Here is a 53,684-nt window from a genome sequence, read left to right as displayed (position 1 = left end):
AGCTGGCTCTCCTAGAGCCACTGTGTACATGATCTTCAAACCTTCGGTCAAGTACCTGAGCAGAGCGCCTGGCACCTGTTAGGTGCCCACGAAGCACAACCTCGCCACTTAGAGTCATCAGTATAAAGACCGTCTCCAGCCCCAGGAGAACCAGGGCAGGCTTTCCCCCCATACACTGCTGCAGCAGAAGCAACCACAGCTGCAGAGCAGCAGACACCCCACCCTCAGTTTTCCTGCCTTTCTCTTACTTTCTCCAGCAGTGGGGATGAGTGTAGTCAGGAGCAGGGACAGCAGCAGCAGCCCCCGTAGGACCTGGAGAGTGCTGGCGTTGGTACAGGAGGAGGTGGCCTTAGGTCTGAGGTTCATGGTGGGGAAGACCAAGCTACAGCTGTTCCTAGAGGCAGGAGACCTCAGAGTGAGGACGAACTGCTGCCCAGGAGTCTGCAACAATGTGCTTTTTCATGCTCTCCTGATGCCTTTTATACAAGCTCCCTCAATGCTAGTAAGGAGAAAAAAGATAGGGAAGGAGAAGTGAGGGTGTATGGAGATACATGGTGGCCAAGTTGTGCCCAACTCAGATAAACACCAGGCGGGTCAGGGTTCCTGCTAAATTTCATTTTTGCTTCCCTTTGTAGCCTCCCTCTCCTTTTCTCAGTCCCTATCTCCTCTACACAAATATTACCTCCCGCTTAGGAAGGTAAGAACTAGACTGAAGGGCAGCCTGGGTGGCTCAGCGGTTTAGCGCCGCCTTCAGCCCAGGGCGCGATCCTGGAGACCTGGGATCGAGTCCCACATCGGGCTCCCTGCATGGAGCCTGCTTCTCCCTCTGCCTGTCTCTCTCTCTCTCTCTCTGTCTATGAATAAATAAATAAAATCTTTAAAAAAAAAAAAAAGAACTAGACTGAAGTATTACACATATTTTCTGGGTATAACTGTGTAGATGATGCCCTGCCTCTCCTACAGGCAATTGGTAGGCTTATGAGACACTTTATGACTATCTGAAAGCATAAATATGGGGCTCTCTCTGGTTGCCAAGGAAGGCAGATGTTCTAACTTGGTTGTTGATAAATGTTAGGATTTGTTTGTAGTATGTGCTAAAATATGAGCTAATAGCCATAAAAGGCTCACTTTGCCTTGCACATATTAGTTTATGGGCTGCTTTCTGTTTCCCAAATGTATTATTATTATTATTATTTTTATCATTTCATCCAGAAACTAGAAGAGAAACAAACTCATCCTTCCTTCTGTTATAAAATAAACTGCTTATTTCTGCCATCTGAGCCTACCTTAAAAAGCAAGACTCGGCGTATTTGTTTTTTCTTTTATTTTTAACATTACAGGGAAATATGTAATATAATTTATCATAAAAGATTCATACACTGCAGATGTATGCGGAATAAAAAAGTGTAAGTTTCTCTTCACCATTATTCTACATCCTCACTTTCCAGAGGAAACCTTTGGCAACCATTTGGCTTTAGTTTTCTATTCTATCTGCATTTATATACACATGTATGCATGCATCTACATAGAGACACACACATCATTCATAGAGAAACGCATGTATAAGGTGGAGGTAGACACAGAATTTTTGATAGAAATGGGATCATTTTATAGCCTGCTTTTCTCCTTCAAAAATGTGTCCTCGGCATTCTTTCATGCTACCCCAATGTAGTTTTGCCGCATCCTTTTTAATGGCTGCACGACATTCTATGGCAGGGACAATCCTTTGTCCAATTTCTTATTGGTGACCTCAAGGGTGTTTCCAGTTTTGCTGTATTAAAAATTGCAATAAAATCTCTATTCCTCAATTCTCAGACCCTGATTATGGGCGTCGATCTCAAACTCTACATGACACAGACAAAGCCCGGCAGAGATGCAGGAGGCAGACTTAGACATCACAAGGCTGGCTTGTGTATATCATTGCCTGGATCTCTATTTATCCTATGCGACCTGCTTCCTCGAGTGGACTGTACACTTTTGAAAGCAGAGGCGTGGGCAGCCTGGTGGCTCAGTGGCTTAGCGCTGCCTGCAGCCCAGGGCGTGACCCTGGGGTCCCGGGATCCAGTCCCACGCCGGGCTCCCTGCATGGGGCCTGCTTCTCCCTCTGCCTGTGTCTCTGCCTCTCTCTCTCTCTCTCTGTGTCTCTCATGAGTAAATAATAAATAAATAAAATCTTAAAAAAAAAAAAAAAAAGAAGCAAGCAAGCAGAGGCGTGCCGTAGTTTTCTTGGAATGCTTTGTCCTTAGGTGTGTGGGATGATGCAATACATAGTAGGTCCTCAACAGTGTTCGTGAGTAAATTAATGGCTGTGTGTCAGATGAAGGAAAGTTTCTCTTTCCTTTTTTTTTTCTTTTAAAGATTCCATTCATTTATTTGAGAGAGTGTGTGAGGGAGAGACTGAGAAAGAGAGAAGGAGCAGGGGGAGGGGCAGAGGGAGAAGGAGAAACAGACCCCCCACTGAGCAGGACCCCCCCCCCCACACTCAAGGGGCTCAATTTGGGGCTCCAGGATCAGCACTTGCTCCAAAGGAAGACAGATGCTTCACCCACTCGGCCACCCGGACACCCTTCTTTCTTTTTAAATCAGATACAATCCTCAAAATGAACTCCACGTGGTCCCAAGTACCTAAAGGATAAAAAAAGATGATTTAAAAGCTGGGAATAAAGGATAGAGTTTGGGCTTCAAACTGTCTTCTTATTCAACTATGTACAAATCTTATACATTATTATTTAAACTTCCCTTTTTTTTTGCCTACTCTTTTATACCCTTAAAATTCTGAAAGAAACTCTCAAAATATTCAAATGTACAAAACTACTTTTTTTTAATCAAAAGAATGAATACAGTCGATTATTTTTTCCAATCTTTTTTTTTTTTTTTTTTTTTTGACTTTTAAGCCAATTTCCCCGTTATGGAACAGTGACTGACTGACTGACGATACCTCCTTAAGTTCCTAAGCCCTGTTTTGTAAGTTGTATTTCTTCATTTTCTCACCCCATTTGTTTTCTTCTTGTAACTTCCAGTTGAGCAGTAGAACATCTTAAAATGATTTTCCAGCTCTCCCAACTCAGAAATTCATAGTCTAAGAAACAAGCTCAAGAAAAAAGCTCAGATGTGGAGAGAATTGCGCAGAGGATCTGAGCAGGAAGCAGAGTAAGGAGAGTGGACTGGTTTCTAGTTCTCCCTGAGCTCTGACTTGATCCTCTTTCCTCATGATTGTGATTGAAATGTTATTAATTCTCAGGTCAGAGATATTTTTATTCACATGTAAGCTGAAACCACTTCCAGAGCAAGATACAAAGATTTTTTATTTTATTTTTTTTATTTTTATTTTTATTTTATTTTTTTTTTGATTTTTTTTTTTAAAGTATCATAGTATCTTTCTTTTTCCATCCACCAAATCCCCCAACATATTGTTTGCTGCATTTATTGGCTTCACTCGACACATTTCCCCCCAGAGATACAGGATCCAACTTTCTTTCCTGGTTCATTTAGTACCAGGAAAGAGGTAGGCGCGTAGCAGAGTATCATTAAGTCATTGTCTTAATCAACAAATTTGTCACAAAAGACACATTGTCAGCAAGGTTCATGAGGAAGCATTAACAAATTTCTTGAGTCATTAAAATTTCACAAGCCTATTAGTCGGCATTTGAGGTAAGTAACATTTTGCTAGTTTTCATTGATTCGATAAATATTAAGTATCTACTATGTGCCAGGTGTTTAAAAGTTCTCTTTGTTGTGTGACTTGGTCACTTAACTATTTCTTTTTTAAAAGTGACACCTCAAATATTCGTGCAAAGCGCTGGGAACAGCAATGCTAATCTGCTATTGCTTGTACTATAAAAGATATTTTGAAATCAGTTATTCAACCAAAAGAAGCCAGCTTATACAAAATAGTATGTTTAAGCAAATGCTAGGAAATTAGTGTCAAGATTCTTAGGTTTTAAAATAAACTTGACAGCCTTTTTATCAACCTGACATTGTCATGCTGTTTTATTTCTTCATTTCATTTTGTGGTGAGTTTCTTTATCTCTTTTCTCCTTTAAGTCATTGTATAAATAGCAGAGTCATAGAGTCATTCAGGAAACTAGCAAGTTCTCTACAGCTCAAAACAACTTATCTGTTAGCTATTTTAAAAGAAAAGATCTAAAGACATTGGACGAGCATAATCCATGAAAGTTAAGACATACATTAACTCTGTCCTACACAAAAGATTCTGAACTGGCATCTCCCAAGTATGAAAGAAATGAGCTATCGTTTGAAAATTGATCATAAAAGCAATTGGTACAGAAGATCTTAGGGAGAACGCAATTTTAGGTCTTGTTGTTCAAGTGCCTTAAACAGTAAATTAAAATACTGGCCAGTGAACGATTTCCTCTATGTGCTGAAACTAAGTAAGTTTTCTGTATCATTCTGAGTTGACAAGAATGATCCAGACCTTGATTACTCTGGCACTCAAGTCATTTGAGGCTGATACTGCCCAGAGGTGAAATGAGGGCAGGGTGGCAGAGGGAAGGAAGGAGGATGGGGAAGAACGGAGTGGCCTGGCTTTCCCGGGTGCTCACTCCCTGCGAAGTTTTGCAGGCCTGAGAATTTTCACTTTATCTTTATGTTTGATGACTATCACCCACTGAACATCAACTGTACAATGATATTCTTACGTAACAAGCCAATCCCAAAGTTAGTGGCTTAGAGCAACACTTTACTATTTCTGATCATTCTGTACGTTAATGAGTGGTTCTTCTACCTCACTTAAGCAGGTGTAGTGAGGACCCCTGGAGAGGCTGAGACTCCACCCCTGCCGGGGAGGGACCTGGGCTGGCTGCGGGCCCAGCTTCCTGCCAGGGCACCTTCATCCTCCTGCTTCTTCTCGGTCAAGTTGCATTATTTTTCTTCTCCGAAGTGAAGTGCGTGAAGAGCTGGAAGGAAGGTAGAAAGGAGGCAAACAGAGGAGGAGGGAGGGAGGAGACAGGAGAGCTGGGAAGGGAAAGGATAGAAGAAAAGAGAGGAAAAAAGAAAATTTAAGACTCAAGTCCTCGACTCTCCTCCTATCCCTTCTCCTCCCATCCTCTCCTTCTTGTCCCCCCCTGCACTCCACCCCCTCTCCATCACCCCTCCTTTCCTCCCTGCCTCTCCCTTTCTCTGACCTTTCCTTCTCCTCCTGCCCTCCCCTCCCCTGCCCTGAAGCCCGGATGCACCTCCTAGGTCGTTCCCTTTCAGGAGCCTCTCTCAGGTGCTGCACCAGAGCGGGGTCCAGTGCTGTGAACGGGCCGCAGGGCCTGAGGGGACTGTCTCACCCCAAGCTGTGCCTGCACATCTGCCCAGAGGTAGCCGCATCCCACCACTGGTCAGTAGGGACAGAGGCCTGCTCCCCTGCCTCAATTCAGAATAGCTCTGAAAGGCCACCCCAGCCCCAGAGCTTCTCAGAGCGTCCCCTGAATCTTCTGCCCTAACAGCAGCCCTTCCTGCGACCCCCCCCCCCCCACCGTTTCTTTACTTCCTGACAGATGGTAATTTTTAGAGCTCTCCTCAGTAAACTTCCTGCACACAAATGTCCTCTCAGAGTTGGATTCCAGGGAATCCCACCTAAGAGACTCTTCCTTCCTCTTGAAAAATAGTTAGTCCCTTTTCTTTCTTTCTTTCTTTCTTTCTTTCTTTCTTTCTTTCTTTCTTTCTTTCTTTCTCTTTCTTTCTTCTTTCTTTCTTTCTTTCTTTCTTTCTTCTTTCTTTTCTTATTTTTTTTAGGATTTTATTTATTTATTCATGATAGAGAGAGAGAGAGAGAGAAAGGCAGAGACACTGGCAGAGGGAGAAGCAGGCTTCCGGCCGACACAGGACCCCATCCCGGGACTCCAGGATCACGCCCCAGGCCAAAGGCAGGCGCTAAACTGCTGAGCCACCAGGGATCCCAGCTAGTCCCTTTTCATTCAGCGTCCAAGTAAAGCTTTGTCAGAGAGAACTCAGTATATTGGCTGCCAAAAGGCCTCAAGGCCGAAGGCTTCTCATTTTTGTCATTTCCATATAATGAGTCTCCTGGACTCGGTCTAGTACCTAACAAGATTATCAACAAATGGGTATTGATGGATGAATATTTATAAGAAAGAAAACACACCATACATGTTGGTAATGCTAACACATGAGTGACAGAAAACAGAGAAAGAGTATGTATACATTGTTTCCAGAACCTTCCTAAAAAAAAAACAAAAACTGGTGGAAACAAATTCTTAGGTGCACGAAACATTAATCATTCATGCATCAACAGAAAGAATATAGATACTGTTGGGGAAAAAATGATGGCATTTGAACTACAGGGCCCTAGTTTTCTGAGTTTGAAATAGGGGAGAGGAACTATTTGTCAAGTGTCTACTTTGTTCTAGGATTAGCCCTTGGTGCCTGTCAGTTGGATATTTTTGTACAGATTTTACAGATGAGAAAACGGAAAAATGGAGATGTTAAATAAATCGCCAAGGTCAAATAGCTGGAAGTGCTCAAAATGAGATTTGAAACACAATCACTCTGACTTTGTACTGTACCATAAAGGGTCAAGAATGATCACTGGCCTCCCTGGCTGGAAACGGGTTAGCCAGTTTTTTTCTTTGTTCAACCTAGAGGTGGGTCAGAAAACAAGCATCCCACACTGATGGGGCAGCAGAATCACATCTATGGAGAATGTGGATTTTTGAGAGGAGGAAGGGGTTCTTGAAATTTTTCAATATCTAAGAGACGAGACTCAAGGGGCGCCTGGGTGGCTCGGTAGGTTAAGGGTCTGCCTTCCACTCAGGTCCTGATCTTAGGTCTTGGGGTCCTGCCCCAAGTTGGGCTCTCTGCTCTTGGGGGAGTCAGCTTCTCCCTCTGCCTCTCTCTGCCGCTCTTCCTGCTTGTGCTCTCTTTCTCTGTGTCAAATAAATAAAATCTTAGAAAAGAAATGGAGCTCTAGACTTTGTGGAAACAAAATTTTACACGTAAACTCTAGGTCTTTCTATGTCATTATGAACAATCCTTTTCGGGAATATAATACTAATTCTGCTGAGTAAAAGCAAACCGAGACTGTCAGCCCAAGTCAGAACCGTGCGCACTCTGCTTGTCTCCGGTGATTCAGCCGGGGAGCCGGGGAGCCGGGGAGCCGGGGAGGCAAGTCCAAATCCCCAGGTGCTCGTTCTGTGTGGTCAATTTCCCAATTTGTAACACCCAGGAAGGACTTTGGAAGTCGCATACAACATGAGAGTTACCCACACCGATTCTTTTCCTTATACAAGAATTAAAAGTATGATAGAATAACAAAGCCACGAGTCAGATTTGATCATAGATCTTGTCATACCTTCAGGAATTGAAGGATTATGTGAATGTGTCACACCCAGACGCAAACAGGAAAATGTGGTAAAATGAAAGGCCTTAATTAAACATGGAAAATGGTCTGGTTTGGGGCAGTAACAGATCTTTTCGCTGACCTTTTGTTTAAGTTCTAGTGATTTCATAACTGACAGTTTCAGGTGGATAACAGAAGGAATGTAGTGTTTAGGAGTTTACATGAGGAAAACATAAGGTATATCCCTAGAAGACCTTCACTGGGTTAACTTTCCCCAAATATGTTAATCCTTGAATTTGCTAGTGGCAGGATCAATGGTAATAGTAGGGCTAGTGAGTAGTAGCTGTCACTGAGGTTCTTGGATAGGTTATATATTTCAGTGATAGAATCTTTGTTTAAAAAAAGTTTTTATTTATTTATTTGAGAGACAGAGAGAGAGAGAGAGCACAACCTGGGGGGAGAGGGGCAGAGGGTGAGGGAGAAGCAGATACCCCAAGCCCAATGAGGCTCCATCCCAGAACCCCAGGATCATGAGCTGAGCTGAAGGCATCCCTCAGTGATATAATCTATTTTTTTTATAACAATGAATTATAACATGAGTATGGCAAACAATTGCAAATGAGGACTCCTTCTGTGGTCTGTAAACAAACTAAACCTACAAATCTTGCTTCTGGAAAAACAAAGGTCTTGAATGATGACAAAGAAAAAAGTAATCAGCAATGTTTATTTCTTCACAGAACATCCATTTCACCTTTTCAAAGGACATGTAATATGCTTTCATTTATTAATGTCAGGCACTTACTCAATGAGTATTTTGGGGCTGATACGAAAAATCAGAGATTGTTTAAAACACTGAAATTTATAGTCTGCACATCTATGGTAATTTGGCTTGTTTTGTTAGGTTTCCTAATACTAGTGTATGATTCATAGGTTCAAAGGAAAAACGTTAGAGAAAGTAAAAAGATACCACAGAAGTTTAATGATCTTTTAAAAAATTTGGAGGTAGTTTGTGCTTTTCTTTACTGCTAAAAACTTTTGTCAGCAAATCACCTCCGAATTTTTCCATATCTTTTTATCTTCCTGTCTTTTTTCATTTTTTCTGTCATATAGAAATATTGCTATAATTAATATACTATATTAATTAATGTGTTAATAACACATAAGAATCTAATTGGTATTTTACATATAAGGAGAGATGAAAAGATGTAGAGTAACATAATTTAGATATAGATTTGCTGATAATACATTAGTATGTACTAATAAATACGTATGTGTCAGTATAAGCATATATATTAATCCAGTTGAGGTATGTATATATATGCATAGCGATTGGATTAGTTTCCTTCCTTCCATTTTCTTGCTTTTCCTAAGAATGAGCTATTTACATGAAATTGCTGGAGTTTTTGTTTGTTTGTTTTTAAAGATTTTTAAAATTTGTTTATTCATAAGAGACACAGATTGAGGCAGAGGGAGAAGCAGGCTCCCTGTGGGAAGCCCAATGAGGGACTTGATCCCAAGATCCCGGGAACATGCCCTAAGCCAAAGTCAGTCGCTCAACCACTGAACCACCCAGGTTTATCAAAATTGTTTTGATCCTGAGAGACAGTGGGTCTCATTTAGCTTGGAACATTCTTCTGCTTAAGCACCTACTATGTGCTAAGCAGTGTCCTAAAAAGAGAGATGAATGTGACCAGCATATACCTGACCTCATACAGCTTACAGTGAAGTTGGATAGACACTAAGTAAATGACCACATGTATATAATGTCTCCGTGGATTCTACAGTCATGTCAGTGACAAAATATTAAAAGGAAAGGAACAAAAAAAAAATAAAAAGAAAAATAAAAAGAAAAAGAAAAAGAAAAAAATAAAAGGAAAGGAACAAAATGATATGAGAGGATATAAAAGAGGCCTTCATCTGGTAAGGGCAACGACCAGTGAGGCCCTAGGTGACAGATAAACTGATCTGGAAGTAAGGCTGGAGTTAGCCAGGTAAAAGTGAGAGGCGGTTGTCGTTGGTTGAGGGGACTGAACCTACCAAAGCTGTCTTTGGATTACTTGTAGATGAAAAGAAGGAAAGAGAATAAAGGAATTATAACTTCTTCACCACCACGGTCGAGCAGGTTACTGATGTTAGGACACAGCCTGGTAACCTGAGGTTCACGATACTTTATGAACTCATTAGGCCACCCTGTGTTCAGGTACTGAGGCAGAGATAAATGACATATGGCTGAGGTCTGGGAGAACTTGTAGAATAATGAAGCCTACAAACCAAAACCCCCCACAATACTAATATTTGCTATTCAAAGAAATTCAAATACCTAGAAGACGCTGGGAGGCCAGCAAAATGGAAACCAGGAGTTCCTCCTGGAGTGTCAATGGAAAATTTCCTGAAGGAAACATTGCTTGAGCTGAGTTCTTTTTTTTTGTTTGTTTGTTTTAATTTATTTTTTATTGGTGTTCAATTTACTAACATACAGAATAACACCTAGTGCCCGTCACCCATTCACTCCCACCCCCCGCCCTCCTCCCCTTCTACCACCCCTAGTTCGTTTCCCAGAGTTAGCAGTCTTTACGTTCTGTCAGTTCTAAAGGATGAGCAAGTTTCCTCCTATGGGTGGAAAGTGAAAAGGCCCTTCCAGGTAGAGGTGCTAGCACAACCAAAGGTGTGGACCCAGCAAAGAACACGCACAGTTAGGGGACTGAGTTCCTGACTTGCACGGATGCAGGGGAAATGGGACATTGAAGTAGTAATCAGCAAGGGTGGCCTCATGAGACAGAATCCAATCTGCCATCCTTTGCAACTGTGATATGTCTAGAAAACAGGGAGCCCATTAAGAATTTAAGGTAAGGAACTCTTACCTTAAATTTGTGGTTTCTTTCTTTTTTTAAAAAACAATTTTATTTATTCATGAGAGACACAGAGGCAGAGACATGGGCAGAGGGAGAAGCAGGCTCCTTGCAGGGAGCCCGATGCAGGACTAGATCCCAGGACTCCAGGATCACGACCGCTGAGCCACCCAGGCATCCCAAATTTGTGTTTTCTAAACAACCTGAAGGCTGTTGGGGCTCTGAAGGAGTAACTGGAAGGGGCCTAAGCTTGGAGAAAGGTGGAACTAATGCAATGGCCCTGGGAAATGAGGGTCCTCTCTGCTGGTCAGAAGGTAGCATAGTTATTTTTAAGATAATGTGGAATTAAAGACAATAGAAACTTTGTAATAGTATAAGAAGGAAGAAACAACCAAAATAAATTTTATAAATCTTTTTTTTTTCCAGCGAAGTGCTATAAACCAATGAGACATGCAACAAAAAGTTATTTTCACATAGTAAGCTTGAGGTCTTTTTTATTTTTTTTTTTAAGATTTTATTCATGAGAGACACAGAGAGAGAGGCAGAGACACAGGCAGAGGGAGAAGCAGGCTCCACGCAGGGAGCCCGATGTGGGACTCGATCCCAGGACTCCAGGATCACGCCCTGGGCCGAAGGCAGACGCTTAACTGCTGAGCCACTCAGGCATCCCAGTGAGTGTGATAATAGATAATATAGCATATATTATAATAGATAATATCCTTATAACAAAATCATCAAATCCTTAACCTATGTATATTTTTTGTAAATCAAATGTGAATCTACATTTAAATAGCTCACATGTATTTTCAAAACTTGCTGAGTACAAATCATTGTTAAATTTGCTTTTATTCCTAAAAAATGCAAATAATGCATTTCCATAAAAACTAGAAATAGGGAATTTGCCTATTTCCTAGCTTTTCCTCTATCCAAAACATATACTTAGTGACTAGAATTATAGTATTCCTAGTAAAATGGTTAATACACACCATAAAATCAACGTTTAATGAGTAAGTCATGACATTATGCCATACTAAGAAGACATCAGATGTCTAAAATTATAGGAAAGTACTATATTAGTCCTTATAGAACTTAAACGTTTAAAAGTTCTAAATAAGGAACTATAATTTTATACACAGAACTGCATGATACACCAGCTTTTTAAGGCAATATAACTTAGCATCCCAGAGCCAAGCGCATCCTCCTAACGTATTCCCCAAGAAACGATACCAAAGTATTTCCTATTTCCTGAGGAGTGAAGATAACAGTTTATCTCCATCTACTGCATCTAATGGAATATCATTCACATATTAAATCCACAGCCTTCTCAGCACTATCCTAAGGAATGCATTCTAAAAATAAAGTCGTTACCTTGAAAGCTTAGAAACCACTGATTCTTGACTCACAATTTAGTCAATCGCCAAAGATTCCAATAGCAAGGCAGATAAAATAACGGCAAATAAATACCATGTTAAATATTTCACGAGCTGAGTATTAAGCTGGAAGGACAAACATGGGTCATCCCCTCCCCCAAAGTGGGGAATTTGGGGAGAAGCGTAGCTGGTCCGCGGAACCTCGGCCTCACTTCCAGTCTTCCCGGCCTCCCAGGCCCACAGAGAGCACTTCCAAGGCGCTGGGCAGTTCTCCCAATGCGTGGTCCTTCCTCTTAATCCGTCTTTCTCGCACTGTTGAGAAAAGAATCCCAGCAGTTCAACCGATTTCCACCCTCCTGTCTGCTCCAACCTGTTTTCAAGACACTGAGCTTAAGATCGCTGGAAGGAGCCAAGGGTGGTGTCAAGGACCTTATCAACCACCGAGATACTTCTCCGTGACGAGCCCTCTGGAATCCCTCGGGCAATTACATGCGACCTTCCAGGACAACTTCCCCCCTCTCTCTTGGAAGGTCTTTTATTCTAAGCGAGATCTGGAATGTGGCAGGCAAATCCCACGCAGAGGGGGGAAAGAAAAATACAAATCTTGTGAGGTCTGCGCTCTCCAAAGAGATTTACAAGCTCCAAGATCAAAGCCACAGTGTACCTGTCCAGAATCTTCTGGATGGCCTTCTTCAGCGCAGGCGTTTCTGGGTCCAGGCACACCTCCCTCTTGTTCTTCAGGGTGGCTCTGCGGAAAAGGGCGACAACAACAGCAAAGGATGAGCCTTGGGGCGCGAGGGCCAAGACCGGCTGAGGCGCTTCTCTCCGCCGGAGGTCGCGGGGGTCGCCGAGCGCGCGAGGACTTACATGACTTCCACCCGCGGGCACTGGGGGCCGGCGGCGACCACCTGCACTTTAGCGATCATCCTGGGATGGATGCCCGGGGTGGTGCTCAGGCACACGCAGCGCAGCTCCCTCACGATGGAAGCCACGGGACCCGCTGCGGACAGACAGACGCCGTGGAGGGCAGGTCGGGGCCCCGCGCGCCCCCCGCGCCCTCCCCAGCGCCCCGCGCCCTCCCCAGCGCCCCGCGTCCCCCCAGCGCCCCGCGCCCTCCCCGCGCCCTCCCCGCGCGCTCTCACCGCTGCCCAGGGGCCCCGGCGGCGTCAGCAGCAGCAGCAGGAGCAGCGCGCAGAGCCAGCCCGGCAGGCGGGGGACGCGGGGGGCGCGGGGGGCGCGGGCGGGCGGGAGGCTCATCGCGGCCACCGACGCTGCACGGGGCGGCTCTAGAGGCGGGGAGGGGGTGCCGGAGCTCCAGCGCACTGCGGCTCCCTCGAGCCCTCCGCGCCCCTTTTATCTGCACGAAACCCCGGCTTGGGGATGCTTGGGACGTTCCCGGGATGCGGGGGGCGGGGTGGAGGGGCTGAGCCGCGGAGCCGGGGGTGGGGGGAGGGCGGCTGGGAGGAGCTGCCGGTGCCAGCTGCGCGCTGGGCTTCGCGGCCGCCTGCTCCGCGCGGCGTGGGGCGCGGTCCCGCGGGGGGTTCATCCCCGAGGCCAGCCGGGTCAGCGAAGGCCACTTCTCCTGGGGACGGAGCCCTTGGGACAAGCCCCTCGTTTCCATCTAAGGGGGAAGCCTGGAATCAAACGGACAGGTTTGACTTCAGAAAAGTGTCTAACCGACCTTGCTAATCAATCACCATCATCATCATCACCGTTCAGGAAATGTGAGCTGTGGTCACAACTGCCCTAGACAGGGGTCCTGGGTGGCGCAGCGCTTTGGCGCCTGCCTTGGGCCCAGGGCGCGATCCTGGAGACCCGGGATCGAATCCCACGTCGGGCTCCCGGTGCATGGAGCCTGCTTCTCCCTCTGCCTGTGTCTCTGCCTCTCTCTCTCTCTCTCTCTCTCTCTGTGACTATCATAAATAATAAATAAAAGAAAAAAACTGCTCTAGACAGAAAGTCTTTCCTCTTCTGCTCGCAGGTAGGTCATTGCAGGTTTCTCGAGTTAACTTAGGATTCTTTGGCCTTCAGCTAGCTCTAAAGGCCAAGATATTTTCTCCATGTCCAGGTAGTCTTCCAAAATCTTCAAAAATCACTCAGCAAGTTGCCCTGGAAGCGGATGCCTCGCCTTCCACAGTTCCATACACTGGGGAATTGGAAGAGGTCGCTCTTTTGGGAGGGGGATGTGACGGGGGTGGTAAGTACAGATTGAAGCAGAGTCGGGGCTGAGCCCGGTCCAGCCAGGGCCCCAGACTCTAGCCAGGTGTGTAATTGACCCAATTTGGACAAGCTGTGGGAGCTAATGAATTTGAGGAGCTCTTCTGGAAGTTTTGTCCAGGGATTTGAATCAATTTGGCAGCAAGACAGCACCCACTCCAGCCTCGCTCAACTTCATGGGAGGGAAAGGTGATTAAACACAAGTTTCTGGAGTGATTTACCTTCACGATCAGTGGTTGTGTCAATCCACAGGCCTACTTTAATCCAAATGAGGCCAGAGCTGACCCCTGAAGATGCCAGGTGAGGTAGCTTCCTGCTCCCCCACCCTCTTCCTCCTCTCTCTCTTAATTGTGGAAATAGAATACTGACAATTTATTTTATTTTAAGATTTTATTTAAGATTTATTCATGAGAGAAACAGAGAGAGAGACAGACAGACATAGGCAGAGGGAGAAGCAGGCTCCATGCAGGGAGCCCAATGTGGGACTGGATCCCAGGTCTCTAGGATCCCACTCTGGGCTGAAGGCTGTGCTAAACCGCTGAGCCACCTGGGCTGCCTGAACACTGACGTTTTTATTATTTTATTTTATTTATTTTATTTTATTTTATTTTATTTTTATTTTTATTTATTTATTTTTTTAACACTGACATTTTAATGGCAGGTTTTCACACATCTAACTCTCTGGAAGGCATGAGTATGATACTGGAATGACACACGGGCTTGCTTTCACTGACATCTAAGTAGATCCTCTTCTGGATTGTTCTCAATATCATAGTAGGCCAGCAAAGGCAGTGGATAAACATGACAGCGACTGGAAGCCAGTCGTGAAAAGAAATTCCTTTCCTTGTCCCTGAGGACCGTGGGGAGTTTTATGGACTCCTCCACATATCTTGCTTGGCAGAACATCAACCCATTGGTGATTAAGGAAGAGGTCTCATTACCCTTTAGAACTTTTAGTCTGGAATGGAACTTCAGAAATTCTCTAGTTGAGGAGGGCTGGGAGGTTTGGCCTCACTTTGAGGGAAGCTAAAAGGAAAGTTCTCTATTCTGCACAGCTTCCTTCTACCATCAGCATCATACCTGACTCAGCTAATAGAATTCTTCATCCTCCTAGGGAGTGGTAATCTGGGGAAACAGCCTGCCTGCAGATTTATTATATTGACTTTTTAGACATTAGAATGCATCTAAAGACAAAGGTAATCCTCACTGATGTAAATAAAACAAAACTTCAAAAATGTGACTAAAAATCTTGGGCAATTAAATTCAACTTAATCACAGCAAATAAACCACAATATAATAAGACTGTGTGAAAAACCTTAATGACTTAGGTTATTTAGAGGTGTGTGTGTGTGTGTTTAGATTAGTTCCAAATAACCTATTTAAATATAAATGAATATATGAGTTACTTTGGCACTAAATGGTAAGATCAGAGAAGTGTCATGAGATGTGATTTCCAGTTCCTCCTGACACGCTTATAGTTGTGCATGTCTCACTGGTTTGCATTCTGAATCAACTACCCATGGATTATTTACAGAATATAAGGCAAAAAAATTTCTTCAGCTGGCAAGCAGGTAATAGAAAGTCCCCGGTAGATGCAGGCTGTTGGGTTACCCCAACCAGGAAACAATGTATAACTTAACCTGGGTTCCCTTTGAAATCATTCTGGCTCATTGCCTGTGCCTAGTTCCTGTCTAGGCATCACTGGTGTGGGCCTCTTGGAAAGACAGAAAGCAATGTGGATGGTCCAAAGACTCCCTGCAGTTGAGAATGACACCACCGAGAACCATAGGAGGCAGAGCTCTTTGAAAGTAGTTGTTTCTTTATTGCCCATTTAAAGGGAGGCCATTTGTCTTACCTGAACTCTGTCTAGGTAGTAGGGAAAGGCACTGTGTTATTTTTGTCCCAAAGTATAATAAAACAATCTACAAATCCACTATCACACAATGGCATTGACATCCTGATAGCCTGAGAGACTGACTTGTTTCTCAGAAGCAATAGAATTTTAGTCATAATACCACAGAGTAATATAATAGGAATTAAAACATTCTTAATGGCTTGTGGCTTCCGAAACACTTTCATACTCATTATCTTTTGAGCTTCATATCAATCCGTTGAGGCAGATAAGAAAAATTTTCCTAACCTCATTTTAGGAGCAGCTTCTTGTGTTGAAGAAGAACACAAGGAGATGATACAGATGAAAAAAAAGAAGTTGAGAATTAAAGTCTGAAATGTTTCCAAAAGCCCTGGGCTTCTCAGAAGTTGAACCATCCACTTGGTCTGGACTAAGATAATAAATAAATAAATAAATAAATAAATAAATAAATAAAGCCAGAGAAAGTAACCTTTTCTACTTAACCAGTAGAAAAGCAATGACTGGAAGTGAAACACTAGAGAATTTTTCACAAGAATTTTTTTAACTGGGTCAAATCAATATATAATATTATATAAGTTCCAGGTGTACAACATTATAATTCATTATAATTTCTTATCTATACACTATCAGGTATCACCACAAGATATCTAGATATCATCCGTCATCATATAATTGATGCCGTTCATCCATTTTGCTCACCACCTTCTCCCTTCCCCTCTGGTAACCACCAGTCTGTTTTCTGTATCTATGAGTTTGTTTTTGTTTCATTTTATTTGTTTGTTTATTGTTTTAGATTCTACATAAAAATGAAATCATATGGTGTTTGTCTTTCTCTGGCTGACTTATTTTACTTAGTATAGTACTTTTAAGATTCAAGGTTCTTCTATGTTGCCACAAACAGTAAGACTTCATTCTTTTTTAGAGCTGAGTAATATTCCATTATTATTGCATATATATATATATGCACATACCACATCTTTATCCATTCACTCACTGATAGATATTTAGACTGTCTCCATTTTTTGCCTATTGTAAATAATGAACATAAGGTGCATATGTCTCTTTGAATCAGCATTTTTGTATTCCTCATGAATACCAAGAAATGAAATAGCTTAATCATATGGTAGTTCTGTTCTTAATTTTTTAAGGAATTGCTATACTTTTTTTCATAATGGCTTCCCCATTTTACATTTCCACTAATAGTGCAAGAGGGTTCCTTTTTTCTCCACATCCTCTCCAACACTAGTTATTCCTTGTCTTCTTTTTTTTTTTAAGTTTTTTTTATTCATTTATGAGAGATACAGGGAGAGAGGCAGAGACATAACCAGAGGGAGAAGCAGGCTCCCTGTGGGGAACCTGATGCACTCGATCTCAGGACCCCAGGATCATACTCTGAGCTGGAAGGCAGACACTCAACCACTGAACCCCCCAGGTGCCCTCCTTGTCTTTTTGATAATAGCTATTTTAGTAGATGTGAGGTGATATCTCATTATGGTTTTGATTTGCATTTCCCTGATGATGAGTGATGTTGAACATCTTTTCATGCATCTTTTGGAAAAATGTCTATTCAGATACTCTTCCCATTTTTCCATTGAGTAGTTTTTTTGTTTGTTTTTGAATTGAATGAGTTCTTTATATATTTTGGATATTAATCCCTTATTGGATATATGATTCGCAAAAATCATCTCCCATTCAATAGGTTGATGATGACTTCTTTTGCTGTGCAGAAGCTTTTTAGTTTAAGGTAGTCCCATTTGTTTATTTTTTCTTTTCACCAGAGAAATGTTAATGTTTTTCAGATTACAAACCGTATTCCTCACAGTCACTAGCAAATACCCCATAGCTCTCCAGATCTGTTAACCACTTGTATTGCCCAACAAACATATTTTAAGCTGTTGAAATCCTTAGTCTGTATTTCTGGCCTCTGAGGCAACAGTGAGGTCAAACTTCCGAGAGATTTCCAGATTAACCAGCCTGAAACTGCCACCTGCTTTCCAGATTCCCTCTTTCTTCAAGACCAGTAAGAAGCCCTGTCTTCTCAGAGAAGGTTTATTTTGGAAAAGCCAATTATTATGTATTCTTTTCATCTTCAGTCTTTGAACATCTGATGTACTTGTAATAACTCTCTCGTGAGACACAGTTTAATTATTCCTTAATATTGCCTTTGTCTCTCTCAAGTCAACTATAAGCTCTTTAAAATCAGGGGTGGTGAAAATGTTGACTCCCTATATTGTATACCTGAAACTAATATTATATTGTATGTTAACTAACTGGAATTTAAATAAAAACTTAAAAAATAAAATCTGTAGTGATCTTCTATTTCTCATGTAACCTCCATATGTTCTGGGTTCAGTAAAAGTCTATGACCATTTAATGAGATAATGATGACTTTTGATTTTGCAGTGTTCTGTGAGTTACAACTGGACCTTAAAGTCAAGGAGAAGAAAATAGGGTGGTTTGCTGCCATTACTCATTTGAACTCCTCAGGTTTTTTTTTTTTTTTTCTAAAGATTTTACTTATTTATTTGAGACAGAGAGTGAGAAAGAGCACAAGCAGGTGGAGGGGCAGAGAGAAAGGGAGACGCAGACTCCCCGCTGAGCAGGGAACCCACCTTGGGGTTCTATCTTGAGATCATGACCTGAGCCGAAGGCAGCCACTTAACTGACTAAGCCCCCGGGGTGCCCCTGAGCTCCTCAGTTTTGGATTAGCTTTCCCCTGTGTTGAAAATTATTTCTTGGTTATTCATAGGGACAGTTCAAATTATATTTTCAGTCTTTGGAATTTGAACTATTCAAAAGAATGTTCAGAAGCCAGCAGGATATTTCGTATTAAAAGAAAAAAATTATACAACTATGGTAGCAACCAAATTAAAAATTTTCTGAGACTTAGAAACTGTTGAGGATAAATGATAAGGAAACATTCTGGTTAAGTTACACTGTGCTGAATGTTAACAGTGTGAGACAATTATACTAAATTGATGTCTTCCAACAAATAAAGAGGCCTTTAATTGCGTGACTGAGTGTATAACCTAAGCCTTTAAAAATCCGGGATCGAGTCCCAAGTCGGGCTCCCTGCATGGAGCCTGCTTCTCCCTCTGCCTGTGTGTCTCTGCCTCTCTCTCTCTCTGTGTCTCTCATGAATAAATAAATAAAATCTTAAAAAAAAAAAAGAATGTATTTATCAGTAAGAGTTTAAGTACAAGATGGAGTTACTTTCTTGTGCACAAAAGAAAAGGAAAAAGCCAGTTACTTTTGGGTTAGCTTTGCAACATCAGTGCAGGCTGTCTCCTTCCACATTGGATTGGCAGTCCAATGAAGAAATGGTATTTTTTATGGAACAACTTTGCTTCAAAGTTGCCCTAACTGTATTGTGAAATATCAGAAATGTTTTCCCCTGTCCTTCTCTAATTTTTCTTGCTGCCCATTTCAGATTACATCTACTTGAGAAAGGAGTAAATCAATGTACCTTAACTGAGTTCAAACTGACTGAGGCTCCAAGTACCCAGGGATGGACTTTTTCTTGCCACCTCCTGAGTCGATGGGGTAGCTCGTTATTTTTTGTTCATCTGTGCAAAGGCTGTGAAATATTTTGTTGACGAAAGAGATACAAAGTAGAGGTTTAAAATTTTAAATGTTTCCAAAAGCCCCGTCTTCTCAGAAATGGAAAGCATTTATTACTTTCTTCAGAAATTTGGTCTGGGCTCAGCAAAACAACAACAACCACCAAAATCTTTTTAAAAGTTAGCGATTTTAAATAAGTTTTTTCGAGAAGTCGTTTATCTGATACTACAGAAGCCCTTTATGAAAATTAGACTTTAAGTGCTGTGCTTAATAATGGTCATTTACTGTACTGTTTTTTTTTTTTTGACAACCATTACCTTCATACCTTTTCTTTTTTAATTTTGGAGAATATCCACTTCTTCATGAGCTCACAATATCTGTCATTCTCATTTGATATATATTAGAACCTCATCGGTTGCTGCTTTAATAGGAATAATTGTGATGTATTTATATATGTCTATGGTTTATACACTTGGTAGATAATCAAAACCTTCTGTTGGCCTCCCTTGTCATCACTTGAACAAATAGCAAGGACTCATCATATGACATGTATCTAAGATGATGTTCATGAACTTAAAAGTCAAGCACACACACACATTCCACCACCACCACCACCACCACCACCCCCGATAACAACAATAACAATGCTATGGTCCAAATGTTTGTGCTCCTCTTCCCAAATTCATATGTTGAAATACTAACACCCAGTATGACTGTATTAGGAAGCCAGGCCTTTAGGAAGTAATTAAGTCATGAGTGCAGATCCCTCATGAATGGGATTAGTACCTTTATAGGAGTCCCCACAGAGCTCCCACACTCCTTCCTACCAAGTGAAGACACAGCAAAAAGGTGCCATCTATCAACCAGGAAACAAGCTTTCACCAGACACTGAACCTGCTAACATCTTGAACTTGAACCTCCTGGCATCCAGAACTGTGAGCAATACATTTCTGTTGTTTATAAAATCAAGAGAAAAATAAGAATAGAACATATCTTATAGCTGATTTCTTGTCACAAATTTTTTCGTAAATCTGATTATAAATTCTTAGCGAACAACTATTTTTTTAGGAACTACTTTCATGCATTGAAACATTGCCATAAAAGGAGGGGGTGGGCGATGGGCAAAATGGGTGGAAGAATTGGGAGGCATAGGCTTCCAGTTATGAAATGAATAAGTGATGGGAATAAAAGGTCTAAATGCATATAGTCAATGATACTGTAATAGCATTGTATGATAGCTACACTTGGGGTGAGCATAGCCTACTCTACACAGTTGTCGAATCAATATGTTGTATGCTGGAAACTAATGTAACATTGTGTGTCAATTATACTTCAATTTAAAAGCATTTAATTAATTAAAATTTTGCAAAAAAATTAAAAACCATTCATCTCCTTGGCCACAGTTAATGGATCAGAATGGACACATAACTAAAAAAAAATTTAAGAATTGAGAATTAGGAAATTGATCCCACTGACATAAGATGTGTTGTAATACCAAAGCAAAAATCACAGAATCCTAGAAATTCTGGCTAAAACTGGGCTATGAATTTCTTACTTACCAGTTGGGATTTTAAAGCATGGCTTCCCCTGGAGAATAAATTGACAAAACCACTTTGGTGGTTTGCTTTGAATCATTTTGGTTTCCCAAAAATTCAGCATCAGTAAATCAGACTGGAAGTCATTTTCTTTGGAACAGAATGTCCCTTGGAAATAGCTTTTATTTTTCCCTAATTTAAATTTGAGAACCAGACTGGTGAATGCTATGACTAGGGATTATGTCATAGAAAAGAGAAAAATAGTAGTCACTAGTGCACTAGAAAAAGACCAAAGGGCAGCCCTGGTGGTTCAGCAGTTTAGCGCTGCCTTCAGCCCAGGGCATGATCCTGGAGACCCTCCCACCTTGGACTCCCTTCATGGAGCCTGCTTCTCCCTCTGCCTGTCTCTGCCTCTCTCTGTCTCTCTCTCTATGTCTCTCATGAATAAATAAATAAATAAAATCTGAAAGAAAGAAAGAAAGAAAGAAAGAAAGAAAGAAAAGAAAGAAAGAAAGAAAAGAAAGAAAGAAAGAAAGAAAGAAAGAAAGAAAGAAAGAAAGAAAGAAAGAAAGAAAGAAAGAAAGAAAGGACCAAAGCTTGTTTCTATCACAATGTGATTACGGGCAAATTAGTTTTTTGTAATAAATGAAAGTTACAAAAGTTTCATATGAAGTATATCCAATTATCTTTTTATAAATGTTTGAAAATAAAATCATAATGTAAATTTAGGCAGTACAATTGGTGAAGGAAAAAATTGGTAAGCTGAACTTTATTAACATTAAAATGTTCTGTTCTGCAAAAGACACTACCAAGAGAATGAAAAGTCAAGCCACAGGCCAGGATTAAATATTTGTAAAAGACATATCTAATAAAGGACTGCTGTGCAAAATATACAAAGAATGCTTAAAACTCAACAATAAAACAATAAAAGATGGTCTATATCATATGTCATCAGGGAAATGCAAATTAAAAAAAACAATGAAATATCACTACACACCTATTAGAATGACCAAAATCTAGACTATCGATAACACTGATTCCTGGTGAGGATGTGAAGCAACAGGAACTCTCATACATTGCTGTTGGGAATGCAAAATAGCAGTTTCTTACAAAACTAAACATATAGCCCAGCAGTCATGTTCCTTGGTACTTACCCAAAGAAGTTGAAAATTATGTCTGCGCATACATCTGTAGATGGGTGTTTAAAGCAGTTTTATTCATAATTGCCCAAACTTGGAGGCAAGTAAGATGCTCTTCGTTAGGTTAACAGATATATACACTGTGGTCCATCCGGACAATGGAATATTATTCAGTGATGAGAAAAGACATGGGGGGAAGCTTAAATGCATATTACTGAGTGGAAGAAGACAATCTGAAAAGCCATACAATTCTCAGTGTATGACATTCTAAAAAGGCAAAACTATGGAGACAGTAAAAAGATCTGTGGTTGCCCGGGTTTAGAGGCGAGGGAGGAGGAGAACATAGAGTATGCAGAGCGGTGAGACTATTCCATGTGATTTGGTAATGGTTGATACCTGCCATTATACATTGGTCCAAACCCATAGACTGTTCCACAGCAAGAGTAAACACTAATGTAAACCTTGGACCCTGAATGATAATGATGGGTCAGTGTAGGTTCAGTGATTCTAACAAATGTACCACTCTGGTGGGGGGGGGCGGGTGTCAATGACAGGAGGCTGTGCACATGTCAGAACAGGGGATACATAGGAAGTATCTGTACCTTCTTCCCAGTTTTGCTGTGAACCTAAAAAATAAAGCTTATTTTAAAATTTAAAAGGTTAATTTCTAAGAAGAAAAAAGATTTTTTTTTCAGCCATTAATCATTGCCTTATTGGGATTCTATTTCTATGCCACGTTATGTGTAATCTTAATTTATCACTTCCTTATTTTCTTTTAAAGATTTATTTATTTATTTGAGAGAGAGAATGTGTGTGTTGGGGGGAGGGGCAGAGGGGTAAGGAGAGAGAGAATCCTCAAGCAGACTCCCCACTAAACGAGAAGCCAGGCTTGGGGCTCGATCCCAGGGCCCTGAGACCACCACCTGAGCTGAAACCAAGAATTGGCTGCTCAACTGACTGAGCCACTCAGGACCCCCCTTATCACTTCTTTAAATGAAAGTACCAATACCTTTTTTCTTTATAAGACCATTAAGAAGAACAATAGTCATGGAAACTTTTAATTTTTTGTGTTTTTAATTGATTTAAAATTTGCACAGCAAAATGCATACAACTTATGGGTATAGGTCAATGAATTCTGAAAAAATGTAAATAATTAATCAAGATATAGAACATTTTTCACCCTCTCACGAAATCTTTTTTATTCAATCTCTCTTTTCCAGAGAATACCACTATTCTAATTTGTGGTTTTGTTTGTACTTGAACTTCACATAAACGGAATTATCCAACATGCACTCTTTTTGTGTTTGGTTTCTTTTGCTAAACTTAGCCTCTGTGAGATTCATCCATGTTGGTGTGAATATTAGTACCATACTCCTTTTTATTCAGTTGAATATTTCTTGAGGAATTGGAGTATTCAGTTGTGCAAATATGCCAAAATTTGTTTATCTGTGCATTTGTGGATGGACATTTGGATCTTTTCCAGTTTTTGGTTAACAAGTCGGCTATTATGAATAAAGCAGCTAAAAACATCACAAAATATTTCTGTGCTTGTGGAATAAGGATAGTAATACATTTATTGCCTTTCTTCTCACTGATACATGGCAGCTGTTGGAATCTGAACTGTTTCTGTAACTGGTTTTGATCAATATAATTTGGCAGAAGTGATGTTTTTTTGAACCGTCCTTCTTAGAAGCCAGCTGCTGTGCTGTGAGAGTCCTAGGCTGTGGGCAGAGAGACCGTATGAAAGAGACGCCAGGCAGCCCTGCTGATTTCCTCAGCTGAGCTTTCAGCTAGAAGCCAGCACCAATGTGAGGCATGCGAGTGAGCATCTTGTACGTGCCAGTCCAGTCAAGCTTCAGATGACCGCCACCCTAGCCTCACGGAGCAAAGGGACCACCCAAAGGAGTTCAGTCAATCCAGATAATCCTGAGACAATAAAGTTATTGTTTCAAGTCACTCAGCTCGGAGATGAGTTTGTTTTTTCTTAAACACAGAAATAGATAAATAAAATAGTTTCACTTCTCTTGAATGAGTAATATAAGCCTGGAATTGCTAGGCCATGAGATATGCAGAAATTTGACTTTTCAGGAAACTTCCAAATTGTCATACTTCCACCAGCAAAGTTATTCCATGTCTTCATCATCCATCTTTTTAAAATTCTAGCTTCTGTTAGGCATTTAGTGGCAAATAATTGTGCTTGTAATTACTATTTTATGACACCTTTCCATGTGCTTTGCTATTTGTAATCTTCATTTGTGGAGTATATTTTCAAATCTTTTACCTATCTTGTTTTAAATTGGTTTGTCTTTTTATTACTGATTTGTAAGAAGTTCATTATATGGTTTAATTACAAGTCCTTTGCTTGATAGATAAATGTATTGTGATGTCTTTTTTGTCTATAGTTTGAATTTTCATTTTCTTTTTTTTTTTTTTTTAGGTTTTATTTACTTATTTGAGAGAGAGAGATAGTGAGAGAGAGAAAGATAGTGAGAGAGCACCAGTGGGAGGTGGAGAAAGGGAGTGGGAGCAGATTCCTCGCTGAGCAGGGAGCCCAATGTGGGCCTCTGTCCCAGGACCCCAGGATCATGATTTGAAACAAGGCAGGTGTTTAACTGACTGAGCAACTCAGGTGCCCTAGAATTTTCATTTTCTTATGAGTGTCTTTGAGAAACAGAAGTTTTAAATTCTGATGAAATGCAATTTGGGAACTTTTTCTTTTATGATGAATTTTTTATGTTCCCTCTAAGAAATTGTTGTCTACCCCAAGGTTGAAATATATTCTCTTGTGTTTGATTCTAAAGCTTTTACACTTTCAACTTTTATGTTTAGGTATGTGGACTATGTCAAATTAAATTTTTATGAATTTTTCAAAGTAAGTGGTTGAGTTTCATTGCTTTATATTTGTTTTCATATAGATATCCAGTTATTCTAGGGAAAATGTTTTAAATCTTTTCCTATTGACTTTCCTAGAAGCTACAATCAAAATTCAGTTAATAGTATATATGTGTATCTATTTCTGTACTTTATTTCGTTTATGAATCTATTTATCCTTTCTTATACCAAAACCAGTGTCCTCATTAATATAGCTTTATAAGTCTTGAAATCAGATAGTATGATTCCTCCAACTTTGTTCTTCTTTTTCAAAATTATATAGGCTGTGATAATTCCTTTGATTATCTATATAAATGTTTTAAGACATGTGCCAGTTTCTCATAAAAGAGCTTACTGAGATTTTTGTTTGATATTGCACTGAATGTATATATCAATTTTGGGAGAATTTTCATTTCCATAGTTTTGAGTCTTCTAATCTATGAACACAGTGTAAATATCTTTCCACTTGTTTAGATCTTTTTTCTGTGAGCTGTGTCTCATCATTTACAGTGTAGAAGTTTTTATGTCTTTTGTCAAATTTTTTCTTTTTTTGTTTCAAGTTTATTTAAATTCAAGTTAGTTAATATATAACGTAATATTAGTTTCAAGAGGAGAATTTAGTGATCCATCACTTACATTTAACATCCAGTGCTCATCACAAGTGCCCTCCTTGATACCCATCGCCCACTTAGCCCATTCCCTCTAGCAACTCCATTTGTTCTGCATAGTTAAGAGTCTGATTCTTGGTTTGCCTCTCTCTCTTCTCTTAGCTCATTTAATTTGTTTAGTTAAATTCCACATATGAGTGAAATCATATGTTCTTACACTATTGGTGGGAATGCAAACTGGTGCAGCCACTCTGGAAAACAGTATGGAGGTTCCTCAAAAAGTTAAAAATAGAACTACCCTGAAACCTAGCAACTGCACCACTAGGTATTTACCCAAAGAATATAAAAATACAGATTCAAAGGGACACATGCACAACAATATTTGTAGAAGCATTATCAACAATGGCCAAATTATAGAATGAGCCTAAATGTCTGTAAGAAGTTGTGGCATACATGTACAATGAAATATTACTCAGCTATAAAAAAAGACTGAAATTTTGCCTTTTGCAATGACATGGACAGAGCTAGAGTGTATTATGTTAAATGAAATAAGAAAGACAAATACCCATGATTTCGCTCACATGAGGAATTTAAGAAACAACAGATAAACAGGGAGGAAAAGAGTTGTTAAATTTATTCTTATGTACTTTACATTTTGATGATATTGTAAATGATATTTTAAATTTTTTATTTCCAATTATTTTCTACTAGAATACAGAAATAAAATAGAGTTTAATATATTGACTTCATAACCTGAAATCTTTACTACATTCTCTTATTAATTCTAGCAAATCTCTCTCTCCCCCTTTCTCTCTCTCTTGTATTAAATCTCAAATTATATTTATCTTATAACTGGAAGTTTGTGCCTTTTGGCCGACATCCTCCCTCTACCCCTTAGCCCTTGGCAACCACCATTCTATGCTCTGTTTCTAGAAGTTTGACTTTTTGTAGATTACGCATGTAAGTGATATAATACAGTATTTGTCTTTCTCTGATTTATTTAACTTGGCTTAATTTTCTCAAGGTCAATCCATGTTGTTGCAAATGAAGAATTTGCTTCCTTTTTAATAGTTAAATAACATCCTATTGCATATATACATATACACCACACTTTACTCGTTTGTCTGTCAGTGAACACTTAGGTTGTTTTCATGTTTTAGTTATTGTGTATAATGCTGCAATGAGCATGGGCTATACAAAAAGATTAACCTGTAAATATAGTTTTACTTTTCCTTTGCCAACTTTTATGCCTTGATTTCTTTTTTCTTTTTTCTTTTTCTTTTTCTTTTTCTTTTTCTTTTTCTTTTTCTTTTTCTTTTTCTTTTTCTTTTTCTTTTCTTCTTCTTCTTTTTTTTTTTTTTTTTTTTGCCTTATTGCACTGGCTAAAGCCTCCAGCATAATGTAATGTTGAAATAGTGAGAATGGATATAATTGCCTTATTCCCTTTCAAGTAGGTGAAGTTGATACGATTGTTGAAAACATCTGTATATTAACTGATATTTTTGTCTGCTTCTGTAAATTTCTAAATGGTATTAAAATCTCTGTGAAGTTTTGTTTCATGTAATTTAAAGCTTTGTATTAGGCACATACATATTTAGGATTGTTATGTTTTCTTGATGAATTGACCCTTTATCATTGTGAAATGTTCTTTTTTATCTCTGATATTTCAGTGTGAAAAACTCCTTTTCTTGAAGTATATTTGGCTAATATTAATAAGACCACTAGACCACTCTAGGCTTCAATGATTGTTTAGTGCATGGTATGATTTTTTTCTATCCAGTGACTTTCAATGTATATGTGCCTTTATATTTAAAATGCATTTCTTCTGGACAATTTGTAATTTTGTTCTGTTTTGTTTATCCAGTCTGACAATCTCTGCTTTTACCCCCCCTAAGTTTTTATTTAAATTCTAGTTAGTTAATATACAGTGTAATATTAGTTTGGGGTATAGAATTTGGTGATTCATCCTTATATTTAACACTCAGTGCTCTCACAACAAGTTCTTCCTTTTTTACTGGATTTTTTAAAAAAGTAATCTCTACACCCAATGTAGGGCTTGAGCTCATAACCCCAGGAGTCACTTGCTCCACCAACTGAGCCAGCAGGGCACCCCTACATGGTTGCAATCTTAGCATACAAATATCGAGGAGGACATAAGCTACCCAGTCATGGAAGGTTGACAGTTTTCTCTAGGGTACATTCAACTTCTCCAGAATTTTCATTAATATTATCAGTTTCCAGGTCTTATGCCTATTCACCGAAGTTCTTTCTTCTTCTTCTTTTTTTTTTTCAGTGAAATAATTTCTAATGTTGCATTTTTTAGTTCTAAAATTTCCATTTTTTATGGTTGCCATTTTCTTATTAATATGTCTCATCTACTCGCTCATTATGATTATTTTTTAAATTCTTGAAAGTATTCATAATAGCTGCTCTAAAATCCTTGTATGCCAATTCCAACACCTGCTTTGCCTTGGATATAATTTAAATGATCTCTTCCTTTGTCTCTTTTGTCATTTTTTCTGCTTCTTCATTTGTCTGGTCATATTCAGTTACATGCAGAACATCGTATATGAAACACTGCCAGGAGTTGGAATAATATTGTTTTCTTTTAAAGAGTATTGGCTTTTGTTCTGGAAACTACTACAGTATTGGTAGATTATTTTGGTCCTTGCAAAATGGGTTATTTTTCTATTTGGTTTTCTATTTAATACCAGGGTATGTCCTTTATTTTAGAGTACACATTATAGGTTTTTGTGATCTCACCTAGATAATGGAGATATTCAACAAAGTCTCTATTCTTTCTAGGTCAGAGCTGCACCATTCCTAGCACTATGTGACCTCAGGTGTCACACAGCAGGCCCTACTTTCTAAGCCTTGGAGGCTCACCCTATACCCACCTTTGATCAGGGCCCTGCAGTGCTCCATATTCCCTAGTTCTCTGCCCCACCAATTATAGCTACTTCAAGAATCCACTCTGCTTGAACTTTGGGTTCCTCTTCCTTGCAGGTTAAAGATTCCTTAACACAGAATGATTGAAGGGTCACACCATGTGTTTCCTTTCTCTCAATGATTATGATTCTTCACTGCCTGTTGCGAAATTCCTGAAACCTATTACCTAATAAATCTTGTTAGTTTTTTATTTTTGGCAGAAGGGCAAGTTTAGTACCAGTTTTTCCATCATGGCCATGAGAGAAAGACCTGAAAAACTTTTTATAAAGTGCAAATATTGTTGTTAAATGTTATTGTTAAATATTATTGATATTATTACTGTTAAATATTATTAAATATTAGTGTTAAATATTATTGATAATATTACTGTTTGGTAATAAAGTTAAATAAGATGGCATTTCAGGATGAGTCTTACAAAGTAGCTTCATGGGTTCAGAAAGTTGATTTCATTCAATCATCTGGGAGTGCACCTAAACATTAAATACTCCTTTTTCTTTGCCTACTTTAGTTTTTTTGTCTCTCAAGTCTGTACAGAAGCTTCTAGGAGGAATGTCTCATTTTCTTGTCTTAAAATTTGTTAACTTCGTTCTGTTACTAGCAAGAGATTTTCATTACATGCATATTTCATTTCATTTTTTATTCTTGCAATGTACATAGATTTTATAATAATAACAACAATACCTATCATATGTGCCAAGCAGACTTTTAAAAATCATATAGTCAGATTACAGCACAGTTCTCAAAAATTTTCTGTCGACTTAATGCTGTATAAAGACTCATTTTCTATAGATGTAGATATAGATCTCACAACTTCTTTATCCATTCATCAATCAATGGACATTTGGGCTCTCTTCATAATTTGGCTAGTGTTGTTAATGCTGCATGTATCCTTTTGAATTAGTATTTTATATCCTTTGGATAAATACCTAATAGTGCAATTGCTGGGTCATAGAGTAGTTCTATTTTCAACTTTTTGAAGAAGCTCCATACTGTTTTCCAGAGTGGCTGCTCCAGTTTGCTTTCCAACCAATAGTGCAAGACTATATGATTTCACCCATATGTGGAATTTAAGAAACAAAACAAACAGGCAAAGGGGAAAAGAGAGAGAGGCAAATCAAGAAACAGACTCTTAACTATAGAGAACAAACTGGTGGTTACCAGAAGGGAGGGGATTAGCAGGATGAGTTCAATAGGTGAAGAAAATTAAAGAGTGTGCTTGTTGTGATGAGCACCAAGCATTGTATGGAAGTGTTGATTTAGTCTACAACTAAAGCTAATATTACATTGTATGTCAACTAACTGGAATTAAAGTAAAAACTTAAAAATGTATATAAAATTGTCAATAAGCAAATTAAAAAATGTTCAACATCATTATTGCTTTAGGAAAGTGCAGGTAAGAAACTACAATGAGATGCTAATTTCTATTGACTAGGAGGATCATAATCAAAAAGTCAGATAATATGGAGTGTTGTATGTGGAGAAAATGGAACACTCATACATTGCTGTGAGGAATATAAATAGTGTGTAAGTTTCAGAAAATAAATTAGCAGTTCCTTAAAATGCTAAATATAGAATTACTATGTGAGCCAGCAATCTATAACCAGAAGTACTGAAATGATACGTCCACACAAAAACTTGTCCATGAGTGTTCATTGCAGTATTACTTATAATACCAAGAAGGTAGAAACAACCCAAATGTCCATCAACTGACAAACAGATAAACAGAAGATGGTATATCTATATAGTGGAATATTATTCAGCCATTAAAATGATTGATTTATGCTACAATGTGGATCAACTTGGAAAACATTATGATAAGTGAAAGAAGACAGACATGAAAGAAGACAGACATGGAAAGCTATATATTATACGATTCCTTTTATATAAAATGTCCAGAATAGATAAATCCATAGTGGTGTCCTGGGGCTGGACAAAGGAAGAAATGAAGAATGACTTCTTTTTTTTTTTAATAATAAATTTATTTTTTATTGATGTTCAGTTTGCTGAAGAATGACTTCTAATGACTTATGGAGTTTCTTTGGGAATGGTAATAGCTGCACAACTTTGTGAATATATCAAAAGGCATTGAATTGCATCCTTTAAAAGGGTGAATTTTCATCCATTTTGGATTTATTTTTGTGTATGGTGTAAGAAAGTGGTCATTTCATTCTTTTGCACGTTATTATCATTTCCCAACACCATTTATTGAAGACATTGTCATTTTTCCATTGGATATTCTTTCTTGTTTTGTTGAAGATTAGTTGACCATATAGTTGTGGGTCCATTTATGGGCTTTCTATTCTGTTCCATTGATCTTAGTGTCTATTTTGTTTTTTGTTTTTTGTTTTTTTTATAATAAATTTATTTTTTATTGGTGTTCAATTTACCAACATACAGAGTAACACCCAGTGCTCATCCTGTCAAGTGCCCCCGCTCAGTGCCCATCACCCATTCACCCCCACTCCCCGCCCTCCTCCCCTTCCACCACCCCTAGTTCGTTTCCCAGAGTTAGGAGTCTTTATGTTCTGTCTCCCTTTCTGATATTTCCCACACATTTCTTCTCCCTTCTCTTATATTCCCTTTCACTATTATTTATAGTGAAATGAGAATGACATGAAAACATACAATGAATGAGAACCCAAATGAATGATAACATACAATGTTTGTCCTTCTCCAATTGACTTACTTCACTCAGCATAATACCCTCCATCTTAGTGTCTATTTTGGTGCCAGTACCATACTGTCTTGATGTAACTTGAAGTCCAGAATTGTGATGCCTCCAGCTTTGTTTTTCTTCTTTAAGACTTCTTTGGCTATTCAGGGTCTTTTGTGGTTTCATAAAAATTTTAGGATTGTTTGTTCTAGCTTTGTGAAAAATGCTGGTGATATTTTAATAAGAGTTGCATTAAATGTGTAGATTGCTTTGGGTAGTTGGACATTTTAACAATATTTATTCTTCCATTCCATGAGTACGGTATGTTTTTCCATTTTTTGGTGTCACCTTCAATTTCTTTCATAAGTATTCTATAGTTTTCAGCATACAGATCTTTTACCTCTTTGGTTAGATTTATTCCTAGGTATCTTGTGGTTTTTTTTTAATTTTTTCTTTTTATTTATTTGTGATAGTCACAGAGAGAGAGAGAGAGAATGAGGCAGAGACACAGGCAGAGGGAGAAGCAGGCTCCATGCACCGGAAGCCCGATGTGGGACTCGATCCCGGGTCTCCAGGATCGCGCCCTGGGCCAAAGGCAGGCGCCAAACCGCTGCGCCACCCAGGGATCCCTATCTTGTGGTTTTTGATGCAATTATAAATGGATAGATTCCTTGATTTCTCTTTCTGCTGTTCATTATTGGTGTATAGAAATGCAACAGATTTCTGTACGTTGATTTTGTATCCTGTAACTTTACTAAATTCATGTATCAGTTCTAGCAATTTTTAATGGACTCCACTCTGGTAAGCAGTATGGCCATTCCTCAAAAAGTTAAAAATAGAGGGGATCCCTGGGTGGTGCAGTGGTTTAGCGCCTGCCTTTGGCCCAGGGCATGATCCTGGAGACCCGGGATTGAATCCCACATTGGGCTCCCGGTGCATGGAGCCTGCTTCTCCCTCTGCCTATGTCTCTGCCTCTCTCTCTCTCTCTCTCTGTGGCTATCATAAATAAATAAAAATTTAAAAAAATAGAACTACTCTACAACTCAGCAATTGCACTACTAGGTATTTACCCAAAGAATACAAAAATACTAATTCAAATGGATACATACACATAGATGTTTATAGCAGCATTATTAACAATAGCCAAATTATGAAGAGAGCCCAAATGTCCACTCTCTGATGAATGGATAAAGAAGTTGTGGTACATATGTACAATGGAATATTACTCAGCCATAAGAAAGAATGAAATCTTTTCATTTTCAATGACATGGATGGAGCTAGAGTGTATCATGCTAAGCAAAATAAGTTAATCAGAGAAAGAAAAATACCATATGATTTCACTTATATGTGGAATTTAAGAAATGAAACCTTTGAACATAGGGGGATAAAAGAGAGAGGCGAACCATAAAACATACTCTTAACTGCAGAGAACAAACTGGGTTGCTGGAGATAAGGTGGGAGGGAGATGGACTAAATGGGTGATAGGCGTTAAGGAAGGCACTTGTGATGAACATGGGGTGTTGTATGTAATGATGAATTACTAGATGCTACTCCTGAAACTAATATTACACTATATGTTAACTAATAGGAATTTAAGTAAAAACTTGAAACTAAAAATAAAATAAAATAAATAAAATAAATAAAATAAAATAAAATAAAATAAAATGGTGAATTTTCTGGCATATGAAGTATATCCCAATAAAAAATAAATAAAAATATTTTGGGGCTCTGCCCTAGCACTGTTGAATCAGAATTGAGGTGATAAGAAGGTTGCTAGGAATTTGTGTTTTAACAAGCTCTCCAGGAGATTCTTGTGCACACTAGGTTTGAGAACCTCTCTGTTAAAACATTAAATAATTTCATTTTTAAAAAATATTTTTTGTATTTATTTGATAGAGAGAGCACAAATGAGGGGAGTAGTAAAGGGAGAGGGAGAAGCAGACTCCCCAATAGGTGGGGAGCCCACCATGGGGTTTGCTTCCAGAACCCTGGGGTCATGACCTGAGCCAAAGGCAGACACTTAATCGACTGAGCCACCCAGGCACACCATAAAACATTAAATAATATTTAAAAGACTCCAGCAAACTAGTGCTTAGAATGTTCTGGTCCTTTCTGGCACCTTTCTCTCATTAAGGTTTCAGAGTATATCTTTATAGAACTTTATAACAATGAAGATTTTTTTCATAAGTTTATAATAATAATAACAATGCTTAGCATATGTGCCAAGAAGATTTTTAAAAATCATATAGTCAGATTACAGCACAGTTCTCAAAAACTCTTTCTGTTGACTCAATGCCATGTAAAGACTCTTATTTTCTCATGGTCAGCTCTTTCTCCTATTCCCCTCAGCAGTACTTTAAATTCCTGTTCTGGTCTCTTCAAGTACTCCCTCTGGTAGAAAGTTCCTCAACTCATATCCCCCTGTCTTCAAACTCTTCTGTATTTGTACCTAGTTTTGTGTTCTTCCAATTCATTCATTCTTCTGTTGTTGATTTTAGCCATTCTGACAAGTGTGAGGTGATATTTCATTGTAGTTTTGATTTGTATTTCCCTGATGATGAATGATGTTGAGCATCTAATTCACTTGTTCTTATACTCAATTTCTATTCATTGAAAATTTCCATTGAGCTAGGAGCTAAATATACAATGATGAACAAGGTGGCCAACTTATAATCTAGTGAAAGATAAAAGCCAAAACAGTCAAGGAAACAAGATAGAGATTGCAATATGCTATATATGCCATGAAGGAGGCAGAATAATTTCATAGCTTGGTAAAAAGTAACATGAGCTGGGAGTGTTTACATTAGAATGACGGTCATTGAAGAGATGACATTTTACGCTGACATCAGAAGCATACACATGACAGAGCCCTGCAAACTGCCTAGTGAAGAGAGCATCAAGTGAAAAGAACAGTAAGGGGAGAGGTAGAGGTAGGAAAGAGCTTGTGTGAGCTTTTTTCCCCTTTTTTTTGGCCCATCATAAATCTGTTTTAAATTTTTTTTGTTTTTAAATTTTATTTAAATTCAAGTTAGTTAACATATAGCATATTATTAGTTTCAGGGATAGAATTTAGTGATTCATCAGTTGCATATGACACCCAGTGCCCATTACACAAAGTGCCCTTCTTTTTTTTTTTTTTTTAAGATTTATTTATTTATTCATGAGAGACACAGACTGAAAGAGAGAGAGACAGAGACACAGGAAGAGGGAGAAGCAGGCTCCTCACAGGGAGCCTGATGCAGGACTCTATCTCAGGAGCCAATGATCACAACCTGAGCTGAAGCAAGGTGCCCAACCGCTGAGCCACCCAGGCGTCCCTCAGTGCCCTCCTTAATGTCCATCACCAATTACATCATCCCCACCCCCCCACCGAGCGCCCCTCCATCAGAGAGAGAGGTAAACCATAAGAGGCTCTTGACTATAGAGAACAAACTGAGAGTTGCTGAAGAGTGTGTGGTTAATAACTAAAAGAAAGCTGGTGATGGCTAGAACTTGGTTAGAAAGAGGAAGTGTAGTGTGAGTGAGGTCAGAAAGATAAACAGGTCTAATCCTACAAAAATTTCTAGGCCAAGGAACAGAATCCATTTCTTATTTTATTTGCAGGGAAATGCCTTTCAAAGACTTTAGGCAAGATCTGAGTTGTTTTATGTTTTGAAAAACACGTAAGTTCTGCATGAAACAGTAATGTAAACTTGTGGACACAGAAACACAAGTTAGAAGGCAATTCTAACCGTTTAGGTGAAGAGTGGTCAAACTATCAATCATGGGCCTGCCACATGTTTTTGTAACTGAAGTTGTATTGAAACACAGTCAACAGTAATTTGCAGGCAAATGGCCTATGACTGTTTTTATGCTACGATGACAGTATTGAATAATTTTGACAGGGACCATACATTCTACAAAGCAAAAATATTTACTATCTAGTCCTTTACAGAAGAAGCTTGCCAACCCTTTGTCTAGATGAGAGATATGACATGGATGAGGAGGATATCAAATGGAGATGTAGAGATGTAGGGAGATTATGAATACATTGTATAGATGCAACCTTCTCTCCATCAGCATGGACGCAGGCAAAGAAAATTTAACAATTGCTCCTGGTTGTTTGATGGAAACAATAGAGTGTATGGTGATACTATTTACTGAGAGGCAAAAAGCTGGAGAAGGAACATGTTTAGATGGTTGCGTGATTAAGAATTCTCTTTAAGATATAAAAAGTTTAAAATGCCTGTGACATATCCAAGTGGAATTACCAAGGAGGAGGAAGTTGTATATGAGTGTGAAAGTCAAATTCCTGTGCTGGAATTGTTGTGTGAGTGACACCGGCATGAAGAATTACTTGTGGAATCTTCTAGTGAGACAGCTAGAAAGAAGTCATGGTCTAGAAAAGTGGCTTGGGGACTCCAATATCTAGCGGTCTCCTATCTGAGAGTACTTGTCCTCATGTTCAAGTCATTTACTTTTTTCTGCATTTCTGATCTCTTCTTATCTCCAGGATTTGGCTTGTACTTTATATCAATTTTCTATCATTCCTGTAACAGGCCTGCAAAACAAATGGTATTATGCTATTATTATTGGTGTACATATAAGAACAACATAGTTCCAGAGAGCATAATAATCTTGTTAAATATCCTGTAAATAGTCGCTTCTGATTTCAAGTCTGATGGTCTTTCACTTTGCCACACTGCTTCCCAGAGAATGTCTTTATGCCATATTTGGTGGGGTGAGGCTAGACGGTGCTGTCAGCTATCACTTCTTGTTGCTCTTCACCCCCTCCTGGAGTAAAATCTGCTTCACATTGTATATAAAAACTTAAAAAAAACTGGTCCTTTTCAGAGATCTATTCAGAGAGACTTCATTCAGACTCTCATGTGATTCTAATATTTTTCTAAAGGCAATGATGTCACTAGTAACAAATAACGAATAACAATTTGAGCAAAAAAGACATGCATTAGAAAGACGCTGAGAGGTTCACACAATTTCCAGCAAGGTCAAACAACCAGACTCAAAAGATACACATCAAGAAAAATGTTTAAAACCAATAGCAGAACCAGGCTGGTGCAGACAAACCGAGCTTCCCCCGATGGTCATGGACACCACAGTTTGCATTACTTACACACGCTTGCAATGCTGGGCAGCGGATGCTTTCATGAGAACTGTTGCAGCTGAAACAAGGTGTATCCACTATCACGGCCACTGTTCATTGCTGGAAGTACCCCACCTCCTCCAGATGGGTCTCACCACAGATACTTTCTTCAGTTAATGCTGAAACCTACCAGGGCTCCTGATAACAACTCCTGAGACATCTATCTAAATCCATGAGAAATCTCACCAAGGAGACAAAGAAGGATTTTCTCTATTTTTCATCCTCTGCTGGCACCCACTAATAGCATCTTAATTATAAATACTAGTTCTGTAGCAAGTCAAAAAAATTCATCTTGTTTAGCATGGGGGATAGCTTTTTGGCCAGTCTTAGGACAAAAGTATTATACTCAACAGATATTCATGTGCTTTTTCTCAGAATTATTTTTCAATTGGTGAGGCATTTTTTTTTTAAGATTTTATTTATCTATTCATGAGAGACGCAAAGAGAGGCAGAGACACAGGCAGGGGGAGAAGCAGGCTCCATGCAGGGAGCCCAACGTGGGACTCGATCCCAGGTCTCCAGGATTATGCCCTGGGCTGAAGGCAGCGCTAAACTGCTGGGCCACCGGGGTTGCCATTGGTGAGGCATTTGGATTGTGGAATCCTATAATAACGCTCTGGCCAACTGTTAGCCTACAGCTCTATAACAGATGTCTTTAGGCCATTTACCACTAATCAAGCAATTATTCAATGCTTATTCGAACATTTTTATTGTCATTTAACATTTTGATGTCATTTGCTCTGTGAATAGCCAACATTCATTTAATGTAGAGAAAGTATGGTAACCCTAGCCATGAATTCCCCTTTGATATATTCTACTATCCACAGGTCATTTACCTTTTATCAATTAAAAGTTACTTGGACTCAAAAAAAAAAAAAAGTTACTTGGACTCAATTTGGGGGGGTGGGTCTTCTAAAAAAGATTATCAAGAGAAAAAGAAATTGTCAATAATTTTCTTTCAACCTCTAGCTTCTAGCAGGTGAGGTGACTAATTCTTACTAGACTACTCTTATGAGTACCAGGACCTTAGAAAGGATAAAAATAGTCCAATCAATGTCACTATTACTATAGTTCATGTTGGATTCCCATGTGACACAGCATTCATACGATCCATTCCTATATTGTTATGATATCACAATTTTAAAGTTGAAGTATGATTAACGTACAGTTAGTTATACTAATTATATTAATTTCAGGTATACAATATAACGATTTAACAATTCTATACATTTCTTAGTGTTTATCTGGGTAGGTGTACTCTTAATCTCCTTTAAAAAATATGGAACACTTCATGAATTTCAGGTCATCTTGCACAAGGGCCATGCTAATCTTCTCTGCATTGTTCCAAGTTTAGTATATGTGCTGCTGAAGTGAGAACTATAATTTCACAATTTAATCAAAGAATTTCAATCTCTCCATAATGTACCTTAGATTGGAAAAGCACCAGATCAAACAACAAAGACCCATTTTTGTTAATTAATTTATTAATGCATTTATTTCACAGACATTATTGATTACCAAATGTATGAGGAGCAAGGCTATTGTCTTGTATCATTAAGTGATAGGAAGGGCAGATAGTAATCAGAAAAAGGTCTTAGAAATTTTTCCTTCTTCTACCCTCAGTTTATTCTCTAATCGATAGAAATTTATCAGAGAATAGACTTAAGTACTTCAGAGTCTAGGTTGCCATTATGAGACTAAATCTCTATACTATTTCTATCCCTATGGCCCTTCTCTTCTCCTAGGAGGCCATTTTCTTAGTTCCAAGCAGTGTTCCTCTGGTGGGTAATTAAGTTGCCTCGTGGTGGTAGCAGAGATACCTTGGTCTTTCAAGGACTGAAGACATGTAAACTCTACTTAGGGAAGGAACCCTGGCTAGCCACAAACCCCAAAGTTTTTAATGTGGAAGGCATGATTTCAACATGCTATCATGACCACATTGGTGCCTATAGCCAAAGTATGAGCTAAGATCCCAGGAATGTCTTTGTAATCTTCTCCTTTTGTCCCCATTTTAAGCCTTGAATAGCACTTCCCTATCTTGCTTCTCCCAAATTCTAGTTACTGCCACCAAAAATCAGGGTGATGAGTGGTCTCAGCATTCTCAGTTCACCTATGTCTACACAGAATACTTATTTGCTTCAGCTAGCATCTTTTCTCATGTTTTCTAGGTGAACTTAATCTTTCAGAACTGCTCCATTAGTTCTCTCTCCACTGTCTTCAGAAATAGCTTTTTCAGCATCAGCACATAAGAGATTTCTGTTTTCTCTTGTCCTTTGGTGGATTTAACATACATATCGCTTCTTTTCCATTCATTTCCTTTCCCTTCCCTTTCTTTTTCTCTCTTTTCCATATTCAAAATATCCACTCACTAGCCTCTAATAGTAAGGTCATAGTTCAGAGATATTCATAATCTTTGGTCACTGAACAACCACCAGAGGAGAACCTTGCCAACAGATCTTCATCTCTCTCTTCCTCTTTTAGCTGATTATTTCAGCTATATTTCCCTGGGATTATTTAGCTACCTACCAGAAAGATGTAGTCCTGTGACTACAACCATGGTTTTAGATATATCAGAGAGTCTGTATTAGGGACTTGTATTAGTCTTCTATCTGTATGGGTGGACACCCTTAGGGGGAGCCTTTCTAAAACCTATTTAACATCTATCTTCAGAGCAAATACCTTTCCCCAGAGGGCCACAGCAGATGTGATTTAAACATCAAATTTTACACTAAAACAATTGTTTCATGTTCAACAAAGAGACTATTTTGCTTCAGTGTTTGACTTAAAGATTTATTTGTCACTGGTCAACTCATCAAATATTGGGGCTTACGGAAAACCCCAGATACTTAATGACAGATGTAAGAATGAGCTGTCTGTTGATTTAGCAGTGTGAGATGTTGGAGTGCCAAATAGGAGATGCCCAATAAAAACAATATTAATGCCCAACCGTGCATTTCCGTTTCTGATCTCAGTCATCTCTGAGAGAGGTTTTGCCAGCCTGATTGCCTTAATCATATCGATACTTGTGATACAAATCTTAGCATTTAATATTTTGTAAATACTAAAATTGTGAATTGGCTGCAAATTGATTCAAGCATACGAAATTTCAAATGGTATGATTGGATATAAGCTAATATTTGGATTTACCAGTACATTAAAGGTGTGAATATTGAGGGGTGCCTGGATGGGCTCAGTCAGTTAAAGTTCTGCCTTCAGCTCAGGTCATGATCCCAGGGTCCTGGGATCGAGCTCAGCATGGGGCTCCCTGCTCAGTGGGGAGCCTGCTTCTCCCTCTCCCTCTGCCTGCTGCTCTACCTACTTGTGTGTTTTCTCTCTCTGTCTCTCTCTCTCTGTCTCTCTCTGTGAAATAAATAAATAATTCATCTCTCATTTCTCCAAATGTAGGGATTAAGAAGAAATCTCACACTTGTACTGTTCTTCATCATTTGATGGCCGTGCTCATTAAAGCCGGAGTTAGTGGCCTCTGGCAATGGTTGCTGACGTCGAGTTAATTAGTCTTAACTATCTTTATACTCCTAGGACACACGATACTGGTTGATGGCTGAAAAAAATAACAGGATATGGTGCAACATGACTCACTAAATCCTCTGCTGAATCAAGCGGAGGATTATAGTGTTGTTTTTTTTTTTTCTCAACTATCTTCCTCCTTTCATCTGGCAGTTGATCTAATTTGCCTTACCTCTATTTATGAACTTAGAGGTCTAACTAGGTCAACACTAGAAAGACTGTGACTATTGCCGTGTCATTTACCTCTTACTCTAAACAAGTATTTTAACAGGTGAGAAAGGCCTTATTTATCTAAATATTTGCTGCAGAGTAAGCCCAATGTCTTGGCTTTCCTGATCCTTTTCTTTTCTCTTTCTTTCATTATTTCACCAGTAGCCAGCCCCACTCTGTCATGTAATAATTAACAACAGCTAATATTTGATGACAACTACTTTGTGCCAAGTACATTTTATGAATTACCTTTGTTTAATCCTGTCAACAACAAACCCTTTTAGCCCATTTTTAGATAAGCATATAGAAGTTTAGAGAGGTTGAGTGGCTTGGTTAAAGTCACATGGGAATGTGGTGGAACTGGAGTTCCGAATCAGGCCTTGTGACAGCAGAGCATATTCAGCAAATTGATACCTCTACCTCCACCTTGCATATGCACAACTTTACCTGCTGAGGTGGGGGGGGGGGGGGAGATTTGATTTTTTTCAACAACAGGGCAGATGTGTCAAAGATACCATCTTACACTTTCCAGGCTCTTACCACCCATCCCCAACCATTTCTTCCTATCAGTCTCACCAACTTTTGTCTATGACATGTATTCATGCATCAACTATTTATTGAGTTTCTATTAAGTACCAGGCAATGCTCCCAGAAGTGAAGATATAGAAATAAACCAATTAATGTTTCTCTCTCAAGGAACAAGCATTCTATTGGGGGTGACAAATGATGAATAAAGAGAAAAAGACGTGTGCATGTATATATGGATATATAGAGTGTTCTAAGAAAGACTCTAATGCAATGATATTTGAGCAAAAGCCTGAAATAAGTGGACAAACTTTAAAGGCCTGTGGATAAAAAGTATTCCAGGCAGAGAGAACAGTTGGTGCCAGGATCCCTAGGTAGGAGTTTACTTTGTATATTTAAAAACAAGTTTATCTGAGCATTATTAATAAGTAGTTAGAGGCGGTAAGATTGGAGGATTTGTGATTTGAAGGGTATGATGAGAATTTTGGATTTCCCCTGGGTAAATGAAAAAGCCATTTGGTAGATTTTGAACAGAAGAGTAAAATAATCTCTCTCACTTTTTAAAAGTATACCATGCACTTTGTGAAAAATAGAACACAGGGAATTTTAAAAAGATGAAAAGAGATCAGTGCAAAAGCTTTTACAACAATTCAGGTGTAGCACTGGGTGTTATGCTATATGTTGGCAAATTGAACTCATATATATATATATATATATATATATATATATATATATATATACAGAGAGAGAGAGCATAATATACTTGAAATACATTTATACAAATGAGTTGTATATCCTATATTATTAGATTCTTTAGAGCTATTCAAGTCACGAGTATCCTTATAAGTAAAATGAAAATAAAATATTGATTGGCAACATGCTTAAATCAAAGACTTGACAACCAATGCTAAATCATTATGCAAGATATAATGTTTTTATATAAAGGTTGGGAACTGGAAATATTTGCTGGTAATCTCTAACAGTCAAAATAAATGCCTTTTGAGTTATAAAATACATTATTTGAACACCACCTCTATAAGGTTTTCACCGATGAGGATGTGTCTTACCAACCTGATATGTTTGAAATGGTATCTGAATACAGTTTTAATTTGCATTGTCTTATTATGAGCTAGGTCTAGCAATTTGCCATACATTAAAGTACTATTTACATTTATTTTTTTTTAATTTTTATTTATTTATTTATTTATTTTTATGATAGTCACAGAGAGAGAGAGAGAGGCAGAGACACAGGCAGAGGGAGAAGCAGGCTCCATGCACTGGGAGCCCGACGTGGGATTCGATCCCGGGTCTCCAGGATCGCTCCCTGGGCCAAAGGCAGGCGCTAAACCGCTGCACCACCCAGGGATCCCCACTATTTACATTTAAAAAAAAAAAGAAACAATTCAGGTGCAAGATGATGATGCCTTAATTTATAACAGAATCCTTAGAGCTGGTTAGAAGTTGTTGAGTTGGGGGTGTCTTTGAATGATAGAGCTAATAGGACTTGATGATAAATAGATTCAAGTCATGATACGCATGATGTATTAAGAATGGCTCTGCGATTAGCCCGAGCAGAGTGGAAGCATGAAGTTTCCATCATTGAGATAGGGAAACTCAAGAATGGTTTGAGATTTAAAGTTTTACTTGGGTCATGTTAGTGTTAGAAGTTCCTATTAGTTCATTCAATAAAAATTTAAAGTATTACACAGCTGGATATAAGTAGGAGTGTGTAGTTCAACCAGAGGTTTGGCTTGGATTGTGTAAAGTTGGGAATGATTATCATATGGATGGTATCTACAATCAGAGAATTGGATTAAGTCACTTATGGAAGTGAATGTAGAATAAAGAAGAGAAGCCTCCTCTTAATAGCTCCTTATCTTACTTGAACATCAGAATCCCCATGGGACTTTAAAATATATACACATATCAAAGTGCCACTACAGGCTCATTGAATCAAAATCTTTGACAGCAGAACCCAAGAATCTATATTGTCAGTTTCCCCAGATAATTGATTATGTAGAAATTGACATGTGTTTGGGAATCAGTATTATAAGCCATTCTGCTTGTGTTATAACAGAAATTAATTTTTAATGCCCTGGAGACACTTCTATCCATGCCCACTTCATCTACTTAAATCCAAGCTATGGTTTTCCCTTACCCTAAGTGTTCCACTCACATCCATTCTTACCCCTATGTTTGCACAATTAGCTCAATAATCTTTTTGAAGATTAAATCTTCAATGCCATCTCATAGTTCTCAAAGGCAACAATCCTTAACATGGCCTGCAAAATCCTGCCTGGTGTTGGCCATCTGTCTATCTACCTCATCAGGCACCAGATACCTCCTTGCTCTCTGCACTGCAGTCCGACACTGGCCTTCCTTCAGTCCCAAGTACACATCTATTTCATTTTGTCCCCAGGTTTAGCACATGCTCTATCTTCTGATGATTTTATCTTCCCTTTTTTCACCTAATTAACTCTTACTCATCCTTTGACCTTGGCTCAATCATCATTTCTTTAAGGAAGGTTTCTCTGATTTTTCTGACTAAGCCAAATTCTCCACCCCCTTGGTAGTAGATTATGAAATAAATTTAGGAAGTTATGACTAGCATTTTTTAAAAAGGGGAATAGAATATAATAGGATAGAATAGAATAGAATAGGAAAATGTTGGAGTGGGTTGCACATAATAGAGATAAGTATTATTTTATAAACTTTTGTTTCTATGTGTACTAATAAGTTGATGTACACTCTTAATACTTTTACAGTTGCAATTTTTTTTGTGTGCACTTTCTAGCTTATTGTTTGACTTTCTCATTAGGTTGAAAGTCCAAAGTGGGCAAAGGACAGCGTCTGCCTCCTTTCCATTTTTTAAAAATATTTTATTTATTTATTTATGAGAGACATGGCGGGGGGGGGGGGGCAGAGACACAGGCAGAGGGAGAAGCAGGCTCCATGCAGGGAGCCCGACGTGGGACTCGATCCCGGGTCTCCAGGACCATGCCCTGGGCTGAAGGCAGTGCTAAACTGCTGAGCCACCTGGGGTGTCCCCTCCTTTCCATTTTATCCATAGTCCCTGATCAAATGACTAGCCTTATCTAAGCACTCAAAATATATTTATGGGAAGGAGGGAAGAAAGAAGACAGATACGGAAATTTATACCTAGGGCAGGGTAAGCCTGTACCATCACACTTTATAGTGTGGCCATACTAGCTCTGCCAAGGCAAATTCTGTGGGTTTGTTGACCTCATATTTGAAAACAAGGCTCCTCATAATGTTTATTTATTTTAATAATGTTTAAACAAGGAGTGAAATGCCTTCATTTACAAATGTTAAGTGAAATGATAAGCTCAGGAAATCTGATATTGCTGTTGGTTGCATTATTTCTTCAGAGGAGATTTAGAAATCCAAGCCTTCCTGAGAACCACATTAGGGAATCTGTTTCTTTTTCCTTCTGAAAATTTACGGACAATTCAGAGATAGCACAACTGATGATTTAGTGTCTCATCCCTGCTTGAGAGCACTTCTTATTCGCTTAAGAAATGATTGTTTCCTTCTTGAACTTCTGATTCACTCGTCCCTATGACACAGTACCTCCTCATGTAGTGGGCTTTTCTTAAATTATATCACCACATCACTTGGAATATAAACTCTACTTTTCATACTAACTAGTTTTACCAAAAATTTCATATGTGTAACTTGTCATTCAAATATATTTTAATTTTTTCATGAGTATAAGGTTCTAAATTGTGTTATACTTTTTACATTGATGGAATCCTGATGTCTTCAAGGAAGTCTCCTCCCCAGTGTTAGTCTAGGACCTCCAGTTCAATCCCTACCCTTTACATCTTTTCTTTGAAGTTGCATAGTCTTTGACTTTTTTTTATTTATTTTTTATTTATTTTTTATTTTTTTTAGTATTTGACTTTTTGAATAAAATGTAGCTGCCTTAAACTCTGGATCAAAAGATTTCTGGGAAGAAGAAGAGTATTTAGCTTCAGAGAGGAGAAAGTAAAGACAAAGTCCTAAAAAGTAGTAAGAGGAAAGAGAATCAGTATTATAAGCCATTCTGTTTGTGTTATAACAGAATGTGGCTCCACATACGGTGAGAAAGTGCCAAATTAGTTGTTTTACTCATTATTGAGAAAACTAAAGGGATGATAAACACTGGTTCAAAGGAAAAGAAGAGAGAGATGTGTAACCAGTAAGAAAAGAGAATGTTGGGACTAAATTGCAAAACTAGATAAAAACTGATTAGTGGGGGAGGGGCAAGATGGAGGAAGAGTAGGGTCCCCAAGTCACCTGTCCCCACCAAATTACCTAGATAACCTTCAAATCACCCTGAAAACCTACGAATTTGGCCTGAGATTTAAAGAGAGAACAGCTGGAATGCTACAGTGAGAAGAGTTCGTGCTTCTATCAAGGTAGGAAGATGGGGGGGGGGGGGGGGAAGAAATAAAGAAACAAAAGGCCTCCAAGGGGGAGGGGCCCAGAGATTTACAGTATATAGAATCAGAGGATACCCCCCTTGCTTTTTGTTTTCTGTTTGCTCTCCCCCTTTTTTTCTCTTTTTTTTTTTTTTCTTTTTTCTCTTCTCTCTTTTTCTCCTATTTCCAGTACAACTTGTTTTTGGCCACTCTGCACTGAGCAAAATGACTAGAAGGAAAAACTCACCTCAAAAGAAAGAATCAGAAACAGTCCTCTCTCCCACAGAGTTACAAAATTTGGATTATAATTCACTGTCAGAAAGCCAATTCAGAAACACAATTATAAAGCTCTAGAAAAAAGCATAAAGGATTCAAGAGACTTAATGACTGCAGAATTTAGATCTAATCAGGCAGAAATTAAAAATCAATTAAATGAGATGCAATCCAAACCAGAAGTCCTAACGACGAGGGTTAACGAGGTGGAAGAATGAGTGACTGACATAGAAGACAAGCTGATGGCAAGGACAGAAACTGAGGTTTTGGAATTAAGGTGATGCTGGCCTCATAGAATGAGTTTGGAAGTACTCCATCTCTTTCTATCTTTCCGAACAGCTTTAGTAGAATAGGTATGGTTTCTTCCTTAAACGTTTGATAGAATTCCCCTGGGAAGCCATCTGGCCCTGGACTGTTGTGTCTTGGGAGGTTTTTGATGACCTGCTTCAATTTCCTCCCTGGTAATTGGCCTGCTCAGGTTTTCTATTTCTTCCTGTTCCAGTTTTGGTAGTTTGTGGTTTTCCAGAAATGCGTCCATTTCTTCCAGATTGCCTAATTTATTGGCATAAAGCTGTTCATAAAAAGTTTTTAAGATCATTTGTATTTCCTTGGTGTTGGTAGTGATCTCTCCTTTCTCATTCACGATTTTATTAATTTGAGTCTTTTCTCTCTTCTTTTTAATAAGGCTGGCTAATGGTTTATCTATCTTATTAATTCTTTCAAAGAACCAACTCCTGGTTTTCTTGATCTGTTCCACAGTACTTCTGGGCTCTATTTCATTGAGTTCTGCTCGAATCTTTATTAACTCTCTTCTTCTGCTGGGTGTAGCATCTATTTGCTGTTTTTTCTCCAGCTCCTTTAGGTGCAAGGTTAGCTTGTGTATTTGAGTTCTTTCCAGTTTTTGGATGGATGCTTGTATTGGGATGTATTTCCCCCTCAGGACTGCTTTTGCTGTATCCCAAAGATTTTGAACGGTTGTATCTTCATTCTCATTAGTTTCCATGAATCTTTTTAATTCTTCTCTAATTTTCTGGTTGACCCTTTCATCTTTTAGCAGGATGATCCTTAACCTCCACGTGTTTGAAATCCTTCCAAACTTCTTCTTGTGATTCAGGTCCAATTTCAAAGCATTATGCTCTGAAAATATGCAGGGGATGATCCCAATCTTTTGGTATTGGTTAAGACCTGATTTGTGACCCAGTATGTGGTCTATTCTGGAGAAAGTTCCATGTGCACTTGAGAAGAATGTGTATTCAGTTGAGTTTGGATGTAAAGTTCTGTAGATATCTGTGAAATCCATCTGGTCCAGTGTATCATTTAAAGCTCTTGTTTCTTTGGAGATGTTGTGCTTAGAAGATCTGATGATTGTAGAAAGCTCTACAGTCAAATCACCAAGTATAAGTGTATTATTATCTAAGTATGTCTTTACTTTGGATATTAATTGATTGATATACTTGGCAGCTCCCACATTCAGGGCGTAAATATTCCAAAACCAGACAAAGTGCCCACCAAAAAGGAGAATTATAGACCAATATCTCTGATAAACATGGATGCAAAAATTCTCAACAAGATACTAGCCAATAGGATCCAACAGTACATTAAGAAGATTATTCACCATGACCAAGTGGGATTTACCCCCGGGATGCAAGGCTGGTTCAACACTCGTAAAGCAATCAACATGATTGATCATATCAGCAAGAGAAAAAAACAAAAACCATATGATCCTCTCAATAGATGCAGAGAAAGCATTTGACAAAATACAGCATCCATTCCTGATCAAAACTCTTCAGAGTGTAGGGATAGAGGGAACATTCCTCAGCATCTTAAAAGCCATCTACAAAAAGCCCACAGCAAATATCATTCTCAATGGGAAGCGCTGGGAGCCTTTCCCCTAAGATCAGGAACAAGACAGGGATGGCCACTCTCACCACTGCTATTCAACATAGTACTGGAAGTCCTAGCCTCAGCAATCAGACAACAAAAAGAAATAAAAGGCATTTGAATTGGCAAAGAAGAAGTCAAACTCTCCCTCTTTGCCGATGACATGATACTCTACATAGAAAACCCAAAAGCCTCCACCCCACGATTGCTAGAACTCATACAGCAATTCGGCAGCGTGGCAGGATACAGAATCAATGCCCAGAAGTCAGTGGCATTTCTATACACTAACAATGAGACTGAAGAAAGAGAAATTAAGGAGTCAATCCCATTTACAATTGCACCGAAAAGCATAAGATACCGAGGAATAAACCTAACCAAAGAGGTAAAGGATCTATACCCTAAAAACTACAGAACACTTCTGAAAGAAATTGAGGAAGACACAAAGAGATGGAAAAATATTCCATGCTCATGGATTGGAAGAATTAATATTGTGAAAATGTCCATGTTACCCAGGGCAATTTACACATTTAAGGCAATCCCTTTCAAAATACCATAGACTTTCTTCAGAGAGTTGGAACAAATCATCTTAAGATTTGTGTGGAATCAGAAAAGACCCCGAATAGCCAGGGGAATATTGAAAAAGAAAGCCAGAGCTGGGGGCATCACAATGCCAGATTTCAGGTTGTACTACAAAGCTATGGTCATCAAGACAGTGTGGTCCTGGCACAAAAACAGACACATAGATCAATGGAACAGAATAGAGAACCCAGAAGTGGACCCTCAACTTTATGGTCAACTAATATTCGACAATGCAGGAAAGACTATCCACTGGAAGAAAGACAGTCTCTTCAATAAATGGTGCTGGGGAAATTGGACATCCACATGCAGAAGAATGAAACTAGACCACTCTCTTGCACCATACACAAAGATAAACTCAAAATGGATGAAAGATCTAAATGTGAGACAAGAGTCCATCAAAATCCTAGAGGAGAACACAGGCAACACCCTTTTTGAACTTGGCCACAGTAACTTCTTGCAAGATACATCCATGAAGGCAAAAGAAACAAAAGCAAAAATGAACTATTGGGACTTCATCCAGATAAGAAGCTTTTGCACAGCAAAGGATACAGTCAACAAAACTCAAAGACAACCTACAGAATGGGAGAAGATATTGGCAAATGACTTATCAGATGAAGGGCTAGTATCCAAGATCTATAAAGAACTTATTAAACTCAACAGCAAAGAAACAAACGATCCAATCACGAAATGGGCAAAAGACATGAAGAGAAATCTCACAGAGGAAGACATAGACATGGTCAACAAGCAGATGAGAAAATGCTCTGCATCACTTGCCATCAAGGAAATATAAATCAAAACCACAATGAGATCCCACCTCACACCAGTGAGAATGGGGAAAATTAACAAGGCAGGAAACCACAAATGTTGGAGAGGATGTGGAGAAAGGGGAACCCTTTGCACTGTTGGTGGGAATGTGACCTGGGGCAGCCACTCTGGAAAACTGTGTGGAGGTTCCTCAAAGAGTTAAAAATAGACCTGCCCTACGACCCAGCAATTGCACTGGTGGGGATTTACCCCAAAGATTCAGATGCAGTGAAACGCCGGGACACCTGCACCCCGATGTTTCTAGCAGCAATGTCCACAATAGCCAGACTGTGGAGGTTGCCTCGGTGTCCATTGAAAGATGAATGGATAAAGATGTATACAATGGAATATTCCTCAGCCTGTAGAAACAACAGATACCTACCATTTGCTTCGATGTGGATGGAACTGGAGGGTATTATGCTGAGTGAAATAAGTCAATCAGAGAAGGACAAACATTATATGGTCTCATTCATTTGGGGAATATAAAAAAATAGTGAAAGGGAATAAAGGGGGAAGGAGAGAACATGAGTGGGAATTATCAGAGAGGGAGACAGAACATGAGAGACTCTTAAGTCTGGGAAATGAACAAGGGATGGTGGAAAGGGAGGTGGGCAGGGGGAGGGGGTGACTGGGTGACCGGCAATGAGAGGGGCACTTGATGGGATGAGCCCTGGGTGTTATGCTCTATGTTGGCAAATTGAACTCCAATAAAAAAAAAAAAATGATTAGCGTCCCACAGGGTAATAAATTGTAACACTCGATGTTATTTTTTTATTGGGCAAAAATAATTTGTATCACTCATGGACAAAAACAATTTGTATTTATGAATCTTCTACAACTTAACATCTAACTTTGTAGAGGGTGGACGCAATTATAGTAGATAGAAAATCAAACAAAATTACACCCACTGTTACATACTTTGCAATCACCATCATTATGTTTACACCTGAAACTCATATAATGTTCTATGTCAATTATATCTTAATAGAAAATACAGCAATAACAACAATAAACAACATCACGTAGAGAGAGAGATTTAACTTACATGAGCTTGTCAGACAATATTCTAGAATGGCTCTAAAACGTTATGCCGTGATCTCTCCAAATTTCACATTTTTTTCTTAACACTATGAATTAACAAAGACATCTAAGCACCTAAGTTGCAATAGAGACTATAAGAAGGGCTATTTTCAACTCCTAGGAATAGAGGAATTTGTGTGTCACAGGACAGGGAGAATTGGAGAGAGAGAGAGTCCGTTCTGTTTCTACGTATTGGCCTAACCAAACTGAACACACCGCTCAGCAGTGGACCAGCTGATGAGGACCGGAGCCCTTGAGGAGGCTGACAAACTGTGTGCTTTGCCCCTTGAGGGATCTGTTACTGGGGGACCACTAGAGGCCTTAAATCCATAAGCACACACTGTAAGGAGCAGCAGCTACCTCACAAATCAATTTATGCTGATGAGGGACATCCCTGAATTTGTCATTAACCTTTCCAGCAATTTCCAAAATGAAGATGAGATGCCTCAATAACAGGTGAATGGAAATAAATATTCATAGCCAGGCTGAGGGGTGGAAGCCCCAGTAATCTGTAAATTGCATAACGTTTGCATTTGTAGATCAATACCTGCTCTTTATGCATGATTTTCTAGTTTAGAAGCTTTGCAGCCTGTTTCTTTCTGGCTGCAAAACAAGTCTCGTTCTCATTCTATTTGTGCCAGTATCTATATCGTCTCTTGGTGCTCTGCCCTTTCATTCTCACTAAAGCCTTACCTAACTGTGTTGTGAGGCTGGGAATTTCCTCAGGGACTTTTAAGAATAGCAGAGACATGACCTTCTGTGTCACTGTTGGTCACTATGGCAACCATCACCATATTGTAATTACCAAAATCACCTCCACAGTCTCCATTCTCAAAAACTCACAAGATGTGTTTGGGCTATAGCCATACCTAAGGTTACATTAAATATATTTGAGGCTGGGAATGCAAATAAAGATCTTTACTGCCTCTTTGCAGATAAAATACACATGCATCAAGTTGATAGTCCCTGCCAGAGAAATTCCGAGAAATTGTAAACAATACACATTTCTTCAAAAAATTGAAATTGAAAAAAAGTACACATTTCTGTTAACTTCGTTTTAAAAAATAATTCTGTGATTTTTTTTTTTTTTGACACAACAGAAAGCTATAAAGTGGAAAACAGAGGAACACACAAAAGTGAAAGTTTCTATAGCAGGCCAGGCACCCTGGGGAACAAAGACTTTTTCTTCCTGTCTGGTGCACTCTTCATGGTTTTCCTCAATTTTTCATAGTTATTTTTTCCATCTTAATTATGCAGCAAAACTGTTTTAACCATATATATATATGTGTGTGTGTATTTCCAGAGAAGATCTCTTTCTTCTATGTTCCTATAAAAACAAAATTTTCTACCTTAATAGTAATAGAATATGGAAAAGGTGATATAGCCAAAAGCACCAGGAAAGAACTTTTAAGAATATCAGCGGTGTGCCCCTATTGAATAATAGATTTGCCATGGCTTCTCTATGAATAATATTTTCCAGAACTCTATTCTGGGAATTACCGTAAAGGAAGGAATCATCCCTTCAGAATTACCTCTTTCCTGTAAGTTCGCTGCGTATAAAATATAATGCAAAGCCACACCTGTGTATTCTATCTGCCCAACTTCTTGCTCTACCCAGGGCAGGCGATGACTGGGTGAAGTACGTTTGCTTTTCGAAATGCTATTGTGTTGCTTCAGACACTAGATAGGTTGGGACGTAATTGGTCCTATGTTCCTGGCCTCAAACACCGGCCACCACAGTGAAGCCCAAAGGAGTAACCACAGAAGTTAACAGGCAAGACTGGTTCATGATCAAGCTGTGAGGGACGGGACTTTTCTTCTACCTAAGAATCATTTCCAAATCTCTCCCTTTCTCTCTAGCACTTCCTCGTTATCAAAGTGGTTTTTTTTTTTTTTTTCTCAGATAAAAGATCTGATCTCAGTTGTGCACATCTTACTGTAAATTTTTTTTGTCTGGCTGAGAGATAAAGCCATTGTTTTTGGCATTTCACTCCAAGTGCCTAATGAAGAGTAAAAGTCAGTTATCTCCACAAAAGAATTTCAGGCATAAGAGTATAGATGGGGAATTTGAGGGAGAAAAGAGGTACTTTCCAGTCAGAAGCTGAAATTGGAACCATCCTGCCGATGGAAAATGAGCAGTGCCTGTGCTCTGAGAGAACCCAGCTTACTTTGAGTTAGATCCTTTGAAACTTCTACTATCTTGCCTTAATCACTTTTCTGTATTATTCTTAGATATACCAGTATCATTATACTTAGTTAAATTAATTACATCATTATTTTTGTGATTAATTTGTGTTTCTATCTTCCAAATGACACATTTATTTGCCATTTCCAGAGAAAAGTAGAAAACCTCTTAAGTAGTAAGTCCTTATTTTTCTTGATTACAACAAGTGGGCTTCTTTGTTCTCCTTTCTCAGCTCTGAAGTAGGTCACCCAACCATTATTCTTTACCACCACTGCCACTTCAAAGTAATTATTTTTTATTCTACTGCCTGGAAAATTCTGTCTTTCTAAGATGCTACATTTTCAAATTCCTTTAGCCCTTTTGTTATCCCATGAGTGCCAGTATCACTAGTTGGCTACATCATGTATGTGGTGCTTGTTTATTCTCCCTTAGAGACTTGTTTTTATTTTATCTCTTATTCTTTTAATGTCTTTAAGCTTCTTGTGAAAAAAAAAATATTCTTCTCTGTATCCTAAGTAATTTGCATGGTGAATTTTTAAATTGTAGTTGTCCAGTTTCTTATTGCCATATTTGAATTGAAGAGTAATGAGAGGCTGCCTGTCTTACAAAAGACTTGTATCCAAAATATATGACGAACTCTTAAAACTTACCAATAAGAAAACAAGGAATAAAAAAACATGGGCAAAAAATCTGAAGAAACATTCTACTGTAAAAGATACACAGATGGCATTTAATCACATGAAAAGATGTTCAATATAATTTGTTATTAAGGAATCACAAACTGAAACAAGGAGATGCCACCATTAACCTATCAGAATGGCTAAAGCCCAAAACACTGACAACACCAAAAATTTGGCAAGTGTTTGATGTGAAACAACAGGAACTCTGATTCAGTGCTGGGAGTAACGCAAAATGGTACTTTTGGTTATGGTTTGTTAGTTTCTTACGAAAGTAGACATAATCTTACCATATATCTCATCCAGCAGTCATGCCCGGAGGTATTTACCCAACTGATTTGAAAACTTATGTGTACAAAAAACTTGTACAAGAATGTTTGTTTTTTTTAAAGATTTTATTTATTTATTCATGAGAGACACAGAAAGAGAGAGAGACACACACACAAGCAGAAGGAGAAGCAGGCCCCACGCAAGAAGCCCGATGTGGGACTCAATCCCAGGATCATGCCCTGTGTTCATGCTCAACTGCTGAACCACCCAGGCACCCCTTCAAGAATGTTTATAGTAGCTTTATTTATAATTGCCAAAAGCAACCAAGATGGCTTTTATATGTAAATATACAAACAAATTGGTTTCCATTGTTTTCACACAATGGAATACCAGTGAAAAAAGGAATGAACTATCAAGCCATACAGAGACATAGATAAAGAATTTTACGTGCCTTTTGCTGAGTGAAAGAAGCCTGCCTGAAAAGACTATATCCTGTGGTATTCTATTTGTTTGGGATTGTAGGAAAAACCATGGAGACAGTAGAAAGATCAGTGTTGCCAGGGGTTTTTTGGTGGAAGAGGGGAAGTAAAATCAATAGATGAAATACAGAGGATGCTTTAGGGTGGTGAAGCTGTTCTATATGATATTGTAATAGTGTAGAAATTACGCTATTCATTTTTCAAAACTCAGAATTTTATAGCAGAAAGAGTCAACCTTAAGATATATAATTAAAGAAATTAGAAAATTGAGAGATTCCCAAGATGGAATACAGAATATGACAAACAATCTGACTTATGACAAACAACCCCATTGGCAGAGTTAAGGGGGAAGAAAGGTGCTGACCTAAGTACCTCTGGAAATGAGTGGATTCTGTTAGGAATTTTATTTTTATTTTATTTTATTTTATTTTATTTTATTTATTTTATTTTATTTTATTTTATTTTATTTTATTTTATTTTATTTTTTGTTAAATTAAAAAAATATTTTATTTATTTATTCATCAGAGACACACTGAGAGAGGCAGAGACACAGGCAGAGGGAGAAGCAGGCTTCTCGCAGGGACCCCAATGTGGGACTCGATCCTGGAACTCTGGGATCACACCCCGAGCCAAAGGCAGACACTAAACCCCTGTGCCATCCAGAAGTCCCTCTGTTAGGAATTTTAAAGGCAAAAAGG

General features: G+C 38.7%; 2 protein-coding genes and 1 non-coding gene across 3 annotated transcripts in view; all 3 read right to left on the bottom strand.

The window, feature by feature from the left end:
* Positions 1–440, bottom strand: part of PPBP (pro-platelet basic protein (chemokine (C-X-C motif) ligand 7)) — a 1,959-nt gene extending 1,519 nt beyond the window's left edge. Inside the window, 1 exon segment of the mRNA NM_001171772.2 lies at positions 249–440. Coding sequence (NP_001165243.2) covers positions 249–366 — 118 coding nt within the window. The 5' untranslated portion in view covers positions 367–440.
* A 10,109-nt stretch (positions 441–10,549) lies between these two features.
* LOC106557449 (alveolar macrophage chemotactic factor-like) lies at positions 10,550–12,779 on the bottom strand. The gene is made up of 4 exons (XM_038556318.1): positions 12,665–12,779; positions 12,390–12,522; positions 12,187–12,270; positions 10,550–11,834 (listed from the first exon to the last, which is right to left on the bottom strand). The coding sequence occupies exons 1-4, from the start codon at positions 12,777–12,779 to the stop codon at positions 11,816–11,818; spliced, it is 351 nt and encodes a 116-aa protein (XP_038412246.1). The 3' UTR covers positions 10,550–11,815.
* A 24,565-nt stretch (positions 12,780–37,344) lies between these two features.
* LOC119865521 lies at positions 37,345–37,449 on the bottom strand. Its single transcript, XR_005369123.1, has one exon. It is a non-coding gene; the product is annotated as a U6 spliceosomal RNA (small nuclear RNA).
* Positions 37,450–53,684: the final 16,235 nt, after the last annotated feature.

This window comes from Canis lupus, chromosome 13 (genome assembly GCF_011100685.1).
Source record: "Canis lupus familiaris isolate Mischka breed German Shepherd chromosome 13, alternate assembly UU_Cfam_GSD_1.0, whole genome shotgun sequence".
Classification (NCBI taxonomy): Eukaryota; Metazoa; Chordata; class Mammalia; order Carnivora; family Canidae; genus Canis; species Canis lupus.
The sequence above is the reverse complement of the archived record's forward strand: the minus strand, read 5'-3'. Positions and strand labels throughout refer to the sequence as shown.

What these genes read in the sequence shown, in the direction of transcription:
- LOC106557449 (XM_038556318.1), bottom strand. Translation starts at nt 12,779, where the DNA reads ATGAGCCTCCCGCCCGCCCGCGCCCCCCGCGCCCCCCGCGTCCCCCGC. An exon ending in GCCGGGGCCCCTGGGCAGCG is followed by an intron (nt 12,523 to 12,664) that starts GTGAGAGCGCGC and finishes GTCTGTCCGCAG; the next exon opens with CGGGTCCCGTGGCTTCCATC. An exon ending in TGCCCGCGGGTGGAAGTCAT is followed by an intron (nt 12,271 to 12,389) that starts GTAAGTCCTCGC and finishes CCTTTTCCGCAG; the next exon opens with AGCCACCCTGAAGAACAAGA.